Below are 72,089 nucleotides of genomic sequence, written 5' to 3' on the forward strand. Positions count from 1 at the left end.
GATCAAATATAGAGAAATCACCCTAGAAACAAGATTAGTTTACAGAGAGAAATAAAGCTAGTAAAAGGAAAGAAAACATCCAGAGTTTTATCGAGGTTCACCCAAGTTTTGGGCTACATCCTCGTTGAGCTGCTCCTCAGATGGTGAGCTCAGATTTTCATTTATAAGAACATGATTACACAAATCAAATAAAGATTCCAAGTCACAGAAGTACGACAAAGGAATCCTTCTCTCTCAACTCTCAGTACTCTGTATTTTTCTCTCTTTTCCTTTTACAATACTTTTGTAGACTCTCTCTTATGTCTCTCTCTCCCTCTAACTCGCTCCTGAGAACTCTGGCTATGCTTCAAGAACTTGGGGCTTCAACCAGTGCGATCCTCAGGTATATATAAAGGATAGCAATTCAACTGATTTGTATCTGTGGTAATTAGTTGATTATGTTAGAAGTTTATTAGGATGTGGATAAATATTGATACATACATGGGTATGTATATAATAGACGATCTTTCGTAATTTACTTTAAAGTTTCATTGATGTGTATGGTGAAATGGAATAAAACTATATTATATCTAAATTGTATTTAATTCCTTTTCTTCTTTTTTTTCTTACTATAATTCTATTTTATATTAAATTTAATTAAATGATTATTGGAAGCTTATTATATCATTGTTACAATTAGGGTTCCGTCGACATATTTTTTATTTTCTTTTTTCCATTACTTTCTAATCAATTCATTATTTCTAAATGTATTTTCGTAATTTTTTTAAAGTCATTACCGTTTCAATATTGTTTATGTTTTTGTTTCAAATAATTTTCCTTTAGATTTAATGTATTTGGTTGAATATGAATTAAAATTTTATTTTGGAAAATAATTTGAATTAATATTAATATTTTTTTTAATTTACCAATATTTAATGATGATGGCCTTATATAAAATTATATTATTACAAATCAATTAATTATGGGGACTTAATAACAAAAATTTCCAACCTTAGAGGTAAGTACAACTGGAATAGAACTATAAAATTTATTTTTTAGATAATCCGATCAAAATCGAGCCATTCAGTTTACTTATAATATTGTGATATTGATCATTGAGAAAACATATAATATAAATATATTTTTATATATTTATAGCCAAATTGCTATAGGGATGACATATTTAGGATTACGTATCATTAAAGAGATTCCAATCAATCACTAGTAATTATTGCTTTATCCTTTCCTGGCAACCAGGAGCAAGCTCTCGTTTGGATAAACCCTAGTTACTTATAGCTACGACTACGATCATTATTATAAGACATGTTATTCAAAGTCCAGCTTTTGATTTCGTATACATGTTTTAATTAAATTATTTATTTTCTCTGGCTGTGGTTGTGGAGTACCTATACATACATATAATATTTACAAGTCTCATTGGTTAATCAATAATAGGATTTAGATGAAGTTTTTTTTCCCATTAGTTATATCTCTTCTATATAATAAGTGTGTAGATAACGAAAATTTTTGGTTTTAACAGTTTTTTATTTTTTTAATGTTAATTTTAACGGAATATTCCTATATTTAAGAGAATATTCTTACATTTATTGGTAGTTTGTAAATACTTAAACTTAAATAAAATAAATAAATAATTAAAAAAATTAAAATATGATATTTTTTAGATATTTTACAATTATAATTATTTCAAAATAATAAATAATGAAACAAATTAAAATATGATATTTTTCTGATATTGTACAATGAAAATTATTTTAAAATAATAAATAATTAAAAAAATCAAAATAAGATATTTTTGAGATATTTTACAATAATAATTATTTAAATATAATAAAATCATACATTTTATAATTTAAATAAAATTTATTTAAACTTAAAACTCACTTATTAAAATAATGTCATATTAAACATATAATATAATGAACTGTCAATTACTAACAAATTATTTTTTTTAAAAAAAAAAACTAACAAGAAACTTAAATTTAAAATCTACGTATAATATTTAATATTATATTAAACATATAATATATAATCTCTTGTTGTTACTCTCAAATTTAAAAAAATTAAAACAAAAATAAACTTAAACAAAAATAAATAAATTATTTAATTAAAATATAATATTTATTTAAAATTTATATGACATTAATATAAATTTAATAAAAATAATTTTGTATCTACTAGAAGATATATATCTGCATATATATTATTGTTATTATATAAAATATCATTTTCTTGGTCTCAATACGTACGTATGAGAAATTAATGTCTCCATATGCAAGTTGAAAGAAGTGGACAAAGTAAGACTACAAGCCAAAAATTTGAAACTTTTATTATTACCTTTGCAATTCTTTTTATACATATAATTAAGAAGGCTTCACCTATATTACAAACTTCATATATATATATATAAAAAACTTTGTTACATTGACGAACATGACATCATCAATTAATCACCAAGAAAGTGATCATGATTAATTTTGACATTTTTTTTTCTTTTTTCTTAATCCCACTTTGGACTTTTTTTTTTCTTTTCAAAACCAAACAATTTATTAATGAAAAACGACACCAACTTCATCCAATTCGATACCCTCATCGGCAAGCCTCTTGTCCTTGTATACGTACCACTTGGCACACACCAAATAGATCACCACGTTCAAAGCACTCAAAATAGCAATCAACCAGTAAAAATCATAGAGCTTACCCTGGTTGAGATTATCAGCCAGCCAAGGATTCTTCTCACCAGTCACCATATGGACTATAGACACCAATACAGAGCTAAAGAAAAACCCTAGTGACAGTGTACTCAAAAACAGTCCAGTGCTCATAGTCTTCATCCCTTTAGGGCACTCCCTGAGAAAAAAGTCAAGTTGACCAATGTAAGTGAAGGCCTCACCAGCTCCCACAATGAAGAATTGGGGGACCAGCCAGAAAACGCTCAAGGGAATCTCAGCCTTTGGATTGTCGGTGAGACCATGCTGCCTGGCCACGTCGAGGCGCTTGATCTCGTTCAAGGCTGCTGTGACCATGCCTACGACCGAGAGGACTAGACCAACGCCGATGCGTTGCAGAGGGGTGAGGCCTTGAGGGTTTTTGAGAACCTTTCTTGCGATTGGGACTATGAGTCGGTCGTATACGGGGACAGTCAAGAGAGTGCCTCCAACGAAGAACACTGTCATTGCAGCAGGAGGGATTTGGAAGGACTTGCCCATATGGCGGTCCATGGTTTCTGCTTGGGATACTGAGAAAGTTGCCATTTGGGCGTGCACACTCCAAAACATTATGGTGGTGGCCCAAATTGGCAGCATTCGAATCAACAATTTCACTTCTTCCACATCTGTTAGGGTTACAAGATTCCACTTGTTTAACATGTTTGGGGCTACTTCTGGCCTGTTGATTGCTGCTTTGTCCAAGCAACTGCACACAAACATATCATTATTAATTAATCCACTACACGCGCGTACAATACAAGTATACAAAGTAATTAATTTTGTGTAAAACAATTAACATTCCAAGACAGTCTCGAGTAATTAAGTTGGTCCTGTTATTGAGAACCATGTATTATTATTATATATACATGCATGTGTGATGTGTTAGTTTCTAGGCCGGCCGACTGTACAAGTTTATATTATTACTTGGTAATGATATATATGGTGATATTATTGGAGTTATTACTCGTACGTAGGGTATGCTACATGGGGTCACGTGATTTTTGTTTTGTTTGGAAAAATAAAACGAGGGGACTACAATAAAAGTGGACAAGAGGAGAGAAGGGGTTCAGAATAATAAAAATAAAATATCCAAAAAAAGGAGTGATATTTATACAGTTTTCTAAATTAATAGTAGCAGGGTTTGAATGTGATGGAATGCAAGGGAACAGAAACAGGAACAGGAACAGGAGTATAGAGAAGGCAGCGCCTAATGCGTCTGTGACTGGGGTTAGCTGCTATCTGGGGAGGGGAAAGTCGTGTGTCACAATAAATATCTATCTGTTTGTGCATATACATATATATATATACGGTGCTTATAACTAGCTTCAAGACAAGAACCTAGCTAGCGCGTGAGGACCAATTTCAGTGTTAAAGATATCTATATATATATATATCAGAGTTCCTATTTGCTCACAATTGATTCCCCTCGTGAATCTTAGATTCTGGTATAGTCTTGTAAAGTGTAGCAGTACTACTATACACATATATATTTATATGAAAACTATTACTACCCACTAATTAACCATTTTCTTCTTATATTAAATGATCACTTTCAATACAAGTATATATTTGTATTCTATTTCTATTTACCTGACTTGATATGTTTTATCCTCATTCTTTATTCATTAAATATTCTCTCATATTATATATATATAATATAAACATAACTATATCTATTTACATATGTGCATATATGTATGTTCATGCATGTTGTTTTGTGTTACAATTGGGTTAGTCATTAGTGCCATAATTGAAGACTCGCACGTGGCAGCCACGTGGCATTGTCTGTCTCAAGACAGCCAAGCTGGCATTATATGCATATAGCTAGCTGTACATGTATCCAAATATACATGCAGTATTTGTTGCAGCGGTATATAAATGAGTAAAAGAGATGTATGCAAATATATATATATAATTATATGAGAGATTGAATCAAACCCATATCTCCATAGAAATCAATTAAGGCTCGGGATTCTCTTGTTTTTTTCATTTAGTGTTTTAAATATATGTATATATATATATGTGGTCCTTAGATTTGAAAGGACCCATTTTTCCTCCATTTTTTTTTCAATTAATAATATATATATAAATATATGTTGAGATATGTTTAATTAATAAACAAAAAGATGAATATATATATTGATATATTGCATCATTATATATAGAGAGACATATCGCTAGTACCAAGCCTAATTAATAGCGAGCGATGTTGATCACATGAGTGAGGTAACCAAAACAAAATTGGCTGTCCATTACTATGTACATGGACAATAATTAACTCTATTCCTTGTTTGGCTATATTATTAGTCGATCGATCTACGGTTGGTGATGATCTTATATTCAATCAAGATAATATACCCCCACTATATATATATATATTTCAAGATAAGCCTACTCTGGTTGTCACCACCCTTCTTTCTACTACTTGATAATTATACCAAAGTGCTTTACTACCCATAGTTTATTATCATATATATAATTAATAACAAAAAAAGATTTTCCACTTTTTTGACTGCGTAGAGAGATCGAGACGCCTTTCATTAATAATATCACATGGAATATCTAGTATTATCTTCACACGCAACTACCAATCCAAGCTAGCCTAGCTAGCTAGCTAGACAAGTTCGAGCCATTATTTCAATTATATGGAATATGATGTTGATGTGTAAAAGGACTTTAATTTATTCTTCCTTAATAAAAATCATCACCAATATGCAACCTAACCTAAATATAATTAAGTCCCCATCACTTGATATATATAGCTTAGCTAGTCTCTTTGAAAAAATAGAGAAGAAAAATCAACTTAATTATATAACTTTATGTCGGTTCAATCACTATAAATGTAAAATTATTACGTGTATGGTCCAATATTTACTTTTCACTGTGTGCATTAATTAAACATCACATGTTGATGTGTCGTTTAGTATAAATTTTCTTTTCTTTCTAAATTTACGTTAGTTTGTACATGTGTACCTATACCTAAGTGCAAGTGGTTTGTTAATATAGTGAAAATAAAATAAAAATAAAAAAGAAGGATCGAGCATAGTAAGTAATTAAGAGTAACAGGACCAACCTGAATTGCTTTGAATGAGGGAGCTTGACCTTCTTCTTTTTGTTTCCATCTGCAATGTCATCGACGTTATAGAGCAACGACGGGTCAGACGGCAACTCCAGCCTCCGATTGTTCCAGGCGGCGACGACGACGGTGGCTATCTGAGTCAAGGGGCTTCCGACAAGCTTCTTGAACCGGTAACGCCTAGTTCCGGACAAGAACACAACCAAGCCAAAAACTATGGCAAAAGCGCATATACCGTAACCCCACTGTCTTCCCACGTTGTCTTGAATGTATACCAAAACACTCACAGCGAGGAGTGAGCCTATGCTTATGAAGAAGAAGAACCAGTTGAAGAAGCTGGTCATTAGGCTTCTCTCTTCCTTATCAGTCTCGTCGAACTGGTCAGACCCGAACCCGGAGACACTAGATTTCAGACCACCGGTGCCGAGGGCGGTCAAATACAGCGCTATGTGAAGAACCGTTAGCTGCATGCCAGTTGCGGGGATGCAGGAGCCGGCGCCCGGCGTGCATTTTGGTGGTCGTAGGCTCGGAATTAGGGTCGATATGGTTAGTATTGTCACACCCTACAAGTCATTTTCACATACCACAAATATTAACATTATTAATTATTTGAAACAGGTTAATTAATAGTTGTTCTATTAATTAATTATTCACTTGAGTACTTGCAATCTCGTAAATCTTTACTATTATTTTGTGGAATCTCCTAGATCTTTACTATTATTTTGGAGAATTGTTAAGGGACAAAGACGATACATATTATTATTGGTGCATTCTAGTAATGATTCTCAATTATTTGAATTTATAATTATTATAAAATATCGCTAACGCCAAATAATAACCTTCATTATTTTATGGAAAAAGAGATTACTACTTACGGCTGCTTGAACGGTGGCGAAGATGGCAATGGTGAGGTAGCGGCCAAGGAAGGTATCGGCGACGAAACCGCCGAACAAGCAGAGCATGAAGGAGGTGCCGAGGAAGTTGGTGACGGTGTTGGCGGAGGTAGCATTGCCCAAGTGCATGGTTCCAGTCAAGTAAGTCACCAAGTTCACGGCGATACCTAACGTTGTCAATCTTTCACATGCCTCTACACCTAAACTCACACACAATTAAAAGTTAATATTGAACGTTAGTTACGTACGTTCACTAGCTAGCAACCAATAATTATCACATATATAATATTATATATACGACTTAGTACTATATTTATAAAGTATGTCGGCTCACCTAAAATCATGGCGGCGGAGGTCCATCCGCCGGATCTGAAGCGCTCGGCGGGGCGGCCTTTGTAGTCCCAAGAATCTGGGAGGGTTTTCCCCTGTGTTTGGGGGAGATGGCCAAGATCAGTGGTCATGTCTCCTGGTTATTATTTTATGACAGAGCTTATTATATATGGCAGAGATTTGTATACGCAGAGAGTCGTAGAGATAAGAGAATATATATGAGAGAGATCTAGAGTTTGAGAAACTATGGCTTAAACAAGTGAAGATGTGGTGGGCTTATATAGTCGGAACTTGGAGGTCCCACTTTGGACTTAAAATCTTTTTATATGGGTGGCTTAAAAGACATCTTTTACCCCCCAACCTTAATTAATTCATTGTATTAAGCTCAAACATGAAAAACTTAATAACTTAATATTTGTGCTAATCAATACTTAAAACCATTCCTATTATTATATGTGTGTGCGTGGAATCAAGGAAAGTAAGTTAACTAAAAAAAAGTTTGAATTTTTCGTATCTTACTGATGAGATCTCTGCTACTTGCCACATTATTTTGCACCTTTATATTATTACTACTAATCAAACTTTTTATTTTTCTTCACCATTCTATGGTTGTTAAGAATTATTAGATATTATACAGTGTGCTTTTTTCCTTTTCTTTTGGCTATCTATTGACTAATTAAACTAGTTGATTTGAGTTCGATCAATAAACCAAGTTGCTATGTAACTATATTGCCAGTACTTTCTTTCACCATTAATGCAAACCTTAAACGTTAATTTTGTATTAGTATATATGATTACATATTAATTAATCAAAAGAATCAAGAGGGTTAAATTATTCCAATGAATAATCTAATCAACCAAAGTCTTTTTTTTTTTGTACGTACTTATATTATACTTCAAATTTTAAGTACAATAATTATAACTATTTGAAATTCTAGTCATCATCTTAATTTTTTTTGTCTCTGGGAGTGTACTTTTATTTTTTGCTAGCATCTCCTGAGTGTACTTACATATAAATATATATTTATTTATAGGCACGAATAAATAGGTGATGTAAATATTTATCTTTTGAGTAGTACTAGCATATGTGTATATAGTAAATATGTTTTACTCTAAACCTATTTAATTTATACTCTCGTGATCTCTTATGTCACTTTACAATGTAAACTTTAACAATTAGCCAGTGAATTATAATGTCAAAAATGTGATAATATTGATCAGTAAGCATGAGAGTATAAAAAATCAATAAAAACACAATGTGAGAAAAATTGTTGCTAATAATAATATTTATATTTTGAACAGTGTGAATGGTTACAAAAATGTACTCTGGCGACTATATAATTTATATATATATATAAACTATATTTTCTTCCAATACGTCAGCTTATTCCAGTCTGGTCGTTTGACTAAATCATCTGTGGATCGGTGTTATTATTACATATGCACAAGAAAATGGTATCGTATCGTGCTGGATATACTTGTGCACTTTCTTCAACAAAAAATACTTATTTTCCTACCCTAAAATGAAAACCATACAGTTTCAGTTTCAGATTCTTGCGCTGATTATATACCAATAATACAACTTTATTAATATAATAATATCATTTTCGTTGTATAATTACCAATACTATAATAACATTATTAGTTGTATATATATATATGTAGTTGTTTGAGAGAGATTTTCATGCATATACCCATCCAGAGAGCCGATATTTTTGCAATTTGAGAGAATAATTGATCAGGGTCGACATTAAATTTAAATCGCTAATCCAAAGTCATTTTCTGCGTATTCTAATATATATATTAGTGACCTATCATATTGGATTCGTAAAGATATGTATTATTCGTTTCATTGTAACTTGGGGAGCAAAAAAATGATTGATTGATGATTTATTAATTAATAATAAAAAAAAATTCCATTTTCATTAATTATACTAGTAGATCAAGACAAAAGTAATTAATTTGTAGTTTTGCTGCCTAATTAAGATAGAGTACGATATTCATGTATATGTCCAGTCCATATATATATATATCATCACATGCCCTATAGCTTTATATATATATATATACTAGATACAAACAACGTGCAATATGCACACGTTTGCTTAGTTTTATTTATAGAATTTATTAATTATTTTTATCAAATTTATATTAATATCGTATAAATTTGAAATAAATATGTTATTTTAATTAAATAGTTTATTTATTTTTGTTTAAGTTTATGTTTCTTCTAGTTTGTTCTAGTTTTTGTTTAAGTATATGGAAGTGACAACAATAAATTATATATTATATATTTAATGTAATTATTAAATATTATACGTAAATTTTAAATTTAAGTTTCTTGCTAGTTTTAAAAAAAAAAACAATTTGTTGCTAATTCATAGTATATTATATTATATGTTTAATATAATATTATTATAATAAGTGAATTTAAGTTTAATTAAATATTATTGAAATTATAAAACATATGATTTTATTATTTTTAAATAATTATCATAATAAAATATCTCAAAAATATCATATTTTAATTTGTTTAATTATTTATTATTTTTAAATATTTATCATGGTAAAATATCTTAAAAATATCTTACTTTAATTTTTTTAATTATTTATTTATTTTATTTAAGTTTAAGTGTTTACAAACTACAATTAAATATAATAATATTCTGTTAAATATAAGAATATTTCGTTAAAATTAACCTTTAAAAAATAAAAACCGTTAAAACCAAGAATTTCCGTTATCTACACACTTATTATATATAGAGATATCTTGTGGTACCAATCCACAATATTATCTACAAAATCAAATTACTCGAAATAATTCTTGTACCTATGAATACATACATATATAAATATTCTTTCTTAATTTTGGTCGCAAAGTTTACGAATGAGTTGGTATATATATATATATATGTCAAACGATATGTCGCATATAAATCGCTCATCACTAGTGCAAGCACAATGCGACGATTGTCGTTTGAAATAACTGTTACCATAGAATTATTTAGTAATTAAAGTATTTAATTAATACGTATATATATAAGCAGAACCCCATTCACTCTACATCGTTTATAATTTCCAAGAATATATATTTGATTAATCAATTATTGGAGTGGCGATGAGGTACTCGATCTCATCAATCAGTGAGACAATTTTGGTCAACTATATATAAATAAACATATATATATACTATTTATATGTGTAAAAGCAGAATATTACAATATAAAAACAAATCTCTCTCTTTCTCTCTGTGTTACATATATATATTTATATTTTTCATATATGTATATTATATACTAACAAAAAGAAAAGAAAAAAAGGAGATAGCGTCTTTGAAAAGAATGACACGCCCCTTGCATCGATGGTTCCCATTGACAAACACATAATAACTAGACGATTTCCCTTTCCCTTCCTTTTGGAAAAGAAACTGAAAACGTGATATAAATATTTATATATATATATATTTATACAATATATGTTTCCTTTTTGTGCTCACAAAAGTTAGCTAGCTAGCTATACAAAGTGGGATGATATGACTTTATAAGTTTAGGTCCAAGTAGTAGTCAATTTTAATTTTTGATTTTTCGTGTCAATAGAGTAATTATAAGAACTTCTGACTAATTCAGAAAATAATTAATATAAGAATAAAAAAAGTTCAATGCTTTGGAGTTTGGACGGCCTAAAAATTATAAAAGTATAATAGAAAGAAATCAAGTTAAACATGGAAACTAGTGAAACTACTAAAGGGTGGTCAGTATTAATCCAATAAATATTGGCCGGTGCACTAATGTAGTGACACTTAATTACTTATTTTTTGTAATTTTACAAAATTAATTCTCTATCGCTCGTCTTTGGGAATAAATTTCATCCACTACTTTTTTAATAAGGTTCACGAAAAGAAAATGATTATTGATATAAACATATGTAATTATATTCAATACTTTATATATATATAAATTAATATATAATATACTATAAGCAATGTTGTATTTAATATATATTAAATTTATTGCATCAGCCATAACAAAAAAAGAATGTTTTTAAAATAAAAGATTATAAATTAAATTAGAATATATATATGAGAAAAAGACATTTTTTGTTTAGATCTATATAGGTCCCTCCTTCCTTATTAATAAATGAATCTTCATTTTCCTTATACTGTGAATACAATCTATGGTGCTTGTTATAATGCAACAAAATGAGAGTAGTATTATATTGACTATAGGGATGACGATGATGAGGTATCTAAAAGTATATTTAATATAAATTTTGTTTAGTTTTTTTTTTTTAAAAAAAATATAGTGTAAAGAAAAGTCAAGAGCAGTATATATATATATAGCAACTCTTTAACCCTTTTTTGTTGAGTTATGACTGGTTCTATTTACAGTAATAATATAATACAAGTTCTCTTATAGAAAGCTACTGATATCTGCCTCTGCCTTGTAATATAGTATAATATAAGTTCAATAATCATCTATTAAAAAAATTATGGTATCAGATAGCTAGGGATCTGAAAAGATACAAGAGTATTCTTTCATGTACACCAAGAGCCATTCTCCACCAGACAAGCTATGCCAAGTGGCCAAATTATACATACATAAAAAAACCAGCACACATACAATACAATTAAATTATGAAAGTTTGTATTTTTTAGTATATTCTCACTACACTGCATCTAATAGTATATACTAATTGGTTCATTTTTCTTCTGATTCAAATGTTTAACTATAAAGTAATGTTCATAATAGATGAGAGATACACATATTTATATTAATTGTATATACAGGGGACACTTTTGAGGATAATATGAAGGGGTCAGGTATCTCAATTAAGTTACTCATCTCAATTTTGTTCACATATACAAATGTGGAACCTTCACTAATAAATTAATTAACTATACATTTAATTAGGACCTAATTATAAAAACTAATATAATTAAGCATACGCATTGGACGGCTCATGGTGTCTTGTATTTGTCATGTAACGATTACTCACATAATTACTTTATAAATATATACAAGTAAACCCTATGAAACAAATCGTGTGGTGATGGCCATAAATAATTATGATTATTTTTTGATAGTTAGTCAATATACTATACATACATATGTATGATGTGGCAAGTACTCCACGTACCAAAGTGCTTATCATGATGAATATTCTTGAGGCTCATCGGATTGGTGCCACGTTGACATGGTCTTTTCACGATGGAGATGGTCAACGCTCCATAGTGATTACAAATTAAAAGTCTATGTTTTGTGCCTAATATTAACATCACCTTTTTTTGTTTAATTTATTTTTTATTTTTGGTTGGTTTGTAATAAATATATCCATCAAGTAAATGAATTAAGCTCTTCCATATATGGTACAATTTTATTTTTTATGTCGGAAAAATATTTATTATAATTTTTGTGGTACGCATGCGCCCTATGTCTCATAACAAAATATATATTATAATAATTAATGATGATTTTTAGTTTGAATTTCAATTTCAATTTCAATTTGGGTTAATATTATATTTCAGAATTCAGATATATATATAATGGTATATACATACGCGCCCTATTCTCATCAAACGCATTCAGTCCACATATATGTATATAGAAAATTGAATAATATGTGTTTACCACTCATTTGTGTTTAGGTCATCATCTTTGTAGAAATTTATTTTCTAAATTATAAGTAATACTAGGCCAAAATGAAGCTCTAATAATTGACTACTTATCATCCAATATATATATATTCTTTATTATTCCTCATGTATATACAGAGATATTAATTATATTTTACTGTACATTTAATAATTATTCTATATATGGTTAGATATATACATTATATTATTTATGGTGGTAATTAAAGGATAGTTGTATAGCAGATTGTGGTCCGAGAGACCTGTACATGTGATAAAAAAAACCTTTAACAGTTCAAGCTCAACCGTGTTGGTTAATAATTGATTAATTTGGTCACGAGTTTCACTAGATTTGGAGTTTCTTTCATATACACCGTATATATATATATATGCATATGTGTGTTTGGATAATGAGGTGAAAGGAATTTCATGGAAGATCGATCATAAACCTTTATAAATATTACTATACAATATTGTATATATATGTATATCTGTTAGGGTTAGCTATTTGGGTCGGCTGGAGCTTTATCATATATGTATATATGTATGTCACGTTAGTTAATAAAAGTAGTTTAACGTATATGATGATGATTCTGTAAACTCACGAGGTAGCTAGATAGAGTTGATAACCACAACAATGGAATATTGATATGGTATTATATGTTTAAGAAGATGACTAGTTAGATACATGTAACACAAGGCAAATTAATGACTAGGCTATCGCAAAGATAAACTAAAGACGGATAAATAGTTATAAATATATAATATGTAACAAATTGATGATGGTATCTCTATTATTATTATTATTATTATTATTATTGACTTAATCAGATGAAGCTTTGTTTAATTAATTAGAGATCGAAGAGACATATGAATAATTCTACCTGTTATCATGACGTCAAATCAGATAAATAGTTATATAATACGGAATCCATATATATATATATGTTATATTAATATTTATATATGTTTGACCTTCGTTTTCTTTGATTGAGTTTGGTATATGTAGTTCAAAATATTTAATTATGGAATGGATGCATTTCATCATCCACAAAAATATACAAAAATCCACGTAAGGGTATATTTGTCTAACTATTCAGTCTCTATCAAACTCTTTAATTTGATCGTTGATTTACATGTTGATTATTTATATATATATATATATATATGTATATGTATATAAATTTTAGTATAATTACAATCTCTATTTTTCTCTTCACAGATTTATTTTACTTATTACTTATAAACACAGTCCAGTCTATTTTCTACTTCAAATTCTTTTTTTTTTTTACTACTAACTTATTAGAACGCTCTCTATTTTCTTCTTCGCATATATGCTATTATGTACGTGACTAATTCATATAATTATATATATACATTTATATAATGCAACTCGATCTCTATTTCTTCACATGTCGATCATGATCATGTCTGTATTTATATATATAATTATATAAATGCAACTCGATCTCTATTTTCTTCTTCACATATTGAAAATCATGTATATGTTTTTATATATATGCAACTCGATCTGTATTTTCTTCTTCACATACTTGTATTTGACTATTTATCACTGTCGATTTTCTGCCTCTCATTCTTATATTTTACTGCTAAATCAAACACTTTCTATTTTCTTCTTCACAGACATTGATTTTCCCTTTATTATAATTAGATTATAAGCTGATACTATATAAATTAAACATTTCCCCTGTTTTCCTCTTCACATTCTTATTAAACCACTTATAGATAATTTATGATCTAATCCATTATTAATTTTTATATTACATTCATATATACATATATATCTTATTTATTTATTTTTTTAAGAATAATTTCTCACGCACTATTTTATTCTTCACACAACATAGTTATTTTATTTCAATTAATAATATTACCAGTAATTGACGTATAAAAAAGTTACCTGTTGACCAATTCTAGTAATTATCTCTTTCAAAATAAAATAGTGTATATATATACCTCTGTGGCTTTATATATATTTATATATATATATATATTGTTTCTACTTATTACGAACATATATGTCGTATTTTTTTGCTCCTTTTATTATTTTACAACAATATATTTATCAGAGGAAACTTACCTATATATAAATATTATTGTTACACGTCGATTGCTAGCATAGTTTAGTCACGAAACTATTAAAAAGAAATTAGATGCACAACTTATCTAAAACACAGTAACCAATATTTGTGACCTAATCTATCAATAATTTTGTAAAAGAAGCACAGTAACCAATAATATTAGTGACCTAATCTTTCAATAATTTTGTAAAAAGAAAAAAAAATGTGAAAAAGATTAGGCTGACTTTGTCCGTACATTATGAAATGAACTTTAATGGGCTGGCCATTGACATCAATTTGAAAGGCCTCCTAAAGATTTTTTTTGTACAAGTACAAGATAAGTACAGGTACACCAAGGTAATGATCTTATCTAACACTTTTTTTTTTTTTTTAAATAATAAAAAATTAGAAGATCCATTTCAAGTGGAATAAGTATGAAATTCAATAGATGTTACATCTCTATTATATATAAGATGTGAGAATAAATAATATTGTTGTTCATTTTTTATAGGTAATTTGATATAAAAGGCAGTAATATTCTGCATTTGAATGGCTTTTGTATAATTATATATTAAGAAATTAGTACTATATATTTTAAGTTAAGAATAATTTCTACATTATAATAAGTTATATATATTTTTTAATGTTTCGTGTTCACGAACTTTCATAAAAGAAAATGTTGTGTTATATTAGAAATATGTTATAAAATAAAATATTAATCTAAAATTAATTATTTGAGATAATAATTTATTTTGTAGTAGTTGAATTCATTCTTATTCCGCTTGAATTGAACTTCAAGGTAGGTAATATCTAGTTTAAATAAGTTTTTTTTTAAGTAAAAATATTTAAAGTCACATCTTTATTAAGATATATTGTCTTTATAGTAATACAATTAATTTGATTATTTTAATATGAGTATACGAAAAATTATAACATTTTTTAAGGATTATTTTTATTATGATTTCTGGTATATCTAAAATATATATTTAGTATATATGCTTGATATATTTTAAATATACGTATGGTATCGGTTATAATGGATGCATTTCTTTTGGTAAAAAAAGACTGTATTTTTGTGATAATTTTTTTCTTTCTTTAAAAAATTAAAAAATATATATTAAAAAGCTAATTTTTTTTAAACATTCCAAAAATTTATTTGAAGAGAGTCAAGAGAAGTTGCAGTCCAATCTTTGGTAGTAAAATAATATAAATAAGTTGGGCCAGTGAGGGCCCAAAATGAGTGATCTGTCTCCAAATAGCCCATCTAATAATGCAGAAGAGACTCATCTGTTTTATTGTTTTTTTTACTCATTTGAAAATTTTATTATATTACATGGTATTGTACACTCCTTTGCAATATATAAGTGTTAATGTAATTCAGATAAAAAAATGTATCAATGTAATTAATAATGCAATAATTAATGCTGTACAAAAGTAAAGTGGTGATCAAAATACATTTGTTTCTTCTTCCTTGTCATTTTGATATATATATATATATATATATATATATATTATGTGATACACAATATATGTCTGCAACTTGCATTGAACAGTTTCCATTGTCCCCTACAATAATTTCTTTTGATAACAAAAAAGAAATTAGTGGGTGATGCAAATGCTATTATCCACAAATTTTGTTGCTTTTAGCTATAAATAAAAATTTTGACTTATTTTTTATATTTGGATAATTATTTTATAAAGATCTATTTTTAATGAAAAATTCTTTTTTAAAGTGTTTGGGTATCAATAAAAAATATATATTTTATAAATAAATTAGAAATAATAAAATTATTCTAGTTTTGAAAACAGCTTCTCAAAAATGTATTTAAAAAAAAAACTACAAATCCTAACTTCTCAAACGACTTTTTAAATTAAAAAAAAAAACTTTTTATTTTTTACTCAAAAACTCCAACAAGTATTTTTTTTAATTCTAAAAGCTAAAAATAATTTAAAAAGCTTAGCCAAACCGGACTAATGTATAGTCAATTTTTGACTTGATCAAATTAAGGTACAAAAATTATATATTTTGGGAAAATAGCTTTTTTACCCCTCCAACTATTACCAACTTCAACTTTTGCCCTTGAACTATTTTTTGTTGTAAATTCCCCCGAATAATTTTCAGTGACTATATGTCCTTTTGTTTAGTTCCCATTGAATTCAAAAACGAAATAGTGACTTGGGAAGGTGGTTGGATGTATTAACCAAAATTACCCTTACCTTTAACAACCAATTTCTTCTCTCTACTTCAGTATTTGAATTAGTTTCTGTCCAAACCCTAATTTCTTCTCTCAAATTCTCTTAACCACATGGCTTCAATGGGGCATACCTATATGTGGCTCTGGGTGGGAAGTTGTGATACGCACATCTTTGACAGATGACAATCATGGTAGAAAGTTTGTTGGATTCCCTAAATATAAGGCAACAAACTCTAAAAATATTCTTATGATATGAGAGTAGTTTCTCCAAATCTCAACTAATTCTGTTAATGGGCTATTTGGTTGACAACTGTCATAACAACCTCATTAACTTAAGTGTTATTTTTCTTTCCTTGGTCTATAAAAAAGGACAACTATAGAATCCACTTGTTAGTATAGAGAAAATTCAGTTGAAACAGCAGAAACACCAGATTAGAAGAGAGAGAGAGCCCAAGCGTGGAAATCAAGATTGAGTATTGAGAAATGTTGTGAGAGCTGGGTTTGGGGAACTGTATTGAGAATCACAACTGTTGGGAAAGTGCTTGCTGGGATTGAGAGGAAAATACCTGTGTGATTGAGTGTTTAGAGAGTTTGATCCAAGATTGTTCCAAGAAGCTCCATTGATGTCTACTCATTTCGTTGATTGAATAAAGAGGAGATAGTGATTCCTAAAACTGGATTAGGTTCAAGATCACATTGATCTTGTTCTGAACCAGTATATATATTTGTGTTGATTTATGCTTTCATATTTTTCGATTTCTAATTGTTTGATAATTAGTCTTATTGATTTGTGTTCTTAGATTCATCTCTGGTTTACCGAGATCCATCTGAGGTGCTTGAACTGAGAAATTTATCCTCATTTCCAACATATGAATTTGTCGTTAATCTGAGATTTGTTTTTATAAGAAACATTCAATAAATACATTTTTCTTTTAACGGAGAAATGTAGATAATGGGTGTAGATTTTTGAAGTTGATTGACCCTCCTACTGGACAAAGATCTAATATAGATTTGGGTAGATTTATGAGAAAATTAGAACAAATGGAAGAATATTTGGGAGGGCTGCAAAAGATGAAGAAATTGATAGAATTTTTTATGGTATAAAATATCTAAAATTTTGGCGTTAGTTTTTATTTATTGTTGAAATAGGAATTTTTTTTTTTTTTGAAAAAAAAAAAACGGTGTAAGCTTCTTGTAATTTTGAGTATATTAATGACAACATGATGATATATATATATATATATATATATATATTACTCTGTTTAGGGTTTTCTTATCAAGTGAATGTGTACCCCATTTACTACAAAATATTCTCATTGTGAAAAAATATGTAAGTTACATATGGTCACCGTAAGATCCAGATAATTGTTGAAAAATTGTGAGCTTTACTATTGTTCAAGGCAAGCTACCAATTTTACAAGAAACAAGTTCAAAAATAATAATCATATAAGCAAAACTATCAAGTGATGACAGACAGCAAACTAAATAAGCAAAACAAGTGATAAATCCTAAAACAAGTCCTGCATTACAGCAAACTAATCCATTTAACTGAATTGTTCTAAAGCATATTCCAAACCATTTAACCAACTTGTTATAAGCCCAAGTTACATAAAAGGTGCCAATACATCAGCTGAAAGAACCAGTACATGTTCCAACTCATAAAACATATTCAGAAAAGGTTCTCGTTCCAAATTTACAAAAAAATCAAAATATTTCCCAAAATATACTCTAAACCAACTGTTTTTTTAGGGTCAAATCATATTTCTTTTTCTTGCTTGCTTGTTCTGTCTTGGATGTACTTCTGGTATGGTCCCAACATTGAAATCTAATTTTCTTCTCCTAATTGATGCTTTAAAAGCAGTATAGTTTGACCCTCCATTGCAGTAATCCGTGGACTTTTCCTTAATAGTTGACGACAAGGGTTTGGATTCAACATGATTGTTGGCTGAACCTCCAAATTAGCCTCAGTTGTTGGACCTTGAGTAGGAACATCCTCAGGTGTAGCCTCATTACACTTAAAGTGAAACCAAAAAAAAGCAGTTAGTAGCAAATGAAAATATAAATGTAATTAGTAACAAGTAAAAATAACAATTAACTTACTTTTGGCTATTCGTTCCACAGGTTCTGAAGTTGTGCCATTCTTTACCACAGCCACTACATCTCATTTTCACATACATTCTTTTCATTTTGTTTCCTCCTGGTGGGACCATTTCATCAAGGTCAACCTTTCTTGATTTCTTGATGCTATCAGGTTGTACTTTGCACATTCACTACTACAAAATCACCTTTTTAGGATACATTTTTAGAACACTCACATAAATGCGAGTTCTAAAAAAGTCTCCTGGACTTTTTAGGACTCGCATCGCGAGTCCTTAAAGAATTTGTTTTAGGACTCGCGGAGCGAGTCCTAAAAACTATGTGTGTCCTAAATATTTGAGATTTTTTTTTAAAACAAATACCTCCTGGACTTTTTAGGACTCGCATTGCGAGTCCTAAAAACTTATGTGTATTCTAAAAGTTTAAATTTAAAAAAAATTCAAATTCCCTCCAATTTTCCTTAAAAACTGTTTTAAGACTCGCAATGAGTGTCCTAAAAATATATGTGGATCCTAAAAAACCTTAATAGAAAATTTAAGTGTAATATTAGTGGTGACTTTTAAGGACTCACTTTGGGTGTCCTAAAAACTTTTAAGTAAAAAATAATAAATAAATGAATAAATTAATGCTTTATTTTAATAACTAAATTAAAAAAACAGATTTTTTTTTATTTTTTAAAAAAAGAAATGAAAATTGAATTTTATTTATTTGGGGTTATACCCAAATATTGTATTTAAAAAAAAAATTTGACCTAATAAACTAAATCCTAACCCTAAAAGCTTCAGCCCCTGCCGACCCTCTCTTCCCTCTCTTCTCCCCTGCCCTGTCGACCCTCTATTCTCCCTCAGCCTTTCCATGCGTCTCCCTTAGTTTCAGACTCGCACCTGGCCGCACATGGACGCCGTTGACGAGATCTGTGGCTCGCTCAAGCAGATGTGGAGAGGCTCGCTGCAACGGTGGCTCGCGGCTCACGATGAGGCGGTGGCTCGCGAAGGGGCTCGCTGCAACGGTGGCTCACAGAGGCGGTGGCTTGCTGTAACAGTGGTTCGCAGAGGGGCTCGCTGCAACGGTGGCTCACAGAGGCGGTGGCTTGCAAGCGGGTCTTCATTTTCAAGTGGTGGCTGCAGGCAGGTCTTCATTTTCAGGTGATGGCTGGTTGTGTTTGGTTGGATTTTCAGTGTTGTATTTGGTTGGATCTTTATGTTAATGGAAAAATTTAGTTTGGATTTGTATGTCCATGGAAAAGTTTCGGATATGCTATTGATGTTGATTGTATATAATCATATAATATTCATGGTGTAGATTAATGTTTGCTAGTTATCTCAAGAATGTTTGCTTTGATTTTGTTTTTGAGTATCTTTAATATATTCATTCAGCTAACTATAGGAATATTTCTAATATTTTCTATAATTTATTTATTTTAAATATATAAGTATATATTTATTATTCATTCAATAATAATGAAATCTAAAAAAAATTGGGCATTTTACCCAAATATTGATTTATAAAATAAAATTATAATTAATTAAATGGTACTCAGAAATTTTTTAGGACACACATTGTGAGTCCTAAAAAGTTTTTTTTTGTAGTAGTGAAAACTTTTTAGGACTCGCAATGTGAGTCCTAAAAACATTATTTTAGGACTCGCAATGCGAGTCCTAAAAATATTCTTTTAGGACTCCCAACGCGAGTCCTAAAAAACCCCAGTTTTTTAAGGCTCTCAAATAAAGGACTCGCGCCCCGCGAGTCCTAAAAAGTCTTTTTTGTAGTAGTGATTGGTTCTTGACTATGGAGTGGTATGAGATTCGTCAATAATCTCTCGCCTATTACTAACATCCATCGGAACACAAATGCAATCCTTGCACCTTAGTGTATCCATCTCATAAACTGTAAAGTCCTTAGCCACTCCAGCTAGGATGTCCTCCTTATGCTTCACTAATTGAGAATCACCCATTCGACCCCTCCTTTATCCTCTCCAATAGTGTAGATTGTAAAGTAATGTTGGCTAACTGACCCACCACCAACTCTATTCTCGCTCTGGTCATATCCTCTGTCAACTCTATTGATATCTATTTCGAACTAAATAATTGTCTCAGACTTCTCTGACTCAAAGTATCTGCTACCACATTGGCTTTCCTTGGATGATAGAGAATCTCATAATCATAATCATTTACCAATTCCAACCAACGTCTCTGTCTCATGTTCAAATCCTTCTGTGTGAAAAATGACTTCAAACTCTTGTGATTAGTGTATATTTCACACTTCTCCCCATACATATAACGTTACCACACCTTCAGTGTGAATACCACTACCGCCAACTCTAAGTCATGAGTAGGGTACTGCTGCTCATACTCCTTCAACTATCTTGAGGCATAGACAATCACCTTACCTGCCTGCATCAGAACATAGCCTAACCCATGTCTCGAAGCATCACAATAAACTACAAACTTCTCATGATCCAAAGGAAGACTAAAACTGGAGCAATAATCAACCGCCGCTTCAACTTGTGGAAGCAGTTCTCAGACATGTCAGACCAAACAAACTTCAAATTGTTGCGTGTCAACTCAGTCAATGGCCTTGCAATCCTCGAGAACCCTTCCACAAAACGTCGATAATATCCCACCAAATTCAGGATACTTCTAATCTTTGAAGCACTTCTTAGCCTTGGTTAATCTCTCACCGCCTCTATCTTGGTCGGATCCACCATAATCTCGCCCTTACTGACAATATGACCAAGAAATGCCACTTGAGGAAACCAGAACTTGCAGCTCTTGAACTTGGCATATAACATGTGCTCTCTTAACCTCTGTAATACAAACGAAGATGTTACTCATGTTCTGTCTTTGATTGAGAGTATTTCAAAATGTCGTCGATGAACACAACCACGAACCTATCCATATATTCTTTGAACACCCTCTTCATCAGATCCATGAACGCTGCAGGGGGATTGGTCAGTCCAAAGGACATGACCAAAAAATCATAATGCTCTTACCTCGTGCAAAAGGTTGTCTTCAGAATATCCTCCTCTTTGATCCTCATTTGGTGATATTAAACTTCGAAAACACTTCCTTACCCTGCAACTGGTCAAATAAGTCATAAATCATAGCTAGCTGATACTTGTTCTTGATGGTCACCTTATTCAACTCCCGATAGTTGATACACATATTTAACGATCCATCTTTCATCTTCACAAACATCAGTGGTGCACCCCACGGTGAGAAACTAGGTCTGACGAACCCCAAGTCAACTAACTCCTGCAACTGAACCTTCAATTCTTTTAATTTCGCTGGAGTCATTCTATACAGTGCCTAAGATATTGGTTCTGTTCCTGGTGCCAACCCTATCATAAAATTAATCTCCCGATGCGGCGGTAACCCCAGTACATAATCTGGACACATCTAGAAACTCATAACCCAATCTAATCTCCCTTATCGGACTAGTACATCCTTCGTGGTATCCACCACACTAGTTAGGAATCCTATGCAACCTCATTGCAATAGGTCTCTAGCCTTCAACGCTGAGATTATAGGAATGTGAGGCCCGTTCACAGAACCCACAAACACAAATAGGTCCTCTTCTTCAAGCTTGAAAGTCACCATCTATGGTTGCCTCATACTTAGCCAACCAATCCATACCCAAAATCATATCAAAATCCTCCATCACTAACTCAATCAAAGCTACAGACAACTCCCTACTATCTACCGCTACCGTTAGTGATGTGATCCATCTCCTAGAGACTACCAATTCCCTAGTAGGCAGCAAAGTCCCAAACCCTAAAGCATACAATTTACAAGGTCTACAAAGTTTTTCTTTACTAGAAACAAACGAATGTGTAGCACCAGAATCAATCAATACAGTATAGGAGGAACCAACGCTAGAAATCTGACATGTCACTATTGACGGACTAGCCTCGGCCTCTAACTACGTCAACATGAACACTCGAGCTGGAATCAAGTTGTCACCCCTCTTTGGTTCCTCCTTCGACTACACACAGTCCTTCTTGAGATGTCGAACCACACCACATAGGAAACATTCCTTGGCAAGACATTCTCCCAAGTGGTGTCTCCTACATCAATCGTACTTTGGATAACTTCTCCAGTTTTGACCTCCGCCTTGGCGACCACCATGAGTGCCCCTAAATCTCTTTTTTGTACCAGGGGTACTAACTGTGTCTATGGTCTTCCTTTTCTTATCAATGGGGCCTCCGCCCTTACTAGACCCTATAAACGGAGGCACCACCCTCCGAGAATCGCGCCTTGCGGCGCCCTCTCTTTAGATCTTGTCCTCAACGCCGTCAACAATAAGGGCTTTCTCTACTACCTAAGTGTAAGTGGTCACTCCAGGTACAAAGGTAATTCTGACACCCCGACTATCATAGAGTTTAGCCCCTGAACAAAATTTTCCTTCCTAGTCACATCGGTTGGCACCAAGTCAAAGGCGAACTTGGCCAACCTATCAAACTTCAAAGCATACTCTGTAACAGACATATTACCCTGAACCAAATTCACAAACTCATCGATCCATCTAGTTTGAACTGCTTCATTTTAATACTTCTCATTAAACAAGTCCTTAAACTCTTCTGTAGTGTCTTGGAATTTTACTTAGCTAGATAGTAGTAGTAGTAGCTTAGTATTTTAGTTTTCGTGGTTATTGGTTCAAGCCGAGATTTAGTTGGAAACTCATAGAGATAGTTATGGATTTTATAAGTTTAGCCTATAATTTAGAAATATTAATTTTAACATAAGGTTTGATTAATATAGCTGGTCCTAGAAATGATATTTATTATAACCTAATGTTTAGATAGAATAATTAAGAACGTGACACTTGTCACATGCATGTTTATTAAGGATTTTAGATGAATAAATTAATAAAGGATAAACCTAGGAAGTCTAGAACCTTCCCTCAGCGATTAGGATTACGTTTTACTCGATGAAAATGGTTTAAACAAACTTCAAGTGTGCTGAAAGTATGCAAAAACGTGTTTGATATATCAGCGTATACCGATATATCGCAGCTATAGGAGCCGATATATCGGCTATGGGTGATACGGAAGACACATCGACTTCGCACAAATGAAAACACAGAGTCTCGTGACAAAGGGGGAGGCGATATATCACCTATAAGGGGCGATATATCGGTTCCACTTGTATGTTTTGAAAATTCTTGGAATCCGAGCTAGAAACAACCCTCAACAACTTGGACTTGCTCTTGAATGTTTTTGATCGAGTTCTGAGCATCTGTTGAACATAACATTTAAATTTTATTCAATTTTTTTATTCATTTTAAAAGGAGTTAGTTTCACTCCTTGAACTCTATAAATATGACCTTTCACTCAGCCATTTGCATCATCATTCAAGTATTCTTCAGAGCCTCCAAGCTGCTAACTTCATTCTAGAGAGAAACACTAGGGTTTTGGGGTTAAAAGCTTTCCAATCTAAGCTTTTCTAAACACTTGGTGTTGACCCTCGTTTTGGTTAACTGACACGGAGTCAAACGCTTGATGTGATAAAAAGTATTGAATAAGATCTAATGGCTAGAAAAATAAACGACGCAACAATTTATAGTGGTTCGGCCCCAAGAATTGGTAATGACCTACGTCCACTTAAGCTTTTATTGATCTTGGTTCTCAAAGGAGTGATCAAAGAACTAGGGTTCTTCGAGTTTCACAAGCCTTAGAGGAATGAGAATTCTCTTCTAAAGCATAAAACAAAAATCAGCCAAAAAGTCCCTCCCTTGAGCTTTTCTCTCTATTTATAGGCTCAAGGAGGGTTACATGAATTAGTTAAAGATATTTTTCCCTAACTAATCGGATAATCAGGTATAAATGGAAATAATCTCGGATATGACTATAATTTTACAAGATTACTCATAAAGATATGGATTATACGAGCAATCTGGTTGTATATAAAACTCAAATGACGTGTCAGGGGAACATCCCTGATCGATGGTCGAACAGAACCTCTGCCAGGTGTCAGCCACGTCTTGAAAATACTTGCCACATCATCCACACCTGTTTTTTGGATAACATTTGCCCCACGAGTTAATTTATTACGACCAACAATAAATATACTTTAGGAAAATGACCCTTCGATTACCCCACCAAATCTGTCAGAGTAGATCGTGCCTCCTTGGAAAAAGTGACCTACCCACGTCCAATCATGCCTTTTTGGTTCCCAAGCAAACCTTTGACGGCTATCACTCTTCCCCATGCTTCGAAAAAGGGGAACTTATGATTGCCTCTTTTTAACATATCTTAGACAATATATATAGCTTCTAGAATGTCCTTTTCACTCTTTACAAGCTATCTTTCCGTCAAGAACTCCCTAGACAGAGCCCAGAAATTTCTCCGAAGTTCATCTTTCGTCGTTCCAGGAATCTGCTGTTCGCACACCTAGACTCAAAATTTCTTCAAGACTTCACAATCTTCATACAGGTAAATTTCAGAACCTTTGCACCCTTTACCTTGCTGGGCATGTCTGTTTACGCTAGCTTTTTTTTAGGCTTTGAAATAGTATCGAGTTCTTGAGTAAAAAAATAGGAAAATTGGACGTTTGCTTGCTGATGTTAGGTATGGTAGAGCATCCTTGTTTTATAGGGGTTATGAATCAGTTTGATAGTCGAGATCATAGATTTAGGACGTAAAATCGAAGTAAAAATTCAATTTTTAGGCTAGCTGAAAAACTGTGTTTTTCCCGCCCTTACTGGAGTTGAAAACCTTTTTTAGAAAAAACTTTTTACTTTCACTTTTTGATCTATTTTTCAAACTGTTCATACAAAAATTTCAATTTTCTCGTTAGAATGCTGCTGTATAAAAGTTATACTTTTGTACACGAACAGCGTTATTCTAACCGACTTTTTAGGCTTTTCTTTCTCACTTCCCCCTTTTTCTGTTTGCAGCTTTTAATGCCAGATTTGTGGGGAGGTGAAAGGTCGATTGACGACGACCTGCTCGCACAGCTGCTCGAGGGCGAAGAGGAACCAGCTCAGCGAATCCAAGAGATTCCCTTTTCGCGAATTTCTCCTCCAAGACCCCAACCAACTTCTGCCAGCATGGGTCGTGCTAAGACTACCGCCAAGAAGAAGAAACACCCTTTGAATCCACTAGCCTAGCCTGGCCCGCAGGATGGGGTTCCCTCAACCAGTGGTCGAGACAATAATGCTCCCGACCCTCACATCCACGTCAGGGCCCGTCCTCGGTATTCAGTTCTTCCCGACGTCAGGTGGTATCTTTCCCCACTCAGTCAGGTAACCCCTAGGATGCTAGCCAACTGCTTCAGAAAATACGGCCTTTCTGGGGTAACCCTCAAAATCCCCACTGCAGACAAGCGGGCGAATTTTCCTGGAGGCGTTTACAGCGCCTGGTCGAGATATCACATAGAGGCTGAGGCTACCCTTCCTCTCCATCCATTCTTCCAGGGGGTGGCGAACTATTTTGGAGTTGCCCCCTTCCAAATCACACCAAATTGATATAGAATGCTTGCTGCACTCTATATCCTTTATAACCACAAGAAATGGCCAGAGCCTACCCATCACAAGGTCAATTACCTTTTTGACCTTAAGTCCAACCCCCGAAAATCTGGTACTGGTTTCTTTTACTTTTGTCACCAGGAGACCAACCGAACCTTCCTGAGTGACACAACCCATATTTCAAACGTGGGGAAGTTGTAGAGTCCAAGAACTTTACTTAGATAGTTAGATAGTAGTATTATAGTAATTATAGTATTATCTTTATGACTGTGGATTTTTGGTTCAAACCAGGATTTAATTGGACACTCATAGTAGTACTTGTAGATTTTCTAAGTTTAATCTATAGTTTAAAAATATTAATTTTAACCTAAGGTTTGATTAATATGACTGATATTGAGGATAATATTTATTATACTATAAGGTTTAGATAAGAACCAATAGGATTTTAAGCACATGTTATGTATGGGTTATTAATGATTAAGTATTTTGAGGATTAAATTTATGAAGGGTAAAATTTGAATACTCTAAGGTCAGTCAGCAGCTTTGAAAACGTTTAAGGGCTTAGTCAAGGCTGTTTACTCAATTCAAATTAAGCTAAAAATGTGTAATTTCGTGTTTAAATAATCAGCGTATGCCGATATATCGCAGCTACAGGGGGCAATATATCGCAGCACGTAGATACGGAAAACACGAAACGATGCACGTTTGCCTCGGGCATAATGGTCCAGGCGATATATCGCCTATAGGGGGCGATATATCGCCTCCTTCAGCATATTTTGAATGTTTTCAAAATCGTTTCCCATTCAAACCTTCAACCTCTTGATAAGTCCAGCACCTTTCTGAACGAGTCTTCAGCATCTGCTGAACGATAATTCAAATTATTTTCACTTAATAAGCCATTATTTTTATTCAAGTTAAATTAAGATCCTTTCATTCCTAAACTCTATAAATAGGACCTAGTACCCAGCCATTATTCATCTTTTGCTCTAATTTCAGAGGCTGCAAGTTGCTAGGTGAGTGTGAGAGTGTAAACACTTGGGTTGGGAATCATAAGCTTGATCATCATAAGCTTATCAAACACTTGGGGAAGTAAGGTTTCATAGTATTTCGGTTCGAGGTTTAGATTGGTCTTACAAGTCTTCAAGGTATTTCCACACCTTAGGTCATTGGTATTATTTTATTTTAAGTTCTCATAGTCTTCTACTCAGCCTTCTAACCTTAATCTTTATTTTGGTTAGGAAATCTAAGAACTTGCACATAAGTTTTTGGTAAGTATTTTCTCAATGGTTTAGTCCTTCCATTCCTTTCATTTCTCTTCTTCACTATACTCACTCTTTTTCAAATGGTTCTTAGGAGTGTTCCAAAGTCCCAACTCTGTCCTCTTATCCCGATATTTTTGGTAAGGAAAATAGGATAGAATTCATATGTTATATGTTTTATATGTTATCTTATGTTTTTATGTTATGAAATGTGTTATGTTATGTATGTATGTAGGCTTGGGCATATGACCCATATGACTAACAAGCCCCAAACGGATTATGGGCATATGACCTACTTAGCTAGTAGGACCCCACTAATCTAATGGGCATATGACTTGTTTAGTCTATGGGACCCCAAGTAATAATGGCCATTATAGTATGTGTATGATATAAGTGTTATGTTATGTTTTTATGTTTCTTATGAAATTTATGTATATGAACTATGTGTTAGATTTTCCTTGCTGGGCATTAGGCTCATTCCTTTTTGTTTATATGTGCAGGAAAGTAGTCTTAGTGGCGGGAAAGGTTCTTGGAAGCTTGGAGAATGTGTATTGAGGCAGAATGGATTCAAGAGCCGAGCGTTTCGATTCGAGGATGTAGTTTTGTTTTATGGTTTTTACATGTATTTTTCCGCACTATTTATGTAATCTCTTTTCATTTCAATTAAGATATGTTTTGTTTTTAAAACAATGGGATCCCATATCCTAACCTAAATTTTATGTAAGTTTAACTCTTATTTTTACAAGTTTCTTAATAAAGTCATGGTATTTTCACTTGTAAGTTTTATTAAGGATTAGTATGTATAGTTTTCGTTAATGGTCCAAAAGTCTAGAGTAGTTGTGTCGTTACAGAAGTACAGTCAGGAGTATTTCCTCACATCTGACATGGTTGCAATAAACCTGGCCTTCACTCGAGGAGGTAAAAGTCTTTTTCCACTGGTCGCTGTTTTTACTTAACATTTTTCTTTGCATTTTTCTGAAACTTCTTGTGTTTTTCAGGCCCATGGTTGTGACCAGACCCAACACCAGACATGGTGTTGAGGTCTGCCATGTTGGCCAGCATGACAGACGTTGAGAAGAGCGTCAAATCTCTGGTCACCGAGGCCAACTTGAGGCTAGTTGGCCTCATGGCCCTTCACCAGGATGTGAGGGAACCTGCAGCAGGAAGTGCCACTACCGAGGAAAATCCTGAGCAGCAACCACCAGAGTCTCCTCCCTGACGGAGACCGACTGGGGTTACAATCAGGGAACCTGTTGGCACCCCTCTAGCAGAAAGGTCTTCTACCCCTAAAGGAAAGGGAAAACAAAAGGCGACTGAGCTCGTCATTGACTTAGATGAGTCCTCTGACGAAAATGGTACAGTTATTTTATTCTTAGATAGCTTGCCAATTCCCTGTCACTTATTTGACGCGGACGACAATTTTACATATACTCCAAACCTAGGGCCAGACTTCATAATGCCAGAGAGTGAGTGTATGACTAGTGGAGTCAATAGTATAGCGACTAGTAGTAATAGCTCGGGTATTGGACTTTACTTCTTTATTTCTTTTCTGATGCAACATAACTTGTTACCCATTTTGGCTCATTGTTTGCATGTTAACTTATTTTGCAGAAATGGCCTCTGCTAATGTCTTTGACATCTACTATACTCAGGAGGAGGAAGAAGTCCCCCTGGTTCGCAAGAGGAAGTTGTCCAGGCAACATGACGCGGAGTCCAGCCAAATGCCCTCGGCCAAGAAGAACCGAGCCTCGGGCTCTCCGGCGGAGGGGCCTGCTGCCCAAGATATCGAACAACATCATCTCGAGCAGGAGGTTCCACCTTCAAATGCTCCAGCTGCCAAAACTCCATCACCCCAGCCCCTACCGAACAAACACAACAGGTTGGGGGGGCTTCAATTGGGACGGAACTGTTACACCGTGCCCTGAGATCTGCCAAGGACCGCCTGGCCAAAATCCTCAAACATGACCACTGCAAAGAGGCTATGGCTGGGACAGAGGAAATGGGGGTCGATCAGATCATCAACAGGGCCCTGAACGAGACTGCCAGTGTAAGCATCTTACTTCTCTTTGCATAAAATATGATTTTTCTGAAATCTGTCTAACACTTATTTTTTGCGTAGGCCATGCTAACTTTAACGGCTGCCCACCTGCGCTCGGGTGCCAGCATCGAGTAGTCCCGTGCTTGAGAGTTCAAGTTGATGGAGGAACTTCAAGCCGCGGAGGCAAGGCACGCAGGGGTGCTGGAAGTGGTGACCCAGCAGAAGGACTCTTTGGTTGCGGATCTAGTGAAGAAACAGGTCTCTCTGGAAAGTGCTAGAAAAAAAAATAGAGGAATACGAGGAGGCCAGTCGAATCCACTGGCACAAAGTCAAAAGGCTCTAGGAGGAAAATCTTGCAAAAGACAAGAGCATTGCCAGTCTCAAGAGCCAAGTGGAGCAACTCAAGCTCACGAACACCAAGGACCTAGAAAGGTACAAGAATGCGACACTTCGATGCTTTTACGACTTCTGGAAGCATAACCAAAGTGCCAATTTTGGCTACCTTCCAGAGGACGCTAGGAAAGCTGAGCTGGCTCGCTGCGCTGCCGAAGAGAGGGCCAGAGTTCCTGCCTCCCCCAAGATTTCGTTGGCCACGGGGATGGATGGAGGGGAAGCTGCAGAAGACGCAGTTAACCAAGATGCTCCCCAAGATCCTCCTGCTGCTCCGTAGCTTGTTTTCTACTTATTTTATTTTCTTTTTCTTACATGACCCACAGGTCATGATGTTAAGACAATGTTTATTTTCTTATTGCTACATGCGCAACTTTTCCTTTTAACTTAACATTTACATCCGAGTAGTATTGCTCGCGGTGTAAAAGAATTCTTTTGATATTATAATAGTTTTACTTTATTATAACATCTGTTCGCATGACCGAACTTAGCATAGTACTTTGGTTTGACTTAACAAAATATATAAAATTTTGAAAAATACTCTAAGTACCGTAGCATGCTTTTACTTATTTTGCTCATGTGTTTACATACCTTTTGGTATGCTTTGCTTTCTATGTGCCTTATATGCCCCCCAAGTGATCGAGGAGCTTTAGGTCCTTTGTCACTTGCCTTGACCAAAACCTGTACGATCATCACTGCTCGGTTTAAATCATGAAAATTGTAATACAGCAAAACAACACACGTAATGAGCAAATATTTGTAAAAAATTACAAAGTTTGGCAAGAATGACTGGCTGCGCACAGTCCCTTATAATTCTCATATTAAATGGACTAAACATGTCTTTACGAGTGATCTTAAAAAGATCTTACACTTATAAGCGATTAGCCATATTTCATGACCAACCCTTTTTCAAAACTTGTAAAAAAAGTAAAAATAAATACAAGCCAGTCCTTTAAGAAGGACTGTTTATTGATAATACTTGCGCAGGTGTTCTCCATTCCAATAACATGGAACGAGATCTCCATTCAAGTGTGCAAGTTTGTAAGTGCCTGGATGAATGACTTCTTCAATCTGGTAAGGTCCTTCCCAGTTTGGTCCGAGTACTCCAGCAGCTTGGTCGCGGGTGTTTAAGAAAACTCTTCGAAGTACCAAGTCCCCGACGGTGAACTTTCTTTCTCTTACTTTGGAGTTAAAATACCGCGCGACTTTTTGCTGGTACGCAGCTACTCAGAGCTGGGAATTTTCTCGTCTCTCATCGACTAGGTCTAGGGACCCCATCAACAATTGGCTATTCTGGCCTTTTTCGTATGTTATTCTTCGATGGGAAGGTGGATTCAACTCGACAGGCAACATGGCCGCGTACCCGTTTGCTAAGGAAAACGGGGTATGACCTGTTGCTGTTCGGTGGGATGTTCTGTACGACTAGAGGACTTCAGGAAATTGTTCTGGCCATGCTCCTTTAGCTTCCTCGAGCCTTTTCTTCAAGGTATCTTTCAATGTTTTATTTACTGCTTCGACTTGCCCATTTTCTTGGGGATGAGCAACTGAAGAAAAGCTCTTGATGATGCCATGTCTTTCGCAGAAGTCTGTGAACAAGTCACTATCAAACTGGGTGCCATTGTCCGAGACAATCTTTCTTGGCAATCCATATCGACAAAAAATGTTTTTGATAACAAAGTCAAGTACTTTCTTTGTCGTTATGGTTGCTAGCGGTTCAGCCTCGGCCCATTTTGTGAAGTAGTCGACAGCTACCACTGCATATTTCACACCACCTTTCCCTGTTGGCAAGGACCCGATTAAGTCTATACCCCATACTGCGAAGGGCCATGGACTTTGCATTTGTTTTAACTCGTTGGGAGCCGCTCGTGGGATCTTGGAAAAACGCTGACACTTATCACACTTTCGCACGAACTCCATCGAGTCCTCATTCATCGTTGGCCAGAAATATCCCTGCCTTAGGATCTTTTTTGATAGGCTTTGCCCCCTAGCGTGGTCTCCACAGAAGCCTTCGTGCACCTCCTTCATTAGCTCTTTATCTTTTTCTGGTGTAACACATCTGAGCAGTGGCATCGAGTATCCTCTTTGGTACAAAATACCATCGACCAGGATATACCTTGCAGACTGTCTCTGAAGGGTCCTGGCTTTGTTTCTATCTGCTGGTAGTGTGCCGTTCGTGAGATACTCTAAGAATGGTGCCATCCATGTATCTGCTAACTGGACAACCATATTGGTTTCGTCTGCTCGTATGCTTGGTGTGCATAGCCGCTCAACTGGCACTATATTTAAAGTATCAACATCTTTTACACTCGCGAGTTTGGCTAGGGCATTTGCGTTTGAATTCTGATCTCGAGGTATATGCTGGAGGGTATATTTTTCAAATTGTGCCAACATATCCTTTGTTTTGTTTAGATAAGCTACGATTTTTAGGCCTCGTGCTTGGTATTCCCCTAAGACCTAATTCACTACCAGCTGTGAATCACTGTAGATATCCAGCACTCTTATGTTCATGTCTTTGGCTATCCTTAATCCAGCGAGTAGGGCTTCATATTCAGCTTCGTTGTTTGAAGCGGTGAAATCAAACCTAATTGCGCAGTGAAATTGATGCCCTTCTGGTGTTATCAATATCACTCCTGCTCCTGCGTGGGATTCGTTGGATGATCCGTCTGTGAATAGTTTCCACGAAGGAGCTTCAACTTGAGGCTCAGGCGCACTAGGCTTTTCACCATGTTCGTTATCTGGGAGTTCAGTAAATTTAGCAATGAAGTCAGCCAAGACCTGTCCTTTTATTGCTGCTCGCGGCGAGTATGCTATGTCGAACTGCCCAAGTTTGGCTGCCCACTTGAACAAACGACCAGCAACTTCTGGCTTTTGCAAAACTTTCTGAAGGGGCTGGTCAGTCAAGACTGTGATTGGATGGGCTTGGAATTAAGGATGTAACTTCCTTGAGGCCAAAATTAGACAGTAGGCTAATCTTTCAATGGGAGGATATCTCAATTTGGCTCCGATTAACCTCTTGCTTACATAATACACTGCATTTTGTACGCCTTCTTCTTCCCTTACTAACACCGCACTAGCAGCATATTCGGTGATCGCCGAGTATATGAACAAAGTTTCCCCATCTATCGGCTTTGATAAGACGGGAGGTTGCGCCATGTGGGCTTTTAAGGCTTGGAAAGCCTGTTCGCAGTCTTCAGAACACTTGAACTTCTTGTTGCCTCTAAGTAGATTAAAGAAAGGAACGCACTTATCTGTTGATTTTGAAATGAATCTACTGAGCGCGGCAATCCTTCCAGTCAAACTTTGCACTTCTTTGATCTTCATTGGCGATTTCATATCGATTAGAGCCTTGATCTTCTCGGGAATAGCCTCGATTCCTCTCGAGTTGACAATGAACCCCAAGAACTTCCCTGATCCTACTCCGAAGGAACATTTGAGAGGATTTAGCTTCATCTGATATTTGTTCAGAACATTGAAACACTCTTATAAATCCTTCACATGTCCTTTGACCTTTTTGACTTCACCAGCATGTCATCAACGTACACCTCCATGTTTATCCCGATCAACTCCTTAAACATGTGGTTAACTAGTCGCTGGTAAGTCGCACCAACATTTTTCAACCCGAAGAGCATTACTTTGTAACAATATAGCCCTGTATCGGTCTGAAAGGTAGTGTGATCCTCATCAGGGGGATGCATAATAATCTGATTGTACCCTGAGTATGCATCCATGAAGGAGAGGATCTCATGGCCTGCAGTTGCATCGACCAGCTGGACGATCCTTGGGAGTGACAAGCAATCTTTAGGGCAGGCTTTGTTAAGGTCTGTGAAATCCACGCAGGTCTGCCATTTGCCATTCGGCTTGGGAACTAGCACTGGATTAGAGACCCACGATGGATAAAACACCACCCTGATGAACCCATTCTCCTTCAGTTTTTCAACTTCTTCCTTTAAGGCTTTTGATCTGTCTTTATCGAGCAGCCTTCTTTTCTGTTGCACGGGTGGAAAGCTTTTGTTGACGTTCAGGACATGGCTGATGATTGCAGGATCTATCCCAACCATGTCTTTATGTGATAAGACGAAAACTTCCTGGTTTTTCCTAAAAAATTCCACTAGTGCATATTTTGTTGTTGTTTCTAAATTTTTCCCAACCTTTACAACTCTGGTCAGAAACTCTTCGTCAAGCTGGACCTCCTCAAGGTCCTCGACAGGTCCTATATCTTCTTCAAAATCCCCAAAGCGAGGATCTAAGTCTCTATCCTCACTTTGGGCAACACCCTATTTGGTGACTTCATCACCTGATTGGGCTTGTACATCAATGGCCATATGCAAATTTTCTGGGGGAGCACTCCTCGACATACCCTTCTTGGCCTTAGTGATTGAGGCATTGTAGCACTCCCTTACTTCCCTCTAGTTTCCCAATACGCGTCCTACCCCTGCGTCTGTTGGGAATTTCATGGCTAAGTGCCATATAGAGGTGACGGCCCAAAGGTCGACCAGTATTGGCCTTCAATTACTGCATTGTGGGCCAAAGGATAATCAACTACTATAAAAGTAATGAGTAATGTCCTGGTGGCGGGCGTAGTACCTGCTGTTACTGGAAGCCTGATTGACCTGGTTGGAGTGAGTCCCTCACCAGAGAAACCATAAATTTTTTGGTTGCAAGGCTCCAAGTCCTTTGTGGACAACTTCATTCGTTCCAGCAAAGATTTATATAGGATGTTAACCGAACTTCCTGTATCGACCAATACTCTTTTCACCATCATATTGGCAATCTGAACGTCCACGACCAGCGGATCGGAATGTGGGAACCGGACATGATGGGCATCATTATCAGAGAAATTTATTGCATCGTCCTCCGTTCGAGCCTTTTTCGTTGCCCGATCCTCCACAGTCATCATCTCGATGTCCTGTTCATGGCGTAGGGTCTGAGAGTATCGTTCCCTTGCCTTTTCGCTGTTTCCCGAAAGGTGCGGGCCTCCATAGATGGTGAGTAAGGTGCCTGCCACGGGATCAGGCTGTAAAGGTGGCGAGCGTTGGCGTGCAGGCGCCTGCTCGTTGCCACCCGAAGCCTCTCGTTGGGAATTTCCTGCGGTTCGCACGTATTTCCTCAAGTGTCCTTGTCTAATAAGGAACTGGATTTCGTCCTTCAGCTGGTTACATTCGTTTGTATCGTGTCCATAGTCATTGTGAAAACGACAGAACTTAGTTGTATCCCTTTTCGAAATATCCTTTCGAATGGGAGCGGGTCTTTTGTAGGGTACATTGAAACTTATGGCCTGATACACCTCTGCTCGAGATTCAACAAGGGTGATATAGTTAGTGAACCATGGTTCATAATGGTTGCCCTTGGAGCGCTTACTCTCAGAGGTAGAGGGATCGTTATGGGGCCTCTTCCCCCCATTCTTGCCGCTGCCATTCCTGTTGCCTTTGCCGTTGCCGTTGGGCTTTGACCCATTGGCTGCTTTGGCAGGGTCTTCAGTCCCTTTATCCTTATTTGGGGTCTTTCCCTCGCTGGCAATTGCATCATCGAGCTTGATGTATCAATCAGCTCGATCCAAAAATTCTTGGGTAGTTTTAACCCCATGCTTCCTGAGACTACTCCAAAGAGGCGTACGGTGCCTAACTCCTGCAGTTAGGGCCATCATTTTACCTTTGTCTCCCACTATTTTGGTCCCAGCTGCTGCTCGCATGAAACGATGGACATAATCTTTCAGTGGTTCTCCTTCTTGCTGGCGTATCTCGACTAGCTGATTTGCTTCAGTAGGGTGCACTCGACCAGCGTAGAATTGTCTGTAAAACTCCTTTACGAACATCTCCCAAGATACAATATTTGCAGGAGGAAACTTAAAGAACCACTCCTGTGCAGCATCAGAAAGTGTTGCAGGGAAGATCCTGCATCGAGCGCCTTCAGACACCTTCTGAATGTCCATTTGTATCTTAAACTTGTTGACATGAGATACTGGGTCGCCATATCCGTCAAAGTTCGGAAGTGGGGGCATTTTAAACTTACTGGGGGTCTCAGCCATGGCGATCCTTTGTATGAAAAGAGTGCCCCTTCTCCTGTCATACTCGATATGAGATGTTCTTCCCCCGACCAGCTGTTGCATTGCTTGGTTCAGGGCATCAATTTGGGCCTGAACGGCCTCAGGAATTGCCAGGGCCTCTGGCGCCGGGGGAATGTACTCGTCGTGCTGTTCTCGGTGGTCGTTGAGTACATCCCTTAGATTGTCATCTCTTCGCTGCTGCTCGCTGGCTCCGAGCCGGCTAAAGACGTTGTTTTGTCTGGGCTGCCCCCCGGCATTGTGTCCTGCATGTCGATTTTCTCTAGGTGGGGGGCTTCTTCCTCCACCTCTCTCCTCGTCTCTCTGACTAGCATTCCCTCTGCCTGATTCGGCCTCATTGTAGTCGTGGCCATCTCTGAACCTTGATTGGCTATGGTGGGACCGACTGTTTCCTCAGTTGCCTACTTGGGATGGAGCTTCCCGAGCGTTAGGGGGAGGCCTGCGCTGGTCGGTGGGTCCCCATGCATTATCATGCTGTGGGGGGCCTCTGACCGCAGAGCCTATCTCTGAGTTCCTGTTGTTGCCAGAAGGACATTGCCCTCTGCTCGGTGGGTGCGACTTTTCACCCCCCGGGCGTCTAGGGCTGCGGGGCATCTACCCAGACCTATTCTACCTTGGATGTGGGGGATTGCCTCGACCATCCTGGGATGGAGGCCACGTCTCAGGGTCCCTAGGTGGGACATCATCCTGAGGCATGGTGGTTACTCCGGCCTTTCAGGGCTTGTTGGCTGGAGCGGAGGACTAGGATTGGGACCTCTTTGAGGTGGCCCATTTGGGGGTTGGTCAGGCTGCGAAGCAGGCGCAGGCTGATTCCTAGCCAATTGGAGGGCTGCTTCAAGGGCTTCCATGGAATCCCTCTGACGACGGTCCATCTCCGCCTGTCTTTCACTCAGCTTTTGGCATTGGCGCTCTATTTCCCTTTGCTGTGATGCCATTATCTCGATGGAACTCTCTTGATTGGACCTTAGAGCGGCCGACTGATCTTGCAACACCCCTAGTGTTGTCTTCAGGGCCTCAGAGTCTACTTCCTCCTCATCGAACTCTAAATGAGGTTCATCTTCAGCCATGTTTGGTGGAGGAGGCTGGGTTGGAGCGGCAGCAGCCTATCTAGTTTTCTTGGATGTTTTTGCCATTAGTACCTTCAACGATTTCTTCTCAAGCTCTCAATGAAAGCACCAGAATGTTGACCCTTGTTTTGGTCAGCTAACACGGAGTCAAACGCTTGATGTGATAAAAAGTATTGAATAAGATCTAATGGCTAGAAAAATAAACAACACAACAATTTATAGTGGTTCGACCCCAAGAATTGGTAATGACCTATGTCCACTTAAGCTTTTATTGATCTTGGTTCTCAAAGGAGTGATCAAAGAACTAGGGTTCTTCGAGTTTCACAAGCCTTAGAGGAATGAGTAATACCACCAGAATTCTCTTCTAAAGCATAAAAAAAAAATCAGCCAAAAAGTCCCTCCCTTGAGCTATTTCTCTCTATTTATAGGCTCAAGGAGGGTTACATGAATTAGTTAAAGATATTTTTCCCTAACTAATTGGATAATCATGTATAAATGGAAATAATCTCGGATATGCCTATAATTTTACAAGATTACTCATAAAGATATGGATTATACGAGCATTCTGGTCGTATATAAAACTCAAATGACATGTCAGGGGAACATCCCTGATCGATGGTCGAACAGAACCTCTGCCAGGTGTCAACCACGTGTTGAAAATACTTGCCACGTCATCCACACCTATTTTTTGGATAACACTTGGGAAGTAAGATAAAGTGATATTTTAGTATTGAGGTGTAGATCAATGTTCTAATCCATCCAAGGTATTATTTATCCTCAGGTTTAGTTCCTTATAGTTCCTCTTATTATTTTCATTTTCTTCCAAATCCTAACTTGTTGTAGTGGCTTTTGGTTAGGAGTTTGAGTTTCTTGAAACTTAAGGTTTTGGGTAAGTTCTTATCTTGATGGTTTAGATCTTCTTTTCATCTTTATTTCTTTAGAAAACTTATGGATTTTACTGTTTGGTTTTAGGAGTTTCCAATCTCGCTCTTTGCTTTACAGTTTATAATAAAGTTATGGTTATTGCATATGTATGTTTTCCTTAAGATTAGTGTCTATGTATAGTAGTTATTAATGGTCCAAAATCTAGAATAGATGGGTCGTTACATGCAGCTGCTCGACCCCCATGGTTGGGAATATCTCAGAGGAACTAGGGTTGTAGCCCTGCTTTTGCCGCTGTGGCCGGCTGAATGTAACTTTTGATGTATATTCACCTTTTTAAAAGTTTGGTTGTAATATTTTGGGATCCCATAAATGTTTGAATCTTTTTTAATGAAAGTCAATGGTTCTTTTGATCAAGATTTTTAACCATAACCCTTGACATAAACCATAGTTACACATTTTAAAAAAAAATGACTTGGTTAGCAAGTTTGACACAATTTAAAGTACACAGTGTAACGATCCTTGATTACGAGGACGTTACACACTGGGCCCACCATGCCTATTCCCCTGCGCATTCTGATTGTTTTTACAACACTATGAAATCAAGCTCCAATAAGTTATCACAAATTTAACAAATAAATTTACTATTCATCGTTACTCCACTAATCAGAATTGCACTATTGAATTCATAGAATTCTCTACAAGCAATATAGCTACGTTATGTAACACCCTGAATTTGGTAATAGGCTTAGTGCTTCGATTAGCGTGCCTAGAGGGCTTAAATGAATATATATGTGGATTTAATTGTATATAAGTGTGATTATGTGAAATGTATGAGTTATATTAGGATATAACGAGTTATGTATGCTTATGTTCATTAAATGTAATTGTGGGGCCCGTTTTTGTGAAAAAGGGTATGTTTGTAATTTTGACCTATTAAGGGTATAAATTGTAATTATCTGTTATATGATTGGAACCACATTATTTTGTGGATATATTTGCTATGAAAGGCTTAGGTTGATCCTTTAGAGCAATTTGGCAAAAAAGTCACAATGAGGATTTATACCCGGCTCGGGGTGAGCCAATGGGTATTTTAGTAATTTTGCATGGTCGGGAATTAGTGGACATCATTGGAAGAAATATTCATATTTGGAGGGTTAATAATTTGGTTGGGAATTAGGAGTGTAATTTGAGGTTTAGCGCCATTTAGGCTAAATGACCATATCGCTCTTAAAGGGATTTGGTGGAAATTTGGAAGAAAGGGGGTAATATGGTCATTTTGACCCAAGGGATAGACCAAGGCAACAACATCAGCTTAGCACCCACGTTTGGGCACCCTTCATTCCTCTTAGCTATCTCAAAAACTTTTGTTAAGGTCTCAAACTCAAGATAGGCAAAATTGAGGGATTTTGGTGAAAAACAAGGGGATTCAAGGACCTAAGGGAGGGATTGAGCTTCCAAGACCATCTCTTACTTGCTGGGAGATTCAAAATCAAGGAGGTAAATAATTGTAGCTCTATTTTTTCATTTGAACTTTGATATTTTTGGTTGAAATGACGTTAAGGCAAGTGTTGATGGAATTGAGGTTTCTATGGGATTGTAGTATATGATTTGTTGGAAGAAATGAGTTGGGAGGCTTGGAATTCGATTTTGATTTGCACTTTCAGGCTTGAATTTTCAGATTTAGGTAAGTTTCTAAACTTTTGGCTCAATTTGTCCAATCTTTGGTGCTTTGTTGTTTTGATGAATTTGAGTCGGTTTTTATAGTATATTAACTTTGGTACTGGGTTGTATGGGGTGTTTTGTGGTTGTAAACTGGCTGGAAAATATGTTTGGGGTCGAATTTCTAGGTTTGATGTGCAGAGAAGTCGTAAGTGTGAATTGGGGAAGAAATTCAACTTTATGGGCTCGCTTTTAGGTTTCTGGTGATCTAGCGCGACCGCGCTAGGTTAGGGCATGTTTGTGCTAGTGTCTTAGGAAGTGGAGATTTTGATTTTTAATTTTTGATTTCTGGGTTTCGGAGCTAGGGGCGTGACCGCGCTAGGCAAGGGTGCGACCATGCTAGTACCCCAAAAAGCCTAAGCTTTCTGCCAGCGCGACCGCACCATGGGCAGGCGCGACCGCGCCAGGTGCCCCAAAACACATTTTATATGATTTTAGCATTAGGGCTCGGGGAGTGTGAGAATTCATTCGATGGACCACTTGGGGGCTCAAGATTTGAAGTCAATCCCTAATAAGAGTATGTTCATGTTGTGACTAGATTATCGCAATGCTCGGGATCAGGATCGCACTTAAGGTCGTATAGTTTATCGCACGGAACTCGAGGTAAGAAAATTGCACCTTGGTTGTGATCGGGGCATGGACCCCTATAAATGGATTCAACTATGATTGTAATTATAATTACTCGATTAGGCATGCTTGTATATGTTGTATCTGATTGCGTGGTTATGCAATATGTATATATATGGTTATATCTATGTCAAAAGTCTGGCTTAAGGGAGTCGGGGCCGACAATAAGCGTGCAGAACGCAGCCCAACCTAATTCAGCCGGGGTCTACCATAAGACCAGAGGATTCAGCCTAAGAGCGCCGGAGCTGATCGTCACTGAAATAAATGGGAGTGCCAATTGCACTTAACTAATTGTATCACTTATTGAGATTGGAATGTGTATTTGCATGTGCAGATTATAACTACAAAGCTTGTTGCTTATATCCCGTTATTCATTACATTGTTGATTCTGGTTTACTACTTATATGTTGTTGCTCATTGTATTTGTTGAATTAAGTTTTCTTGCTGAGCCTTGGCTCACAGGTGTTATATATGGTGCAAGTAAGGGAAAGGGAAAGATGGACCAGTCGTGAGCTTTAGGGACGGTGTGTACATCATCTGCTGCTCGACTGCCATGACCGAGGGATTGATAGAGGCTAGAGCCAAATTTTATTTTTCCACATAGGCTGGCTTCAGTTGTAATTGCCTTGTAAACACCTTTTTTGGATCCCATGTACAAACTCACAGTATTTTATGAAAAACAACTAATCCTATGGTCAAAATATTTTAACCATAATCCATTAATTATTGGTAGTAACACATTCATATCCAAACAACTTGATTAGCAAGTCCAACACTATTTAAAATACAAAGTGTAATGGTCTTGGCTATCCAGGACTTTACACGTTATTATTTATCTATTGTTACAACCATAATTATCACTCAATCCTCTATAGATGGTCTATAAAGAGATGGGACTAAAATACCGTTTTACCCCTCATTGTATTTTATCCTTAAAACATTTAGTTTCTTGTAAATGATATTTCAGTAAACTAATATTAATTACTAAATTGAGATCTCTATCATTTAGCACCTCGAACCAAACTAAAAGAAAACCATCATTTTACTTCTTCATCAGAAGTTATAGATGTTCATATCTATGATTAACACTCCCACTCAAATATACTACCGAGTTCCCAAGATGTAAGTATGGGCAAGTCCGTAGGGTAAGCTAGTATCGAACAAGTCAAAGAACTTAAATATTACAATCAGTTAGAATATTAACCACTCAGAATTGAGATTGAATTGACCTATGGTCAACTAGATGACTAGAATATATAACAACGGTACGTTTACTTATCTTATCTATTGTCAATATTAGTCCAGTCCGATGTAACAAATACATCCGATCTTATCTACTTTACTAATGTTCTAGAAAGAGCATAACACTACATTGTGTAAGTAGGTAATATTGTAGATTGGCTAGTCAGTGTAAATCTTGTGCACTGACTAATCTTAGGACTAACTTATTTTTGAACATATAATCATATATATATTCCACTGTGATTACGTCAATAGAAATATGATTGCCTATATGCTCAGGATTTAATAGAAGTTTATATTAAACAAATAATCATGAAAATAAAACATGTGAACAAAATGATTGACCAATTAAAAAATAATTTATATTCTTTTATTGATAATAAAATGAGATTACAAAGAAATTGAGTATTAATTAGGGCATAAAACCCCAACAAACTCACACTTGCACTAATTGAAACTAATGTCTTAATTCTAATAATCCCATTTCATTGATATGCTAATCAAATGTAGCTTCTTGTAGTGTCTTTGTAAACGGATCCGCAAGATTGTCTTCTAATGCAATCTTCACAACCTTCACATCTCCTCTGGCCACATATTCTTGAATTATGTGATACTTCCTTTCTATATGCTTACTCCTCTTGTGTCTTCGAGGTTCTTTTGAGTTGGCTATCGCTCCTGTGTTGTCACAAAACAACACAAGCGATTTATCCATATCTAGAATAACACCAAGATCTGAATAGATCTTCTTTAGCCATACTATTTCCTTAGCTGCTTCAGACGTAGCTATGTACTCAGCCTCCATTCCGGAATCTGAGATAGTAGACTGCTTTACTCTTCTCCATATCATAGCTCCACCCCCAAGAGTAAACACTATTCCAAAAGTAGACTTCTTGTCATCGACATCAGTCTGAAAATCTTAATTGGTGTAGCCTACAGGGTTTAGAACACCACCCTTGTAGACTAACATATAATCCCTAGTCCGCCTTAAATACTTCAAAATATGCTTAACCGTTGTCCAATGTTCTGGTCCTGGGTTTGACTGAAACCTGCTCACTACTCCCACTGCATATCATATATCTGGTCTACTACACAACATAGCATACATCAGACTTCAAACTGCAGATGCATAAGGAACTTTTCTCATTGTATCTTCCTCTTCAAGAGTTTGGGGAGACTGCTTCTTTGAAAGATGAATTACATGGTGGGACGGTAGACGTCCTTTCTTTGAATTTTTCATTGAGAAACGTTCAAGCACTTTATCAATGTAAGCTGCTTGAAATAGAGTTAAGAGTTTGTTCTTTCTATCCCTAATAATCTGGATATCTAGAACATAAATTGCTTCACCCAAATCCTTCATCTAGAATTGAGTGCTCAGCCAATTCTTCACATCTGAAAATTTCTTAACATTTTTTCCAATGAGTAAGATATCATCTACATAAAGAACCAGGAATACCACTATTTGATTTACCTTCAATTGGTAAACACAAAGCTCATCAATATTTTTTTTCAAAGCCATAGGTTTTTATTATTTCATCAAACCTAAGGTTTCAGGAACTAGAAGCTTGCTTAAGTCCATAAATGAACATATTCAACTTGCAAACTTTTCCCTCTTGTCCAACTACTTTAAATCCTTCTGGTTGATCCATATAAATTTCTTTATCAAGCTTCCCATTAGGAAAAGTTGTCTTGACGTCCATTTTCCAGATCTCATAGTCGAGAGTGGCTGCTATGGATAAGAGGATACGAATGGACTTGAGCATGGCTACCGGACTAAAATTTTCCTCATAGTCCATGCCTTCTCTTTGGGTATAACCCTTTTCCACTAATCGATCTTTATAAGTTTTGATCTTTCCATCAACTCCTCATTTCTTCTTCTTGTAGATCCACTTTCTCCCAATGGCCCTAAAGTCACTAGGTGCTTCCACATGATCCCAGACGGAATTTGAGTGCATGGAATCCATTTCTTATTTCATGGCTTCAAGCCATAGTTCCTTTTCAGGGCTAGCCATTCCCATTTTGAAAAATAATGGATCATTGTCACTAGTGTCACCAACAACCGTATTGGTTTCACCACCCAGACCATAGGAAACTGGGTTCCTAGAAACCCTCCCACTACAACGAGGCTCCATGACTGTTTGCTCAGGAATAGTGGTACTTTCTTCATTTAAATCGACTTGTGTCAGTTGGACATGAAGAGTAAGAATTTCATCATCAACTTCCGTTGATGATGATGGAACATTGGTTGGAGTCAATTCTTCATCTGTCTCCTCTAAAACTACTTTGTTGCGCGGTTTGAATTTTTGGACATAGTCATTTTCCAGAAAAGTAGCATTCGTAGAAGTAAACACTTATTTTTGAATGACTATAGAAAAGTCCACCCCGAGTGCCTTTAGGATATCCAACAAACATGCAAACTTTGGTTTGCGATTCTAGCCTTCCTTCTTTTTTCCTCTGGACGTGGGCGGGACACCCCAGATTCTATAATGGCATAAACTAAGTTCACGACCATTCCAGCGCTCTAAAGGTGTTTTGGGGATTGTTTTTTGAGGTATGACATTTAGTATGTCGTTTGCAGTTTCAATTGCATGTCCCCAAAATGAAGTTGGCAAAGTTGAGTAACTAAGCATGCATCTAACCATTTCCAATAAAGTTCTGTTCCAGCGTTCCGCTACACGATTTTATTGCGGGGTAATCGGGGTAGTAAGTTGTGATAAAATCCCAAGTTTAGTTAAATGATCTTGGAACTGCATATCCAAATATTCTCCACCTAATTTGTTATGAGCCATAGCTAGGAATTCCTTAAACTTTGAAAATGTTTCTGATTTCCTATGCATTAGGTAAAGACATGATTATCTAGAGTAATCGTCAATGAAAGTGACGAAATACTCAAAACCACCCCTGGCTCTGACATTCAAAGGTCCACAAACATCTTAATGAACAAGTCCAAGTGGTTCTTTGGCCTTATCACCTTTTGCAGAGAATGAACGCTTGGTCAGTTTACCTTCTAGACAAGGTTCACAGACAGGTTATTCACCTAACGTGAGTTCCCTCAAAGGCCCGTCCTTGTAAGTCTTTGAATTCTATCATAGCCAATGTGACCTAGTCGCAAGTGCCATAAATATGCCACGTTATCGTTATCGCCCTTTTGATTTTATTGTTCCTAGGTTTTTGTACTTTGAATATATCATTATTAAGTGCAAGGGGTTTGTTAGGTCGCATAATATAAAGCTCGTTTTCCAAACATGCAATACGCAATTGTGATCCGTTGAAAGAAATAGATATGTTAGAACTTGTGAAAGTCATAACAAATTGTTTTAATTGCAACATAGAAACTGAAATTAAATTTCTACTAAAATCCATAATAAAAAATAAAATTTTCAAAATTATATAATTATTTCCGAACTTCAAGCAAGCTCTTCCTCTAGCTTGGACCGCAACGAACGCTCCGTTCCCAACTCTAGGCTTTAAGTCGCCTTTGTCCACTTCTTCCCATGATTCAAGAACTTGTAAAGATTTACAAACATGATTAGTAGATCCAAAATCAATAATCCAAACAGATTTGTCATTCACTATAACGCATGTTTCTAAGATAAATGAACTATAATCATTACATTTGTTTTTCGCTGCTAGAAACTTGGGGCAATCCTGTTTCCAATGCCCATTCTTATTGCAATATAAACATTTAGCTTTACCTTTATTGTTCTTCTTTTTCTTCCCCTTAGGCATCTGTGCACTTGGTTGTCCACTCGTCTTTGCAGCCATTGCAGGTCTGGGGTTGGTGTTTTGTCCACATTTCTTCTTGTTTCCAGCTTTCGAAGATGAAGCTAGGTTAACTTCAGCCTTAGCTAGATCAGCAGCAACAACAATAGTATTCTTTTCTCCTCCCTTACTTGGTCCACCCATGATAGAATCAAAAGTATGAAGCTCGTTCATGAGCTACGTCAGACCATAGTTGAGTTTATTCATCACATAGTTGGTGGTGAACGCTAGGAAAGCTTGAGAGAGACTGTTGAGGATTAAGCCAACTTGAGTCTCCTCATATATTATTGCTCCGTGCAGTTCAACTTCCTGAAATTACTTGGTCATCTTGATCAAGCAATCACAAACGTGCTGAGATGGTGCCATTCGAGCATTGGCATATTTCTTGGTGGCCTCAATATGAGTCTGCACATACTTTGCCCGGAACATGTCTTTGATCTGATCAATGATTTCTTAGGTCATCTCGACATTCTCCATCTTTCTCTTGAGAGTGTCGACCATACTAGTCAACAAGTAGTACCATGCCTTGTTATTAGCCGCTTGCCAACACTCATATTTGTCTCTTACATATTTGGTAGCTCCTTCAACTGGAACTTCTGGGATTCTTTAGTCATGGTGAACTTGGAGTTGTCACCAATCAACACTATGTTGATGTTCTGCTTCCACTTAAGGAAGTTTTCTCCAGTGAGTTTCTCCATAGAAAGTTGAGAAATGATGGGAGTAGACACATCCATAATAATACTACATATTATTAATAAAATAGAAATTAATCACATTTGCTCAATAAAACTTCTATTCACTCAAATTTCAAGAAATAACACAACATATACCACAAAATATGTAAGATATGGAAAAAAAGTACAAAAATAATCATATCTTTATTTCTTTAAGTTTTTAACTAATCTATAATATTGTTGTCCCGGTTGGCGAGAGTCAAAAAAATATCATTGGTAAAATAAAGTTGTAAACTCATTTAATAATGGACACCATTACTAACAACCTACTATTCTATCAAAATAAGAAAACAAAATTTCTTATTTTATGAACTAGACCCATGGTTTCGATAATCATAGTTTTAGTCCTAGCAGTCAACGTAGGGGTGAGTCTATTAAAATTTGACCTATAATTATCTATCTTTCGAAGTCTAACCTTGTCATGATAACTAATGAACACCTTCCATAGGGGGACGAATCGAAGCTTCTCGAGGCCACATTAAGCTATCGACCTTGTTAAACTAACAGTGGAGACACTACTACAAAAATAGGCTTTAGCTTCGGTTTTTTCGCTTGTTATTCTTCGGATCTTGCGGAGATATTAACCGAAGTTAATTCGAGCGAAGTTAAAAGTATCTAAAAACCAAAGTTAAAGGTATTTTTTCCCAAATAAAATATATTTTATTTGTATTATTAATTTTGTTTTTTATAAAATATTTTAATAAATATTTTTTAATTCTAACTTACAATTATTTTAATATTAACAAATATATTTGAACATTCCAATAAAATTAAAATAAAATAAAATTCACAAACTATATAGACTTGATGTACACATATATACACATTCAAACAGAAATAAAAGCTAAGTACCACATAAAAATCTAAAGTGTTCATACAACTAAACATGTGAAGTTCACCTAAGTAATTATTTGAAATATTGAAATTTCTTGAGTATTAAATATTTTTCAAAAATTTTAGCAGAATCGCCCCTATAAATAGGACTACCTAAACTTGTTGACATTCAATTTACAACTAAATTTCTAACAGTTCACAGAGTAGATAAGCATAATCATGTCAAGTTTATCAGAAATTGGAGGAAACCTCATACCGAAAAGCAAAGCTTAGTCTCTAATTACAATAGAACTCATGTTAATCCATTTTCATCTTGAATGCTTGCCTTGAATTTTGACGGTATCCATAAGCCCCCTAGTTTAAAGTAACCTTATCTAGTCAAGAGGCATGATAATGTTACTTCAAACTAGGGACTTATGGTTATCACCACAGCACACAAATTCCCGATATCCTATTCAAAACCTACTGCCAAACCTAAAAAGTTTAAATTATAACTCTATGAATAAATACTACATATTTAAAAACATGTTGAATTAATAAATCCTAAAAAAATCGACAGAGTTCCTCTATTTCTATAACATATCCCAATTTCATAAGTACCTATTAATTCAACACAAACAAACACAAACAAATTTAATTAAATTAGAATTAATTTGTTGCTAATCAATATTTAGGGTTAAATATTATAATGAAATTATACAATTAAGTCCAACTCTAGCAAATGAGGGCTTGTATGGAGGAGGGTTAGGTCCAGTATGTCGTTCCCACTACTAGAGCCCCAAAACTTCCAGACAAGGTTCAAAAGACAGAAATTTAAAACTTCATTTTATTAATTGTTATTAATTGATTAGACCCACTATAGTCATGCAAAACAAATAGACATTCACAAGTGGAATCACCCACAAGAGAGAAATTTAAACTTTACATTTTCTATTGGGCCCAAATAAAACCTATCATTTTATGAATGTTTTATTTAGCAAAATCGATATATATTAAGCAAACATATGTGTCACTATATGAATCTAAGCTCAATGACAAAAATACTACATATAATGTAAACATAAATATTATAATTGGATAGGCCTAATCATGTTACTATATGAGCAAAACTATGAATTTATGCAAAAATACCACAATTTATTTGATTTGCAAAAATACAACAATTAATTTTCTAGAAGTTATCCAAAATTCGAATTAATTAAATTTTTGCAAAAACTAAATAAATAAGTCAATTTAAATGAAATTTATCAACAATTAAAAAAATTTAATTTAAATTTCATGTATCAACAATCAACTTATTTTAGGTTATTTTAAAAAATATTAATTTATTTAAAATAAGATTTATCAACAATTAACCTAAATTTAATTTAAATCCCATTTATTAACAATTAAAAAAACAATATTTTCTTACTTGGTTTGAAAAAGGTTATATTTTTAAAATTTAATCCATTTCATATTTTCAAACAAATATCATTAACTGTTTTTCAAAAAATATCTTGTGTTGTTACAACTATAGCAAATATTTTAAGCATTTATTACAAAAATATTAATAGTTATATCAAACCCAAAATATCTTAAATAGTTAAACAATTTTAAATATCCATAAAAATATCTAGTCAACAAAATTTCAAATAATTTAAATATTAAAATCTATAGAATAACCAAGTATTATTATTTTTAAATAAAAGATACCAAAAATAAAAAGTATTAAAAAAAATATCTTTAATATCTAATAACTTAATTCTAATATTTTAATATATTAAAAGATTTAAAATTAATTAGTTAACCTATTTTTAAATTTGAATTTGAAACTTTGTAGAAAATATTCAATTTTTAAATAACCAACAACAAAAATATTTTATCTTAAAAAATAATTTTAAATGATAAAAAATATGATATTTTTGGGTTTGTTATGAAAAATCAATTTCATATTTTATTATCTTTAATTTTATTAAAAAAAATATGGATGAACAGTACCCGTAACGTGTACTGTTCTCAACTGAGCGTACATGGGAGATGCGCGCGCGGGTGGGACTGGCTGTCGAGGGAGGCCAAGGGCAGGTGGGGGCTACGCCGAGGGTGTGCGTGAGCGATAGGGGAGATGCGCGCAGGTGCGCATTGCAGCCAAAAAAATTTAAAAATTATTTTTTTGTGTAATTTTTCAACCAAACACGTTTTCTAAATAATTTTTACAATGTTTCACACCAAATAAAACATTTATAAAATTTAATTGCATAGAAAACACAACAAAATAACCAAAATTTACAATTAATATCATAAAATTCAATATGCTTCATAAAAAACATGAAATCCATCCAATTACTGAACACGTCAAATAATTCAATTTTACCATGTTCATGCATGGAAATAATGATTAACTGGCTCTGAGGCCGGTTGTTGGGAATACTTATACATGATCTTATTTATTTTCATGTAAAACATATATTAAACAAATTAATATAAGAAAACCTAGAAAATGTTTCTATAATAGAATTTAAACAGAGATAATGATAAGAACACTTACATTACATGCGGTGGAATGAAGAAGTCTTTCCTTTAGTTTCTCTAACCCTTGTATCCTTTCTGTCGCAGGGTATCTCCAAGAAACTGAACCGATCTTCAAATTTCTTCACACCTTCCCACAGTATCCTTAGAATCATCTAGACTAGAGTGGGTGATTCTCAACACATGTGATAGATATAGAGAGAAGAAGACAAGATAATATAGAGACTTAGAAAATGACTTTTGTTGTAGAGAGAGTTTAAAACGCTAAACCATCAAAACTAGAACTTCTGATCATCTATTTTCAGTTCTCACTTAGCATTCATTTTAAAGTCTCAATTAGGTCACTTATTTAATTAAAAAATCAATAAAATAATAGGAAATTACAACCCTTAGGTCGAAATTCTCCTGGTCTATAGGCCTGTGAAATTTTCCATTTAATTATAAGCCCGTTGGACTTAAATTCAAGGCCCGTATTATTTTCTATTGATTAGTTAACTAAATAATTATTTAAATCTTTTATCAAATTAATTATTTATAATTTGAACCTTGATTTAAAATTATTTATTAATTTAGATACCAATTTATCTTAATTAATAAATTTGCCCTAAAATCTTTTTTCTTCGCTAAATTGCATAACTCTATGAAATTATCCAAAATTGACTTGGTCAACTTTGATAATTCTAATTGATAATTAAATCAATTAATTGAGACTATCTAGATGATTTTATCCAAGGTGTTGTGGGGACCATTGGCCTATGAAATCAAGCTCCAATAAGTTATCATAAATTTGACAAATAAATTTACTAACTTATTAATTCCTCGTGACTCCACTAAAAACTCAGAATTGCACTTTTGAATTCATAGAACGCTATACAAGCAATATAGATACGTTATTATTTATTCGTTGTTATAACTATAATTATCACTCAATCCTCTATAGACAGTCTACAATGAGATGGAACTAAAATATTGTTTTACCCCTCATTGTGTTTATCCTTAAAACACTTAATTCCTTGTAAATGATATTTATGAAAACTAATATTAATTAATGAATTGAGATCTCTATCATTTAGCACCTCGAATCAAACTAAAAGGAAACCATTGTTATACTTCTTAATCAGAAGCTATAGATGTTCATATCTATGATTAACACTCTCACTCAATTTGTAGAGTCCAAGAACTTTACTTAGCTAGTTAGATAGTAGTATAATAGTAATAGTAGTATTATTGTTGTGACTGGGGATTTATTGGTTCAGACCGGGATTTATTTGGACACTCATAGTAACACTTGTAGATTTTCTAAGTTTAACCTATAGTCTAGGAATATTAATTTTAACCTAAGGTTTGATTAATATGACTGATATTGAGGGTAATATTTATTATATTATAAGGTTTAGATAAGACCCAATAAGATAGTAGCACATGTCATGTGTATGTTTAATAATGATTAAGTATTTTGAGGATTAAATTTATTAAGGTTAAAATTTGAATATCCTAGGGTCAGTCAGCAGCTTTGAAAACGTTAGTGGGCTTAGTCAAGGCTGTTTACTCAATTGAAATTAAGCTAAAAATGTGTAATTTCGTGTTTAAATATTCAGCGTATGCCGATATATCGCAGCTATAGGGGGTGATATATCGCAGCACAGAGAAAAAAAAAAACGTCGCATGATTGCCTCAGGCATACTGGCCCAGGCGATATATCGCCTACAAGGGGCGATATATCGCCTCCTTCAGGGCATTTTGAAACATTTTGAAAATGTTCTCCATTCAAATCTTTAACCTCTTGATAAGTCCAGCATCTTTCTGAACGAGTCTTCAGCCTGTGCTGAACGATAATTCAAATGTTTTTCACTGAAAAAGCCATTATTTTTATTCAAGTTAAATGAAGATCTTTTCATTCCTAAACTCTATAAATAGAACCTAGTACCCAGCCATTTATTCATCTATTAAGCTAAGTTCAGAGGCTGCAAGTTGTTAGGTTAGTGTGAGAGTGTAAACACTTGGGTTGGGCATTATAAGCTTGATCATTATAAGCTTACCAAACACTTGGGAAGTAAGGTTTTATATCATTTCGGTTCAAGGTTTAGATTGGCTATAGAAGCATTCAAGGTATTCCACACTCTAGTTCATTTGGTATTATTTTCTTTATGTTCTTGTAGTCTTCTACTCAGTGTTCTAACCTTATTCCTTATTCTTGGTTAGGAAATCTAAGAACTTGCACATAAGTTTTTGGTATGTATATTCTTAATGGTATAAGTTCTTCCATTCTTTTCATCTCATTCTCTTTAGTATACTCACTCTCCCATTTATGGTTTTTAGGAGTGTTCCAAAGTCCCAAAATCTGTTCTCATATCCCGGTAATTTGGTAAGGAAAATAGGATAGGAATTATGTGTTATCTTATGATTTTATGTTATGTAATATGCTATGCTAAGTATGTTTGTAGACTTGGGCATATGACCTATACAACTAACAAGCCCCAAATAGATTATGGGCATATGACTTTCTTAGCTAGCAAGCCCCACTAATCTAATGGGCATATGACTTGTTTAGTTTATGGGACCCCAAGTAATAATGGCCATTATAGTATGTATGTGACATAAGTGTTATGATATGTTTTATGTTTCTTTATGAATTTTATGTATATGGTTATATGTTAGATTTTCCTTGCTGGGCATTAGGCTCACTCCTTTTATGTTTATATGTGCAGGAAAATAACTTTAGTGGCAGGAAAGGTTCTTGGTAGTTTTGGGCATGTGTATTGAGGCAGAATGGATTCAAAGAGCCTAGAGTTTCGATTCGAGGATGAAGTCTTTACTTATGTTTTTATGTGTATTTTTCCGCACTTATTTATGTAATCTCTTTTAATTACAATTATGTTATGTTTTGATTTTAAAACAATGGGATCCCATATCCTAACTTAAATTTTATGTAAGTTTAACCTTTATTTTTACAAGTTTTTAATAAAGTTATGATCTTTTCACTTGTAAGTTCTATTAAGGATTATGGTCTATGCGTAGTTTTCATTAATGGTCCAAAGTCTAGAGTAGTTGGGTCATTGCACAATTATACTACTGAGTTCCCAATATCTAAGTATGGGCTAGTCCGTAGAGTAACCTAGTAACGAACAAGCCAAAGAACTCAAATAATACAACCAGTTAGAATATTAACCACTCATAGTTGAGATTGAATTGACACATGGTCAACTATATGATATGACTAGAATAGATATTAATGGTACATTTACTTATCTTATCTACTGTCAATATCGGTTCAATCTGATGTAACAAATACATCCGATCTTATCTACTTTACTAATGATCTGGAAAGAACATAACACTACAATGTGTAAGTAGATCATATCGTCGATGAGCAAGTCAGTGTAAATCCTGTGCACTGACTAATCTTAGGACTAACTTATTTTTTATCATATAATCATATTTTTATTCCACTGTGATTACGTCACTATAAATATGATTAGCTATATGCTTGGGATTTAATAGAAGTTTATATTAAACAAATAATCATGAAAATAAAACATGTGAGCAAAGTGATTGACCAAGTCAAAAATGATCTCTATTCTTTTATTGATAGTAAAATGAGAGTATAAAGAAATTGAGTTTTAATTAGGGAATAAAACCCCAACACACTATGAATAAGTATTATTAGAGTTGAAAAGGCTTGATCACACTTTTCAACTCTCTCTCTAGCTCTCAAAAATCATAATTTTTCTCCAAGACACTCATCAAGCATTGCTTGACTTGCATGAGTTTCAAGGCTTGTTCAATCCCAAATCTCATTATACTTGGGAGAATTTTCAAGCAATAAAGGGAAGACTTGAAATAGAGATTTTGGACAACAATATACTTAATTATTCAATATAAGCCTTAGATGTTCTCCAAGTTTGAAGATTCAAGTTTCTCAAAATCCAAGGTTGTATCTATCTAAACCATAACTTTGTATTTGTGTTACTCTATTGAATTTGCATTGTTAGTATTGATGATTAAATGTTTCTAAGTTCATCTGATCATCATTTAATCACTTAGTTTCTTATTATCAAGATTGACACTCATACCATGAATATGTTTATTTGATTATCAAAATTTTCATTCATACTTTGAATAAAGTTCTTGATTAGCATCTAGGGGTTCTAATATTGAATTATTCCCATTACTCATTGTCGATTTAGAAAGTATAAAGCCATAAATTCCCAACAATCAAAATCTCTATGTTCTAATTACGTTCTTTTTTTATTTTGCATAATCTACAATGAGGAAATTGTGTTCATCTTCTAAAACCTTCCAATTCTTGCTTCAAGATTTGGTTTGTGTTGAACACACAACAATGGGAGATCAAAGAAAACTCTATTTGAATATGTGCTACATGAATGAGGATATGGATCTAAAGTCTTCCTCGACAAAGGATGAAACAACTCAATGGGATTACCTACTTAAGGAGATTAGTATCATCAAATTCCTTATTTATAAATGTGAAGATTTAAAGAATTTGAATGGTATGTGTTTGCTGCCATATATTTTTTTATTAATTTGAGTCTATTGTTTATGTTAAGACTACAATGGTAAATGTTAATGAACAATTCAAGGGCTATTGTTATACTTGTCTTGTTTTTAAAATTATTGATCATCATGTGAGATATGGTAATTGTAAAATTAACCATAATGAGATTAGGGTTAATGAAATTGATGATGAGATCATTGCTCTTCTAAATGAATTTAATTGGGTTACTTTAATTGATGATGAGATTTTTGTAACCCTAATTAGATCTAATGTATTCGACAAGGAATGCATTGTAACCCTAATTGAGAATAATGCATTGAATGAGGAACGTATGATAACTCTAAAGAAAATTGACATAGTTTATACATATAGTGATTAGACTACTGGAACCCTAAATGAAGGTAAACATGTCAATGTAATTGATGTTGAGATCTGTGAATGTGGCATAATCTCCATTGAATCTTCTGTCGGCGCATATGGGTGTGAGCATCGGAGGGGCAAAGGCCTTGTTGTACGAGGCCCAGATAGCCCTAGACATGCGCACATGCCCCCACAACCACTTAGCGCACCCCTCAATAAGCAAGGGCTTCGCATAGCGAGTCCCAACTCATTATTCTAGCATTCATGGGTGCCTCAAGATCCAGACTCCTTTGTGTGTGGCTGAGAGCCTCATTTGACTTGGTGCGAGAAGGAAGGTGCCTCGCTGTGTGAGGCTGAGCAAATGGAGGTAGGTACCTCGCTATGTACCGTTGCGGGAGGCCTATAGAAAAGAAAGTGCCTCATTGTGCGAGGCTATGAAAATGGACGAAGTTGAATTGCTTTGCGTCGTTGCGTGAGGCTTAAAGCCTCAGCCGGCTTGGCACGAGGCCCGCAAAGAGGAAAGTGCCTCACTGTGAGAGGCTGAGAAAATGGAGGGAGGCGCCTCACTTTGCATCGTTGTGCGAGGCTTAGAGCCTCAGTTGACTTAGCGCGAGGTCCGCGAAGAGGAAGGTTCCTCGCTATGGAGGCTAAGTAAATGAAGGATGCCCAGATGCTAAATGCCTTCAACGTTGGAACCGCAGACCTAGATGCCTCGCTATGCGAGGCATAGTTCTCCAAACCCTATAACGCGAGGCCGATACACTGCGCTCACTACCTAAGGCCTACCTCATGGAAGTGCCTCAACATGGAAACCTTGTAAAGGAAGTCCCTTCTACACTAATGAAGATCCCACAATGTTATCTAACACTTAGCAAAATATAAGGAAGCTTGGAGGAAAATTGTACCTTGAAAATGAAAGAAGGACCATCAAGTACAAGCCACGTGTATGAGTACGGGATATACAGCTATAAAGGCGGCGAATGCATGATTCTGACATCCGTGTCTGACAAGTAGTGTAGTGGTGGCACATTCTGCATGCCTCTGACCATGTACGAGAGCCGAGACCACTACGTACTACACCACTACCCTGACAATGTACCTACGTATGTTCTTGTCCCTTGGGACCACCTTGTATTAGGGGCCATTAGAGCCCATCTATAAATAGGCTTCGACCCCTCAAGCTAAGGGATGGAAATTTTTTTGTATGCTCAGACAATTAAGGAATATACGATTTTCGCTCTATTGTAGTTTTGCATCTTTGTCCTTCAAGGTCTTTTAGTCTTCTTTCTACACAATTTTTGTAATACACTTTGAGTTTTTCGATCCTATATTATTGACAAGTTCTCATTGTCAACAGTTTGGCGCCTTCTGTGGGAAGAACAAGTATCAAGCCATCGTTCTTTCATCAATTCCAACAAAGAAAAATGCCAAGGCATTCGAAACGCTACATCAACTACAAGATATTGAGGTTCACCTGGACGTAGAACAACTGAGAGCCTCCAGGAAGGAACATCCACCACTTAAGCATGGAGAAATGCCGGAGGAACATCCTGCCCCAAGAAAGGAGAAAAAGGTATCATCCCCGGCTATCCAACTCGATGGAGGTCATCCAGAGCCACTAGCGCACCTTCAACCCCGACCTCCGGTTGCATCACGCTCCGACCACTAGGATCTAGGTGCCTCTACGCACAGGCCAGCCAAAAGTCCCCAAATACACTCGGTGAGTTCCAGTTCTAGGACTCGCTTCTATGAGGACGAGATACGCGAGTTACACAAAGAATCAAAAGTTGGAAACCACACTCGAGAACATGCAGGAGGTGTTGAACAACATTCTGCAAGGGAAGTTGAGCATGCCCTTTGCCAGGCATAAGGAGAAGGAGCGTGGGAGAGGAGAAAGCACTATCCCCATAGACGACAGAAGAACTCGACTTTCCACTAGCAACACTCCCCAGACAAATCACCATGAAGGACCTAGGTCGGGAAAGTAACCCCAGGAACAAAGTCGAAGGGATGACACTAGTCGTAGGAATAAAGCCACCTCTAAGGATATGCCCCCTGAGCTAAGAGAAAATCTTAATGGAAGAAGGTCAGAGGTAAGGACAACACCTCTCATTACCTCTCCGAATGGCAGAGAGAAGAGAAAGGCCAACCCTTGAGAGTTGAGAGACTCCTTGAATAGAAGGCGACAAGAGCTAGACACCAAGATGAGGAGCCTTCGGAGTAAAATTGTCACAGCGTCTGCGGGGCACATTACCGATGAAGAGTTTGACTACGAGTAACCCTGCACAAGAGAAATCTAGCTTGAACGACTCCCAACTAACTTCAAAGAACCTCATATGAACCCTTATGAGGGCACTTCGGACCTCATGCACCATTTAGACACCTTCAATGATTTAATGAAGCTGAGAGGGATCAATAGCAGAGCAAGGTGTCATTGTTTCGCTGAAAGGGCCTGCATACAAGTGGTTCAACAGGCTGAGGCCAGGAACCATTAGGGCATGGCAACAATTTTCTGATGAGTTTCTTTAGCAACACCATGTCATGCGCGATTACACCATGTCAGGCACTAGCCTCGCTAACATAAAGCAAGGTGAAGGAGAAAGCCTGAAGAGCTATATCCATAGGTTCAACATGGAGGCGAATAAAGTGGGAAACCTGACCAGGGGCGAACTCAAGATGACAATCATGGCTGGAGTGCGCCCAGACAGTAAGCTATGGGATAATATGCTCAAAAGGGAGGTCACCGACTTAGACGACTTCTATGAAAGAGCACAAAAGTATATTTGTGTCGAAGATGTCCATGAGAACCTAAAGGCAGGAAAAAGTGAACCCTTTTCAAGCCCTTAGCCCATGTAGGTTCAAATGGTGCAAAAAAGAATAGAGTGTATGAGGGGCCAAGGGAGGACCACTAGAGAAAGCAAAAACGCGGAGGTGATGCTAGGCAAAGGTCCTACATCTTCTATACAAACCTGACAGACACCAGGGAACATATCTTCCTCACGAATGAAGGCCAAGTTCCCTTCAAGAGATCCCCGTCAATGAGAAAAGACCGATCCAAAAGGGTCCCCAGTAAATATTGTCAGTACCACAAGGATATTGGCCATACCACAGCAGAGTGTACACATTTGAAGGTGGAAATTGATGAACTCATACGCAGGGGGCATCTAGGCAGATATGTTAGAAAGGAAAATAAAAAACCAGAGGACGAGTCAGCTTCACCTCGGGCCCGAGAAAGATCCCATAAGTACAAGGAGAAGTAAGAACGATCTTCGGAGGCCCAGGATCTGGAGGAGAGTCCAGGAAGGGGAGAGACAGGTCTGCTAGAGAAGCTAGACTAAGTCCACCTCTGTGTATCATGAGCCTGGAGCAGCGACCCCCGAAGACTTTTAAGGGAGAGAATGATTCGATCACTTTCACAAAGGAGGATGCATGAGGGGTGAGTTTCCCCCACAATGATCCCTTTGTGATGATCGTCCAACTGCCAATATGAGGGTACATTGGGTCCTCGTAGACAATGGAAGTTCCGTGGACATCTTGTATCGCCTTGCCTTGGAGAAGATGGGCTTGGGCATCATGAACTTGAAATATTGCCATTCCTCCTTATACAAATTCACTAGGGACTCAATACAACCCCTAGGGGTGATCGAATTGGCCCTCACCACAGGAGAGCAACCTCGATAAACTACTATCTTGGCAAACTTCATCGTAGTAGATCATGCTTAAGCTTTCAATGCGGTATTGGGGAGACAATCCCTATGAGAATTGAAGGCGATAACTTCAATATATCACTTAGCTGTCGAATTCCCAACTCCTGGAGGAATAACAAGTATGAAAGGGGAACAAAAAGAAGCGAGGGAGTGTTATAACACCTCCCTCTACACGTCTGTAAAGCCATGAGAACCTATGGTGATGGTAGTACATGGAGGCACAAAACCGCAGGAGCTAGACCCCCGAGTCACAAAGGAGCCAGGGGCCGAACCTGCGGAGGAGTTGGAAGAAATCGTTGTAATGGAAGAACCATTGCGAAAGTTGAAGGTGGAAAAAAACCTTCAAGATGACATAAAAGAGAAATTAGTAAAATTTCTGAAGGATAACCTTGATTTATTCGCTTGGAGTCATGAAGACATAGTGGGGATAGATCCTTCCATCATGTGCCATCACTTAAATATCAACCCCGAGGCAAGGCCGATTAGGCATAAAAGATGAGCGCTTGACCCCGAGAGATATGCATCATTGAAGGTGGAGGTCGAAAAATTGAAGGCAAATGGATTCATCCATGAAGCGTTCTACCCCGTATGGGTATTGAACCCCGTGCTAGTCCAAAAGACAAATGGAAAGTGGAGGACTTGTGTGGACTTCACTAACCTCAATAAGGCTTGCTCTAAGGATAGCTTCCCACTTCCAAGAATAGATCAATTGGTGGATGCAACAGCCAGACATGGTCAACAACCAGATACCCATGAACCTGGCTGATGAAGAGCATACTTCATTCATAAAGGATAAATGACTCTATTGTTATTAAGTGATGCCTTTTGAGCTGAAAAATGTAGGTACCACCTACCAAAGATTGGTGAACAATATGTTCGCTAACCAGTTAGGAAGGAACATGGAGGTATACATAGATGATATGTTGGTGAAGAACAAAAAGGTCGACGAACTCAACTGGGACCTGAGTGAGAAGTTCGACACACTCCGAAAATACCGGATGAAGCTAAACCCACTCTAGTGCACTTTCAAAGTCTCTTCGGGAATGTTCTTGGGTTTCATGGTTAACTCCAAAGGCATTGACGCTAACCCTGATAAAATTAAGGCCCTAGTAGAGATGAATCAACCCAAGAGGAAGAAAGAGGTGCAATGTCTAACGGGAAGAGTAGCAGCGCTCAACATGTTCATTTCGAGGTCCACGAACAAGTGCCTCCCCTTCTTCAACATCCTAAAAGGGAGTAAAAAGTTTGCTTGGGATGGAGATTGTGAGGAAGCCTTTGCCAACTTGAAGGAGCACCTAGGGAAGCCACCCTTGTTGGCTAAACTCGAAAAGGGCGAAAGGTTATACCTATACTTGGTAGTATCCAAGCATACCATAAGTGCTGCCTTGGTTAAAGGAGAGAAGAAGCACCAACAACCCATGTACTACATCAGTAAACGCATGGTAAACGTAGAAACCCGATACCCAAAAATAGAGAAGTTAGCGTATGCCTAAGTTGTGGCCTCAAGAAAGTTATGGCCTTACTTCCACACCCATGCGATTGAGGTATTCACTAATAACCCCTTGAGGTAGGTCTTGCACAAACCTGAAACCTCAGGAAGACTGCTGAAATGGTCGATTGAGTTAAGTCAATTCAACATCACATATACCCCAAGGGCCTCCATCAATGGGCAGGTGCTCGCAGACTTCATAGTCTAGTTCACCTATCAGCCAAATGAAGAAGGAGAGATAGAAGAAAGCAAATCAGTTGATAAGGAAGAGGAAAGAAAGTTCGAGGAATGGAGCCTCCATGTGGATGGAGCATTAAATGAAGGGGGATCTAGAGCAGGTATCGTGATGAATGGATCTGGGGGTGCAAGATGTATTGTACGATAATGTTTGGATTTGAAGCTTCGAACAACGAGGTAGAGTATGAAGAACTTCTAGCCGATTTGCGGTTGGCCAAGAAGCTAAAGGTAACACATTTACACATTTTTAGCGACTCACATTTGCAATTTTTCAAGTGAAATTTGAGTATTAGGCGAGGGGTCCCAAGATGGCTACATACCTAGCAAGGGTATAAGCCTCTTTGGATTAATTGGAGGGGTATACCACAGAGCAAATCCCAAGAGAGAGGAATACCAATGTCGATGCCCTCGCAAAGCTAGCCTCTACAAAGGATGGAGATACACTCAAGTCTGTACCTGTGGAGTACTTATACAAGCCAAGTATCGCTGAAGTAGAGGTTCACATGATCAACACCCCCAAAGAATCATGGGTCGACCCAATTATGAAATACATGAAGGATGGAACTCTACCGACAGACAAGAGAGAAGCTCGGAGGTTGGCATATAAAGCCGCCCGGTACACCCTAGTAGACGGAGTCTTGTACAAGAGAGGATTTTCTATCCCACTCTTACGTTGTGTCGGTGAAGAGAAAGCAATGAAAGTTATGCATGAAATACACGAGGGAAAATGCGGCAACCATGCGAGTGGGCCATCTACGACCAAGAAAGCAATGAGACAAGGGTACTACTAGCCCTCTATGGGGAAGGATGCTAGCGAATTCGTAAGAAAGTGTGACAAATGCCAGAGACACACAAACTACTCTCGAAAGTCCCCAAATGAGCTAATCAGCCTAACCAGCCCATGGCCTTTTGTTATTTGGGGAATAGACCTGATTGGCACCCTTCCTATACATAGAAGAGGGGCCAAGTACGCAGTTGTAGAGGTAGATCACTTCACCAAGTGGGTTGAAGGAGAACCTCTAGTAATAATAACGACCAAGCAGATCACCACCTTTGTCAACAAGTCCATTGTCTGCAGTTATGGAGTACCTTACAAAATCATTTATGACAACGACACCTAGTTTGAAGGGGAAACGTTCAAGGAGTACTGTAAGGAGAAGCTTCTCAGCTTTTTTACATACGTAGGCCAATGGGCAAGTGGAGGCCATTAACAAGGTCCTCAAGAAGAACCTAAAAACAAAGCTAGAAAAAATGAAGGGCGCATGGGTTGATGAACTACCCACTGTACTTTAGGCCAATAGGACCACGCCAAGCTCGACTTCTAGGGAGACCCCTTTCGCCTTAGCATATGGATGCAAGGTTGTCCTCCCGGTTGAGACGAAGTTTAACTCTTTTAGGGTACAGGCATATGAGGACCAAGTCAACCATACGACAATGGATGAAAATTTAGACATATTGGAAGAAAGAAGGGAAATGGCACAACTAAGAGTGGCATTATACCAAAAACAAGCAGTGAGGTACTACAACCCCAGGGTGCGAGAAAGAATGTTCAGATTAGGAGACTAGGTGTTGAGAAAGTACTCCCCAACACACGAGACCCAAGGGCGGGTGTACTAGGGGCAAACTGGGAAGGACCTTACCAAGTCGCCCAGTGTATATCGCCAAACACTTACAAACTAGCATGCCTGGATGATATCGGAGTACCCTGAGCATGAAACGCAGAACACCTCAAGAAATACTACTGGTAAGAATTTTGTATCCAATGCAAAGAATATATGTACTTAGTTTGTTTATGTTATGCTAGCTTCAGCAGATAAGAATCAAAGAGGTTACCTAGATAACCTCACAGTAGATGTAATCATTTTATACATGTCTTTGTAATCTGCCTACTATAAATGAAAATATTTCCTACTTCGCATGGTACATTTCTTCTCTATGCAAACTTTTATCAAAGTGCTCGATGGAATAAATTTCACCAAGCACTTAGGGGGCAGGATAGGAGGCACACACACACACACACACACACACACACACACATATATATATAAACTCAACAAGATATCTCTTAGAATCAAAAGGATTAGCTACCCTTATGAATATCAAGAGAGTTGAGAAACTTCACAAAGACAACCTCCTATTAAAGGCTGACAACCCCATAAGGTATGAGGCTTCAAGGAAGGTATCCCCCAATAAGTCTAGAACAACCACCAAGTCGTCTAGGCAAAAAAGGTCCTAAAGAAGACCCTCGTAAAAATAGTACTATACATAATGACGAGAAGGAAGCTTCTCGCACAAAATTATAATTGCGCGCAAAGAATATAAAAGGATGCCAAGAACCCAAAAGGTTAATATGTCCTTACAAGTATTGTCAGGGTGCACTAAAAAGACTACTATCATCAGCCCAAAGAAGACATAAGAAATTCATAAAAAAAAGAGGGACTTATCAAAGTCCCTTACACATGATAACCAAAAGAGAATGACAAAGGCAAGGAAGGCCAGTGCATCCTCGTAGTCGATATAAAAAATAAGCAAGGACTTAGAATCCAAGAGTCCCACATATTATTAAAGACTTATAAGGAGTTCCATGAAGAGAAAAAACACCATGGAGGGTCACACAACAACAACAATATATATATATATAAGTAAGCCTTGGAGAGGGGCCTATGGGTTTCCACCCAAACCTTTCCACTCCGTAATTTTCCCTATCGCATACTCTCCAAAGGAAGACAAGTTGACATTAGGATTTGTCCTCCACACGGCGGCAACATGCGCTCGACTATACTATTCTCGATATTTACCAGCTCAGCCTCGAGAGCGTTAATCTTCTCATTTAGGGTGTGAATAGTGGCTTCGAGCCTGGTATTGGCGTGAGAGGTCGAAGCAGCCTTGGCCAGTGCAACATCCCTTTGGAGAACTGCCTTAGCAAGTTGGTCCTCCAAATTGCTGACTCGTACGGTCAAACCATGTTTCTCTGCCTCAGCCATGGAGAGATTCGTAATTGCCCCCTCAAGCTCGCGGCGACAAATTGGTGACCCAAGATGGAAGCCCATGTAAAAACAAAGAGACAAAACAAAACACCAGTGGTCAGGCGATATCAAAACCGAAAAACATACATTAAGTGTTTTGACAAGCACCTGCATAAAGGCTCGCATATAAGTCTCACCCAAGTCGGCATCTGGAATATCATACATAGAATCCCACTCGCCTTCAAAAATATTTTCCCATGTAATGGTTCATGGCCTCTACGTACTGGCTTGCCAAAGGATGACCTCGGGATGCAAAAGTATGAGCTCGGTGAGGGGAGACATGTATACCTGTCGATGCATGCTTAGACAAGGAAGGGGATCGGGAAGGTCCTAATTTGTCCATAGAGGCTCAAGGGGTGCGGAGTCACCTCTTTAGGAAGTGAAGCACCTGAAGACGCCATCCCCAAATGCGCCCCCAAGGGTGGAAAGGCACCGTCAAAAGAAGGTAGGACGAAATTCCTCTTCGGAATAAGAGGAACAGGAGCATGGGCATTGAAAGAAAACTCGCCACCAATCACCGACGGCGGGATCCAAGAAGTGATGCCATCAATATGACTGTCTTCGGCAACATCCTCGCCCCGCCAGCCAAGGACCTTAAACATGAATAGTTCTCAGACTCCACCTCGACCTCATCTTCCGTATCCATCTAGTCACCCTCAAAGTAGTGATAATATTCATCATCATCATCATCATCATCATCATCATCATCATCTATTACCCTCGGGATGGAAGATTTGGATGAGACGGAGCACATGGAAATGGCTTGATCTGGAGACAACAACTTACATGAATAGAGATTTCCCTCCGTAAAAAGGCTGCATGCCTGTTTGTGTGACGCTGGCACAGCCAGGACCTTTGCCACACGATTGCGGGCTGCCAAACTCAACGTGTGGCCGACAACCCCTTCAAGACCTATGGTCAAGAAAAAGAAATAAGTATAGTTAGACAAACTTGAGGAGGTAAAGAAAATTTTTGTTATATATATACATACGTAGGTAGAAAACTTTTACTTGATGTGTAGAAATGCGTATGTTGAGTGGATCTGTTGTTGGTGAAGAAAAAATCGCTCTTCCATGAGCCCCTATTGGAAATAGAACCCTCCACGATGGGGTACCCTGTAAGACCCACGACTTTCTAGAGCTGATAGAAGCCGAGGCTGTTGGGTTCACCCTAAGAGTGTACAAATGGTGGACCTCACTCATGGAGGGCCCCCGAGAGTGCACTTGCTTGTATAACATGTACAAACAACTAAGCACAACCCAAGAGTTGTGAGAAAGTTGGAGAGGTGCTAGCTCAAAATAGTTGAGTACCTAAACAAAAAAGGGGTGAAACGGCAAGACCCATCCAGACTTGATTGCTGAGTCGTTGAAAGCTACAAGCCCTTCAAGCGGCTCAGACGCATGGTCATTGCGAGATGGAATGATGAAGCTGATGTTCAGTAACAATAGATGGGCCTTAGCATGTTGGAAAGCTTAACTCTAGTAAGAGTAGACACGATGCCTATGTCCCCAGAATCATCAAGGATCCCCCTCAGCATGTTTGGTACTTGGACAGAGACAACAGACGGTTTGTGAGCGACAGACTTCATCAATCCCCTAGAAGGCCCTCTACATGCCCTACGTCTATCCACATGCTGCTTGACCTTATGACGTACAGTCGTGGACAGACGAGATGATGTGGGAAAAACCATGGAAAGGAATTGAAAATCAAATGGATCACAATCAGCATCCCCATGGGTAGGACCCCCATAGCCTAGGGCTCCATCACCATAGGAAGATGGAGGTTGAGGTGGCAGATTTTCCTCTAGACAAGCGATTTCAGCTATACAATCTTGAAGGGTTGATTTTATTCGGTAGACATATGTTTCGTGCCATGGGGAGAAACCTATACCCCCACCACTAGTAACAGATTCAAGTTCACTCTCACGGCTTCGTGTCTTCTACCTTAGTTAGGATAACCTTTGCATGTAGAGCATGCGCACACCCCCATTTCCAGAGGGTTTGGAAACGTAAGCCTCAGAGTCAGAGGATGAAAACTCAATAAACTTAACACTAGGAAGACCTTTAAAAGACCGTCCAGATGCTATAAACAAGCTAAGACTCGATGATGTGTGTGCATGAAGACAGCCCTATCTCTACAATATGAGTGTAAGGGGTGTAAGGAAAGGACCCATGTATATGCGCCTAACGCGCCATGATGGACCCAAAATGGGTATGTTTTAAAAATTTATACTCGCAAGTGCACGAATCGTATATGAAATATAGTGTTCGTGTAAGCACAAGATCGAACCCAAAGGAGTTGTCTAAAAGAAAAAAATGAATTAAACTATTTTAAATCAAAATTAATAAATTCTAACCTAGCTCCAAAGATTGATGAGTTTTAATGTTATGAACATAAAATAAAAGATTGAAAATAAAGCTATTTAAGAAAATAAAAATAAACCAATAATGATTTGAAAATAAATGTTAAAAGAAAGATTATTAAGATACTAGAGTCCACAAAATGTAAGTTTAATAATATTTATTAGTATATTGATTCCCAAGTTTTAGTGATAGTTAAAATAAATCAAACTATCATTTTCCAAATAGATTTATAATTTTAAGCACAAATTACTTTTAAAAAGATAGGATTTTTCTTCACTTTTCAAAAAGTATAATTTCAAAGCATTTAATGTGAATCAATATAATGAAACAACAAAAAATCAAATAACATTATTTATAAGGAAAAACATAATATTTTTGTTTTAAGCATTGAATGTGTACAATTTAATGACACATTTTACACAAAGAATATTATGTTTTGCAAAGTGAAGAACAAAGTGCATATTATCTAACAATCCAAAATATGGGATATTGAAGATGAAAGACATATATGAAGAAGAAAAATCCATAAACTTTGTTGCATTACAAGGAAAATCAACATACAACATAAATATTATCTAGTTACAAGTTGCTTCATCATGATCTTAATAATCTCATGAAAAAGATTAGAAGGACATAACTTGAGTATAAATTACAAAATAAATGAAATACATACTTGAAAATGCTCTTGCAAAACCCAAAAATGGTAGAGAGAAAATGGGAGAAAAGAATATGGTAACCAAAAATTAAGCACCCCAAAATGGTCTTGAAATTGTATATTTATAGCCAAAATGATAACATTAAAATAATCAACTTAAATTAATTAAATTGATTAAATTAATTAAATAAAGTAAATATGGCATGTAGAGGTAAATTATAAGGTGTAATGATGATGTTGTGGTAAAATATGTGAGAAAATTGGGTAAAAAAATGTGGCATTTTAGACAAAGGGGACAAAGGTACATTGGTGAAATTGTTGGGCTCAAAAAAAGGGTGGCTTTGGTGGGTGTTGGCAGTTGTGGAAGCATTTGGGTTGACTGGGCCAAGCGGCTAGCAGTTGGAGAAAATATGTTCGGTTTGGCTGGAATGGTGCGTTGGAGGCACGGGTTGGGGAAGTCTTCGGCTGTCTAGGTGCATCAGAGGTCAGGCGTTGGCAGTTGGAGAAAATGCTGGGCTGAATGTAGCAGGAGGGAAATTGTAGATTTCCAGAATTTTATTTAGCTAGTTAGATAGTAATAGTAGTAGCAATATCTAGTATTAGTTTGTAGTATGTTAGATTTCGTGGATTTTGGTTCAAACTGGGACTTAGTTGGAAACTCCTAGCAATAGTTATGAATTTTATAAGTTTAATCTGTAGTTTAAGAATATTAATTATAATATAAGGTTTGATTAATATTGCTCGTTATTAATATGATAATTATTATAACCTAAGGTTTAGATAGAGCCAATAAGAATATGACACTTGTCATGAGCATGGTTATTCCTAAGGTTTAGATAGAGCCAATAGGATTATGACACTTGTCATATGCATGATTATTAAGGAATTATTATTTTAATGATAAAATAAGGGAAATATAAGACTTAGTTTTCAACAGAATTTGTTAGGAGCATGACATTTGTCACAATTTTATTTATTTGTGGATTAGGTTGTTATTTAGATAATTAAATAGATTTTCCGTAACTTTAGGGTACTGTAACTTCCAACCTATTTTTGACCTAGTTATGTTATGAATTTCGAAAATAGTATTTCTAAAAAGTTGTATATAATTGAATTAGCTTTCTAATGGTATAAAGATAGTCTGAATCAGAGTCCTATAACTCCAGTTATATTGATTTTACTGCAGGTAAGTTTAGAGTTACGAGATTTAGGGAGTTAGAAATTAGGATTCTATTTGTTTTTATTATTTTGTTTTTAATTTTAAAAATCAAGCTTTGACTCCTTAAACCTCTCTCTGAACAATTTGACCAAGTCCTAAGCCTTTGACTGAAGAATATTCAAATATTTTCAATTAAATTCATTATTTTTATTCAAAGACAAAAAGAAGATCTTTATTCCTAGAATTCTATAAATAGGACTTAGAACCCATCTGTTATCCCCATTTCCTGCATGGGCTTGGGACCTTCGTCCGGGCCCACTGTCAGGGGCCATGTAAGCGTGCGGGCCCGACACAAGGCCTCCTGGTACGGAGGGCGCCCAGAGGGAGGGGTATGGATCGGGGATCCAGGTCTGGGCCCATTAGAGGGGTTCGACATGTTCCTCTGGGTCCGTCCTCTGGGACGACAGTCCGGGCAGCGTACAGAGCGTTCGGATCCCCCGCGGCCTATGCGTCCAAGTCTCGGACCCTGGTACGGTCCGGGCCTGTGGTAAATGAAGCGGGACAAAGGTAAATGGACCCGAATCACCTCACCCCTGGTTGGAGGGGTCAAGCGTCCCGGACCCTGAAGCCGCCTCACTCCGCGTGGGCATTGTCCCCACTTTTAACCAACAGAAAAGGGCACCTCGGGATTGCACGCCGTTGTTTGAGGTCTACACTGTCAGGTACTCTAACTGGTCTTGTCTCCTGAATCTGCCTCGTAACTCGAAGTGTCCAGACCAAAAGCACCGTTTTGTCAGGCGAGATATAGCTCCGAGGTCAACCTGTTGGGCCTTAGCTGGTTTGGAATTTACGTATTTTGTACCTTTTGTATTGGGCCTCCACTGGAAAGGCCAGGAATATTCCCATCTCTGATGGGCCCGGGTCATACCCGGCCCAGACCCGGTGCTCCCATGAGCCTTTAAAATATAAGCTACAGAACACCGTAAAAGAGGTCTCTCTCCTCACAAAGAAAATACAGTAACTCTGCCGAAATATAGAGAGGAAACTCCATTGTAAAAGCTTCTTCGAGCTCTAATAATATAGACTCGTGGACTAAGGCTAGTTAACGCCCCAACCACGTAAAAACCCTGTGTTAATCTTCTGCTTTCATTACAATTATCAGTAAATATTAGTCATTAATAGAGTTGCCGAAAATCTCGGTTAACACCAGCCTTTTCACTTACTCTTCAGCTGTGATCATACTCCAAGGTGTTAGTGAGAACATAAGAGTGATACACTTGGGTGGGAAAGGAAAAAAAGCTTATCATTCTTAATCTTTACCAAACACTTGGGAAGTAAGGATTAGAGTATTTCGGTATTGGAGTTAGGCCAATCTATAAGGTCAACAAAGGTACCCTTATTCTTAAGTTCAATCATGTTTGATTCCTTAGTTTCTTTAGTTTTCATTTAGGTTCAAACTTTTGTTATGGTTTTGTGGTTAGGTTTTTAAGTTCTTTGAACTTAAGGTGTCTTTTTGGTAAGTTTTCTCTTGGAGGTTTAGTTCTAGTCTTTTCATTCTTTATTCTTTAGAAATACTCACCATTTGTATTGTTGGTCTTAGGAGTGTTCCAAATCCCGTCTTTGTTCTCAAATATCCCGGTGTTGGCAAGGAAAATAGGATAGATCTTGTAGGTTTGTATGATATGTTATGTTATATGTTATGTTATCTTATGTTGTATGTTAAAATTATGTATAGTATGTTTATATACCTTGGGCACATGACTTGTCTATGTCATGCCCTGGCTACCCCAGAATAGTTACGGTGAACGGTGGACCGGAAATTTGACTCATTGCCTGAGTCCTTTGGTCAAAAACGTGCTCTAAGTGTAATTAACAGGTTAAGGTATTAAACCAATAAAAAGGAAATGGAGATTTTATTACAAACTGCTCTGCAGAGCTAAACAAAACATTTATAAGTGGTTCTCAGTACAAAATGGTCATTACAGTTTAAATTTACAATCTCGCCGACCTAAGCGGCAAAAGTAGGGTAAACCCCCTAGTTCCTCTGAGAACACCTTGACCGTGGTGGCCAAGCGGCCGCATATGTACACACCACCACATCAGCTCTCCACTCAAGGCTAGGTGAGCTTTTCTTTCCCTTTACCTGCACCACATAGCACCCATGAGCCAAAGCCCAGCAAGAAAACATAATACTTTTCATAAACATTATCAAATGATTATCATTATAATCACACTGAGCATAAAGCTTTCAAACAAATGAATAACACATGACTTTAGCGGGAGAGTGGCTGCTAGGTAAGCCACTAGCCTCCAAGCTCTCTTTTCTAGCGGGAGAATGGCTACTAGGTAAGCCACCAGCCTCCAAGCTCTGCTTTGTAGCGGGAGAGTGGCTGATAGGTAAGCCACTAGCCTCCAAGCTCTCTTCTCTAGCGGGAGAGTGGCTGCTAGGTAAGCCACCAGCCTCCAAGCTCTGCTTTGTAGCGGGAGAGTGGCTGATAGGTAAGCCACTAGCCTCCAAGCTCTGTTTGTTCATCGACCCTCAGGGTCGGTCAGGCATTAATGCTCCTTGAGTCATTCAATGCTAGTAATCTATTAGATCTAATCTTTGTTGGCTTGCGTGATTCACGCTAAGGCTGCTCTGACAAATAAATCAGTGCTTCCTGACCTGTGTCCAGTAACACTGCCAAGCATGACAAATAAGCCACAGCCTCACAGCTGATGCTAACACTTTTGTCGATTCTGTATTCAATCCATGTCCATATTTATACAATCAACATGCTTCACAAATATCCATGCATGTCACACTTTGGTTCTCAGGAACAAGACAATACCTTTGGTTAAGGTATTGTGGAGGAACAGCAAAATCGAGGAGGTGACCTGGGAGCTGGAGTCAGATATGCGGAGTTAGTATCCCGAGCTGTTCAGGTAAATTTCAGGCACGAAATTTCAGTAAGGAGGGGATAGTTGTAATGCCCCGAATTCTCCGATGCATTTAACGGCGTGAACAGTAGGCCGGGAGGGCCGTACTTGCTTAATTATGTTATTAATTGATAAAATGCATGTATATGTTGATTATATTATGATATGATGTGAAATGCATGCATGTGAGTCCATATTTGTTATTACAGGGGTGTGATGGTAATTTGGCCCATTGAGGGTAAATTGATTATTTATTCGCATGTCGGTGATATAATTTCAGATCACATTATGATGTGGGTTTGTTCGAGCCATTTGACATGAGACGATCAAGGAATGTTAGATATCGATTTGGTCATAACAGGCTTAAGCTCGGGGCTCGGGGTGAGTCTCGGGGTGTTTTTAATGATTAGAGTGTTACCGGGCATTAAAGGGGTAAGGGGAGGTGAAATATTGGTGTTTGAGGATATTGAGATTAGCAGGAAAAGGGAAGCGTTAATTATGATTAACGGGATTGGTGGAAAATACCAAAATTACCCTTGAGTTGATTTTAGAAGCTTTAAAGGACCTAGGGGTATAATGGTCTTTTGGCTTGGTTATATAAGAGCTTGGAAGACTGTAGAGAAAACAGAACCAAAACAGAGTGTAAGCTTCTTCCTTCCCGTACCCTCACCTACCTTCATCATCTTTGTGAGATTTGGTGATCTTGTTGAGGATTTGAGCTTAGGAGCTAAGCCTTGGTACTTTGGGAGAGTGTTCCACTGTGGAAGAGCACCATAACCTGAACTTGAGGTAAGTTTTTAGCCCTTAGTTTCCATGTTTGCTCTGTTTTCGTTTTAGGATTTCAGCTTTAGAATTTGATGTGGAAAGTGAGGATTAAAGGGAGTTTTCATGTTTTTTTTGATTGGGGTTTGATGAGGGTGAGCTATGGGTGTTATTTGGGGGTTTAATTGTGTGTTTGGAAGAAGTTTAGAGAGGGTTTGTAGGGCTGGTTTGAGAGGAAAGAGCTCAGGGAAGAAAACTGGCTCGTGTGGCCGACTTAGCCATTCTGGGCTGAACGTCGCGGCGCAGCAGGGGAGCGCCGCGGCCCTTGGCGTCTGGCATGGGAGGCCCCTTCTGTCTGAAGGGCGCGGCGCGGCGCAGAAGGGGAGGGCCGCGACCCTTAAGGTCAATTTTGCCAAAAAAGGTGTTTTTAGCATGGGGATTCAAACCTAAGGCCTCGGGATTGAACCTACTACCCGGTTGAGTAGTGTTTGAGGTCCCGGAGGTTAGGTTTTGGTTTAGGAGCCTTTTATTATTCATTTTATTGATGGAATCCCATAATTTGGTTATGACTAGGTAACTGCTAAAGGACCAAAAGGTCGATCGTTCTCAGGGTCACTCTTTTGTTTGTTCTAGCTCGGACCAGAGGTAAGAAAACTGCACCCAAAGTGTGACATGCATGGATATTTGTGAAGCATGTTGATTGTATAACTATGGACATGGATTGAATACAGAATCGACAAAAGTGTTATTATCAGCTGTGAGGCTGTGGCTTATTTGTCAGGCTCGGCAGTGTTACAGGACACAGGTCAGGAAGCGCTGATTTATTTGTCAGAGCGGCCTTAGCGTGAATCACGCAAGCCAACAGAGATTAGATCTAATCGATTACTAGCATTGAATGACTCAAGGAGCATTAATGCCTGACCGACCCTGAGGGTCGATGAACAAACAGAACTTGGAGGCTAGTGGCTTACCTATCAGCCACTCTCCTGCTACAAAGCAGAGCTTGGAGGATGGTGGCTTACCTAGCAGCCACTCTCCCGCTAGAAAAGAGAGCTTGGAGGCTAGTGGCTTACCTAGCAGCCACTCTCCCGCTAAAGTCATGTGTTATTCATTTGTTTGAAAGCTTTATGCTCAGTGTGATTATAATGATAATCATTTGATAATGTTTATGAAAAGTATTATGTTTTCTTGCTGGGCTTTGGCTCATGGGTGCTATGTGGTGCAGGTAAAGGGAAAGAAAAGCTCACCTATCCTTGAGTGGAGAGCTGATGTGGTGGTGTGTACATATGCGGCCGCTTGGCCA

General features: G+C 36.8%; 2 protein-coding genes and 1 long non-coding RNA gene across 3 annotated transcripts; 2 read left to right on the plus strand and 1 right to left on the minus strand.

Moving 5' to 3' along the window:
* Nucleotides 1–2,301: 2,301 nt before the first annotated feature.
* LOC133778219 (protein NRT1/ PTR FAMILY 6.3) lies at nucleotides 2,302–7,247 on the minus strand. Its single transcript, XM_062218090.1, has 4 exons — nucleotides 7,009–7,247; nucleotides 6,657–6,874; nucleotides 5,779–6,344; nucleotides 2,302–3,411 (listed from the first exon to the last, which is right to left on the minus strand). Exons 1-4 carry the CDS (start codon nucleotides 7,133–7,135, stop codon nucleotides 2,547–2,549), a joined length of 1,776 nt encoding a protein of 591 aa, XP_062074074.1. The 5' UTR covers nucleotides 7,136–7,247; the 3' UTR covers nucleotides 2,302–2,546.
* Nucleotides 7,248–19,728: 12,481 nt separating this feature from the next.
* Nucleotides 19,729–28,512, plus strand: LOC133778220 (uncharacterized). Its single transcript, XM_062218091.1, has 2 exons — nucleotides 19,729–20,151; nucleotides 28,233–28,512. The coding sequence occupies exons 1-2, from the start codon at nucleotides 19,901–19,903 to the stop codon at nucleotides 28,285–28,287; spliced, it is 306 nt and encodes a 101-aa protein (XP_062074075.1). The 5' UTR covers nucleotides 19,729–19,900; the 3' UTR covers nucleotides 28,288–28,512.
* Nucleotides 28,513–28,743: 231 nt separating this feature from the next.
* Nucleotides 28,744–30,626, plus strand: LOC133833987 (uncharacterized). The gene is made up of 3 exons (XR_009893253.1): nucleotides 28,744–29,087; nucleotides 29,344–29,779; nucleotides 29,852–30,626. It is a non-coding gene; the product is annotated as an uncharacterized LOC133833987 (long non-coding RNA).
* The last annotated feature ends 41,463 nt before the right edge of the window (nucleotides 30,627–72,089 follow it).

The sequence above is a fragment of the Humulus lupulus genome, chromosome 5, assembly GCF_963169125.1.
Source record: "Humulus lupulus chromosome 5, drHumLupu1.1, whole genome shotgun sequence".
Taxonomy (NCBI): domain Eukaryota; kingdom Viridiplantae; phylum Streptophyta; class Magnoliopsida; order Rosales; family Cannabaceae; genus Humulus; species Humulus lupulus.

What these genes read in the sequence shown, in the direction of transcription:
- LOC133778219 (XM_062218090.1), bottom strand. Translation starts at nt 7,135, where the DNA reads ATGACCACTGATCTTGGCCATCTCCCCCAAACACAGGGGAAAACCCTC. An exon ending in CTCCGCCGCCATGATTTTAG is followed by an intron (nt 6,875 to 7,008) that starts GTGAGCCGACAT and finishes GTGTGAGTTTAG; the next exon opens with GTGTAGAGGCATGTGAAAGA. An exon ending in CCTCATTCAAAGCAATTCAG is followed by an intron (nt 3,412 to 5,778) that starts GTTGGTCCTGTT and finishes GTTTGTGTGCAG; the next exon opens with TTGCTTGGACAAAGCAGCAA.
- LOC133778220 (XM_062218091.1), top strand. Translation starts at nt 19,901, where the DNA reads ATGGACGCCGTTGACGAGATCTGTGGCTCGCTCAAGCAGATGTGGAGA. An exon ending in AGGCAGGTCTTCATTTTCAG is followed by an intron (nt 20,152 to 28,232) that starts GTGATGGCTGGT and finishes TTATATGTGCAG; the next exon opens with GAAAGTAGTCTTAGTGGCGG.